At 34.0% G+C, this 72,089-nt stretch overlaps 6 protein-coding genes across 10 annotated transcripts in view; 4 read left to right on the forward strand and 2 right to left on the reverse strand.

Moving 5' to 3' along the window:
• Positions 1–759: 759 nt before the first annotated feature.
• Positions 760–6,024, reverse strand: LOC108343056 (FACT complex subunit SPT16). Its single transcript, XM_017581099.2, has 2 exons — positions 5,751–6,024; positions 760–4,174 (listed from the first exon to the last, which is right to left on the reverse strand). The coding sequence occupies exon 2, from the start codon at positions 4,158–4,160 to the stop codon at positions 954–956; it is 3,207 nt and encodes a 1,068-aa protein (XP_017436588.2). The 5' UTR covers positions 4,161–4,174; positions 5,751–6,024; the 3' UTR covers positions 760–953.
• A 9,761-nt stretch (positions 6,025–15,785) lies between these two features.
• On the reverse strand, positions 15,786–20,782 carry LOC108343008 (FACT complex subunit SPT16). Of its 2 annotated transcripts, XM_017581005.2 has the most exons (3): positions 20,473–20,782; positions 20,135–20,273; positions 15,786–19,159 (listed from the first exon to the last, which is right to left on the reverse strand). In XM_017581005.2, the coding sequence occupies exon 3, from the start codon at positions 19,143–19,145 to the stop codon at positions 15,942–15,944; it is 3,204 nt and encodes a 1,067-aa protein (XP_017436494.1). In that variant the 5' UTR covers positions 19,146–19,159; positions 20,135–20,273; positions 20,473–20,782; the 3' UTR covers positions 15,786–15,941. The 2 variants fall into 2 exon arrangements, with proteins under 2 accessions (XP_017436494.1, XP_017436493.1); XM_017581004.2 differs by lacking the exon at positions 20,135–20,273.
• Positions 20,783–29,766: 8,984 nt separating this feature from the next.
• Positions 29,767–33,778, forward strand: LOC108341848 (ankyrin repeat domain-containing protein EMB506, chloroplastic). The gene is made up of 8 exons (XM_017579502.2): positions 29,767–29,942; positions 30,987–31,378; positions 32,054–32,133; positions 32,214–32,312; positions 32,388–32,486; positions 32,569–32,667; positions 32,770–32,868; positions 33,164–33,778. The coding sequence occupies exons 2-8, from the start codon at positions 30,997–30,999 to the stop codon at positions 33,266–33,268; spliced, it is 963 nt and encodes a 320-aa protein (XP_017434991.1). The 5' UTR covers positions 29,767–29,942; positions 30,987–30,996; the 3' UTR covers positions 33,269–33,778.
• An 8,252-nt stretch (positions 33,779–42,030) lies between these two features.
• Positions 42,031–45,262, forward strand: LOC108343538 (protein REVEILLE 2). Its single transcript, XM_017581883.2, has 6 exons — positions 42,031–42,801; positions 43,361–43,495; positions 43,604–43,715; positions 43,832–43,893; positions 44,078–44,440; positions 44,538–45,262. Exons 1-6 carry the CDS (start codon positions 42,790–42,792, stop codon positions 44,898–44,900), a joined length of 1,047 nt encoding a protein of 348 aa, XP_017437372.1. The 5' UTR covers positions 42,031–42,789; the 3' UTR covers positions 44,901–45,262.
• Positions 45,263–51,063: 5,801 nt separating this feature from the next.
• On the forward strand, positions 51,064–52,534 carry LOC108342011 (expansin-A13). Of its 2 annotated transcripts, XM_052879200.1 has the most exons (3): positions 51,064–51,739; positions 51,803–51,859; positions 52,094–52,534. In XM_052879200.1, the coding sequence occupies exons 1-3, from the start codon at positions 51,279–51,281 to the stop codon at positions 52,407–52,409; spliced, it is 834 nt and encodes a 277-aa protein (XP_052735160.1). In that variant the 5' UTR covers positions 51,064–51,278; the 3' UTR covers positions 52,410–52,534. The 2 variants fall into 2 exon arrangements, with proteins under 2 accessions (XP_052735160.1, XP_017435201.1); XM_017579712.2 differs by having other exon boundaries at positions 51,071–51,859.
• A 9,241-nt stretch (positions 52,535–61,775) lies between these two features.
• The window catches only part of LOC108343526 (PH, RCC1 and FYVE domains-containing protein 1), a 10,834-nt gene continuing 520 nt past the window's right edge, over positions 61,776–72,089 (forward strand). Inside the window, exons 1-11 of one of the 3 annotated variants that reach the window (XM_017581867.2) lie at positions 61,776–61,868; positions 62,182–62,416; positions 65,052–65,274; positions 66,245–66,331; positions 66,820–66,909; positions 67,032–67,118; positions 67,219–67,413; positions 68,271–70,352; positions 70,985–71,131; positions 71,533–71,879; positions 71,998–72,089. The exon at positions 71,998–72,089 is cut by the window's right edge and continues 520 nt beyond it. In XM_017581867.2, the coding sequence (XP_017437356.1) occupies positions 65,218–65,274; positions 66,245–66,331; positions 66,820–66,909; positions 67,032–67,118; positions 67,219–67,413; positions 68,271–70,352; positions 70,985–71,131; positions 71,533–71,879; positions 71,998–72,052 (3,147 nt within the window). In that variant the 5' untranslated portion in view covers positions 61,776–61,868; positions 62,182–62,416; positions 65,052–65,217 and the 3' untranslated portion in view covers positions 72,053–72,089. Of the gene's footprint in view, positions 61,869–62,181; positions 62,417–62,819; positions 63,313–65,051; positions 65,275–66,244; positions 66,332–66,819; positions 66,910–67,031; positions 67,119–67,218; positions 67,414–68,270; positions 70,353–70,984; positions 71,132–71,532; positions 71,880–71,997 lie in introns of those variants that run through there. The other 2 variants (XM_017581865.2, XM_017581866.2) reach the window with 2 other exon arrangements.

Genomic DNA, 72,089 nt, shown 5'->3' on the forward strand with positions numbered 1-72,089 from the left:
ATCGTAGTAATTATCCGCGAGTTACCGGTTCAAATGTTTATATTACCTTAACTAACTATTTTGTCATCTACACAATAATTGTCGCATTTTATCTATTGTTATATCTTATTTAATCTTTTTTTTAATAATCACTCCTTCATTTTCAACACTCGTTTTTTATTACCCTAATTTTTTAATTTATGCCTTTAAAGTCCCACATTCACGTTTATAAAATATAACAAAGTTGATAATCACACCATAAAACTTTTCTTTTTATTTGCCAAATTAGTTTGTAGTCTTAAATAAGCCTCAATGTATTTTTTTTCATTTTCATTAATTTGTCGCCAAAATTTAACATTCATCCTATGTACTCAAAGTAAAAATACTCGGTATTTTAGAGAAAAGTACTCTAATCAAATCTTAAAACTTTATAAAATTATATAACCTACATTTCTATTTTAATACTCACATAATTCCTTCAATGAATCCACACCGTAATGTTTTAAAAATACATAAAATATTGGTGATGTAAAAAGTAAGGTAAAAATGATAAAAGTTGTAGTAATTTCATAAAACCTCGTTGGTGGTTAATGTGATTGACTCAATTAATTTATCCATAACCTAACATAAAACCTGACCATTAAAGCAAGGCAAAATCTGGGAATTGTTTGGAAGTTCGGTTAAGCCTGGGTCTCTGGCAACATTCATGGTGGTTCTATAGCCTGTTGCCTTAGTGAAAGAGAGAACTAATATTTAGAAATAAATAAATGAAAGCAATCATTGAATGAAGAAAATTACGTAAACAATAAGGACATACATTCCTATCAAATGGCTGAACTAACTGGGAGAAAAATATTTAGTTACATCGATAGGACAACTTCAAAGTCCAAACACAACCTGCTACGCTAACCGCAGCAACAGCATAAAACAAACTGAACTAAACCTTAATCCGGCTAACAATAAAACCCAAAAATCTATCTTAACTTAGACCGCTTTGGCATGCTACTGCTTAGATTAGTACCTCTAGACTTACCGAAGCTTTTTGCCTTTCTTCTTTTTCTATCTTCTTCGCTGTCAGACTCATTTCCTTTTTCCCTGTCTGCATTGCTCGCTTCCCTCTCCAGTTCTTCCCACGTCTTTCCCTTTTCTTCCTCTGAGTCCTCGTCAGAATCCTCATCTTCGTCATCATCCTCAGACTCAACAAGTGATTCACTGTCAGAGGCTTCATCCTCGGAATCAGATTCAGGTTCCACGTCAGAAGGTTCGTAACCTTTGTCTGACTCCTCTGAGTTCTCAGACTCTGAATCAGTAGCCTCCAAATTCAGAAACTCCCAACCACCTCCTTCAATAAAGCTCTGAGGGTCATCCGTGATTGTCTTAAGGATCTGACGCCAGTTCAGATTCAGCCTGCTCTCGTAATACTTAATGTCGGTAGTGTCAAGCCATTCCTTGATTCCATCCAGTGATGTAGAAGGGATAGAATCAATCCTCAGTACATCACGCTTAAAGTCCTTAAACACTATTGTCATATCAAAATTCTTCTGCCCAAGCCCAACTCTCTCAAGATTCACAATCTCAATCTCACTAAGCGAGACAACAAGGAAAGGGGTCTCTATCAGTTCAACAAGGCAGCTTGAAGTAGGAACAATAAACACAGAAGATTTATGAGGAACCCCAGGGAAGCCAAGCTCTCTAAGAGGTTGATCAAACTCCAACTCAAGCCCATTGAAGTGGGCCTGACCCCAGAGATCATTCACCCGATTCACAAAGGTTTGGAATTCTACATTTATTTTATTCTTCCTATCTCGCTCCCGTTGTTCTTCTTCAAGCTCATCAGGGTCATAGGCTGATCTCTTACCACCTCCAACATTCTGGACCATGTCCATAACCTCAACGTAAAACTGAACATCCTTGGTCTTCTTATTTCCTACCATAATATGATTGTGCAGATGGAAGTGCAGGAGCGTGATCATTTCATTCTCTGCTGGCTGGAAAAATGCATGCTTAATGTTGCCAAACATTATGTCTACACGCTCATCTTGCCTGGTGGTAGAATAACGAAATCCATTCACGTGAGCCTCTAGTGTACCAGGTATCTTCCTTCCACGCCCAGCAAAAGCAGGACGGATCCAAAGATTAGACAACCGTATTGGCTTGAATCTATTATTAGCAAGTTGCAGTTTCTCCTGAGTAACAAGGGTTGCCCTTTCGGCTCTCTCAGACTCCCTTGCCACAACTTGTCGCCTGAGGGTTTTAATTGACTGCACAACCTCACTAATGTGCCTTGAATCCTTGGAGCGGAATGATGCCTCCTTCAAATATATAGATCCAGGGAACTTCATTGAGTTTGCATCATGAGGACTGAAAGGGGTCCCAGGAACATTAAAAATAATTCTGACATAGCAATTGCGGTTGGTGTCCTGCTGACTCGAAACAGTTCGAATGAAAGCCACATGAAAAGGCACCATGCTTCCATTTATAGGCAAGAGAACTGCTTCGTTCTTCTGATCAATCTGAATCATCATTTCTCTGGGAGGAGGAAGGTCATTTATGTTCTTGTAGGCCAAAAGTTCTGTCGAAGCCCTTGCAGACGAACGGCTATCTCCTGCCTCACTTCCACCACCAGCAAGCCTCCTAGCAGTTTCTTCATTTTTCTGACGAGCAAGTTCTGCCTGATGCTGCCTTCGAAGCTCCTCCTTTGAAATTTCATGATTGTCTGACCTTAGAGTTGTCTTAGTAAAGGGCTCGGCTCCCTTGGCATCCACTTTTGTGCTTGGCCTTTCCTCTTCCTCCTCATCCTCATTGAAAGAGTATGCTACATCCTTGAGTGCTTTTGAGCTTATAGAAGTCACAACTTCTGTCTTATCTTTGTTGATGATGACTGTGTCAGCAAGCAGCAGGGAGAAATGCTTGTTCTTTGACTTACTTTTCTCAATTTGTAAATTCTGAAAACCAATTGACACATTAAAGACCATGCCTTCTCTAATTATCTGTTCATTTTTCGCATTAAGATTAAATCCTGATTCACGAAACTCAATGCCGATGCCTGTTCCAGCAGATTTTGTCAAATATGAAACCAAGTCTGGAGCATCCCTTTCCACGACAGAGACTGCAGCTTGGTATGCAGCACTTAACTTGTTTCGTGGCTTCAGAGAGCCTATGACAGCTTCATGGGCTTTTAGAAGAACCCCATATGCCCTACTTTGAAGAGGGTCTGCATCAATCAAGAAGGTCCTAGCTATGTTGGAGCAATAACTCTTGTATCGGGCTCCAACAGCACATATAATCACACTGGCTGAATCGTAATGCAGTAACTCATCATTGCTGACAGCACTAGGTCTGAGATCAAACTCTCCACCACTCTGAAAAATTGGCGGGTAACAAATATCAACATTATCTGCCTTTAGCTTACAATTCACTTTTGAAGGTTCCAGAATAACTTTCTCAGTCTCCTCCATCAATGTTGAATGAGAGACTTTCTTCTCCTCATCGATTACATTCTCAAGCTTTGTAACCACAAAGTTTTTCATCACACTTGTTGTCAGGTAAGCTGCTCTCTTAATTGATGTGAGCTCCTCATTAGTCTTTACTGCAAATATAGAAGACAATCCACTGGCAACATCAACGAGATTAAATTTAGTATTTTTTAATTTTTCAGTCCATGTCTCAAGTAGTTTCCCTTCAGGAGCCTCTCTTGATATGTATCCAATAGTGGAAGAATCGTGATCATCAGACTTTGGCTGAGCACGGATGGCACGGAATATAGAATCCATTAGAGCAGTTCCATCATCATTTTTAGGTTTGACATGAAGAACAAGATCAGCCCCGACAGCCTCTCTGGCAGATTTTTTTACCGATTCAAGAATAGAAGCCTTCTTTTGGCTGCATAAGATATGTATCTGCTTCTTCATGAAAACCATAATTGTCTCTGGGAACTCAAATCCAAGCAGCCATAAGTTCAGAGCGGTAGATTTCAGGTACCGCAGGTCTTCTGAAGGTGGAGGACATGCAATTGCTATTGCCTCAGAAGATCCCCACAGATCTGTTTTGTGCTCGTCCCAATGTGAATAAAATGTTTTCAATCGGGACTGAAATGCAGTCAGATCAATAGAATATCCACTTCCTGCTGCACTGAGCTTTCCATTGGATGGTTGTGTACTTCCATTTCGATGGTCTGCCATAGTTAGCTTTCACTCTGGAAAAAAGAAAATTAAGTCACAATAACATCAGTGAGAAGTTGGCATACAATTACTGATGCAAAATAGTTTTCAGTTCTCTTTCAGCCACTGGAAAAGTAAGTGCTCAAAGGAACAAGGAGTCCTAGTTATCTGGATCCCTTCCATCGCTAGCTATATCTAAAAACTCAAACAACTAAAATTTAAAAAACCAGCCAGACATGAATAAATAAACCATAAAGATGAAATAATTAATTCTAATTATACATTGAACTTTGAAGAATGTAATATAACAATTACAAGTGTCATCTGCTTTTACTGGGTTAATATCAACAAAGCAAAGAAACAAACAGCATGCAATCACTATAGATGATGAAGCAGCATAAATAAAACTAGCCACTGGAAAATATTATAAAGAATGGAGGCCAATCAAAACAAAAAGGTATAATTATTTCCCCAACATGCATACTTTTGGAAATAGCAACAAGCAGGATAGTGTAGATCTAAGCACCATTTGCAACATTGGAATGTGATAGTCAAAGAATAATCAGAATATGATAGTAACAAAAGAAGTTAGAAGAAGTCTATCTAAAACAGAATCATATAGCAACTGAAGTCCAGTTATATCATGCTCACAAATAACTTATGAACAAACATGGGAAAGATAACTCAGTTGCTTTTACAACCTGTCAGTACAGCAACAGATGCAACTAGAACGAAAAATAATCGACCAACATAACAGCCATATAATGAGACTCAAGCATTGTTCAAAGATCACAATAAAAATTACCGAGCCTTAGTATAACATAAAAATAGAGCACAAAATCTTAATCTAAATATCCGCAAACATGCACAGACCCGCAAATAAGACAGTTGAAATTAATAATAAGTAACTAAGTACAACCCATAAATCCAGAAAGTTAGGGAACAACGAAAGGAGCACGCATAAAATTGTCTCAGATATAGCACGAGCAATAGCATGTCAAAGTGTACTGAAAACAAATGAAAACACATAACTTCATTGGATCCACAATAGTGTAGGCTCAAACTCGGTATAATATCTATGGGCATGTCATGTTTATTTTCATGCTATATAAATGAAGCAAATCAGTAAAACAAGCGGGCGGGACTAATCCCCAATATTAGGTCAATAATGCCAAAAGCACGTCCCAGTAAATAAGAAGATATGCCACAATATTGTACTTCTCAGGTGAAAGATCAACAACTTGAGCGTTAACACAAACACGTGGATTGCAAGCACTTCAAGAAAAAATAAACCACAACTTTTTATCAAGTATAGTTCTGCTACAGTAACAAACAATTCGAAGGATAGTTCTCAGAACAGAGATCGATAAAAAGTGCTACAACGAATTGTCGAGTCTTTCATACAACTGAAAGATGAAGAAATCACAAATTTCACTTATTAATCCAATAACACCAAGTAATCAAAATTTTCAGTAGAGAAAAAGTAAAGCTAATCGCGCAAAAAAATGGCTACCAATTTCCACGAAGAAATTAGAACTTCGTGGTTCTAAAATTACAGTGGAAGAATGAAAAGAAAAAACATATCCAAAAAAACCGGAAACTCTTCGTTACCTTTTCCAACACTTGGCCTCTTGTCTGTGGTGAGCGAAAACTCTTCGTGTTTTTTGTTTTTCTTCAATTTGGGAATTCAAGAACCCGAATTGGGGGCAACGAGACTATGTAGTGTCTGAATAGCATTCCAATGCGCGCGCGCACAAACATATGTGTACTCTCTGCTGTGCGTTGCAAGGAAAATGAAACATCACCAAATAATAGAAATAAGAAGAGAGGAAATGAAAAGGAGGGAAATTAGGGTTCATACATAAAAAGGAGAGAAACAAATGTGTCCCTAAGAAAAATATTTAAAAGATAATTTTGTATTTTATAACATTATTAACAATTATTCTCATACTATATATATATATATATATATATATATAACCTATCAAAATAATTTTAAACTTCTGACCTAACTTTTAATTTATATCGAAATAGGTTGGGTCAATAAAAGGTGTAATTTTTTAAATATAGGTTTACTACACTCTACTTGTTTAATTATTGAGTTAAATAGACTTGAGTTGAATTAAAAATGGATTAATATGAAATATATTAATAATTATTATTTATTATTTTATTTTTTAAAAATTAAAATATTTTTCAATAATAATATTAGTGCGTTATAAATAAAAAAATTAGTTAAAAATACTAAGTTTATAAATACAAAAATTGTTTAGTCAAATTTTATTTTATAAAATTATCATTTTTATAAAATTATTTTATTCATTTTGTTTACATTTTCTTTATGATCATTTATTTAACTCTATAAAAATCATAATCTGTCTAAAGTATAATAATATTTTTAAATCATGTAAAGAGATAACTATTTTGTTTTTAGACTAAGAGGTTTACTATAAATAAGTTTGAACAGGTAAAAACTCAAAATTATACATTTTCAATTTAAATAGTAAAACGCGATAAGTTTTCTTAAGGACAAACAAAAGTTTTTGAAACATTTATGTCGGAAAAGACATAGTTTAAAGTGAAGGTTAAAGGGTTAGTATAAATATTTAAATATTTAGGTGAAGGAAGCTAATTTTTTTGTTTATATGTTTGTTAGTGTTAAATTATGATTATAGAAAAAGCTATGATATTACTTTTCGGTTTTGTGTATTGATGTTATTTGATGATCAAAATGTGTTATTAGTGTGAAGGTGTTGAAAGTTTTTATTCTTAAATAATTATTCTAAAGTTGAAAATTTTCTTGTTAAATGATGGTTGCCAAAAGGATAACTTTTTTGGGTTCCTGTTTTCTTATTTACTTTCTTTCTCTCTTATTTGTGTTTGTGTAGATATAGAAAGTTGTGTTAAGTTTTGTTAGGTATTTGTCGAGTTGTGTTGATTTGGAATTTTAAATGAATGAATTTGAGTAGCTCCATGTGAGAGCATTGTATGAGCTTTGGTTACAGCTAAGTTGTTTGTTAGGGCTAGACTCTTTTGAGTGTTGTTTGAGGCTTTGCTCAAAGCATGCTCCTCAAGTGGGTGCCTTAAAAGGATCCCTCTTAATAGGTAGCTCGATGGAGTGAAGGGTTCTTAGAGTGTCGAAGCTAGAGGACAAGTGTTAGTGGATAGAGAAGTTTATGAACTATGTTTGTATGTGCTTATTTGTGGAGGGTCCATGGAGTGTCAAAGCCAGATAACATATGTTGGAAAAGAACTCTATTTACTAGTGTTTGATACTTAGTTCTTGAGTGTTAAGGTCAGAGGAGGAATGTCTCTAGACTGAGAACTCTATGAATTAGGGCTTACCTGTGAGAGCTTTAGAGTGTCGAAGCCTGAGGATGAATGTCTTTGGGCATAAAACTCTATTTACTAGTGTTTGATTATTGACTCTTAAGTGTTGAGGCCAGAGGATGGATGTCCTTAGACAGAGAAATCTGAGTCAAGGCTTTGTTGTGTTTTAAAAATTATTGGTAGGTTGCTTTCAGTTATCTAAATTTTTTAGACATGTGAAAGTGATTTTAGAAAGACTCTGGCCAAGATTTTAAGTTTGTCAAATTTTAATTCATCTTTTTTTCTAGGAATCTAATTTGATGAATTTTCATGTTTTACTTTTTAATTAAAGAAATTACTTTTTTGAAAATGCTATTTTTTTTTCAGTTGTTTTGGGATTTTAACCACTTTGTTATGTTTTCTTACCATTGCGTTTGTAATTATGGTTTTCACTTATGATGATCTAATTTTTATAGAGGAGCATATGGTCGTATAGAGGTTAAGGAAGATGTACAATAATAAAGGATGAGAGTTGGGCGGGACCAATAAAGGTATGGGAAATCTTGTTTTAATTTCAATTGTTATTTTAAAATTTTGTCAAATTAATAAAACTACGGTGATGTAAGACATGAATTTCCTTTTTATTTGAGTTTTAAATATAGTGGTGAAGATTTTATTTTTAAAGTAACTATTTGAAATAAGATTATTTATATAATGAATTTTCTTTTTATTTGAGTTTTAAATATAGTGGTGAAGATTTTATTTTTGAAGTAACTATCTGAAATAAGATTTTTATGTAGCTATGTCACCACTCAACATCCTCTAAGTAAGTTTTGTGAAATCAGATTTTCAATTCTTGCACAATTGCTCAATTTGGCTTCCTCTATTTTTTTCCTTTTCAAATCCATTTTAAAACATTATCCTTACAATAGAAAATTGGCCAATTGTCCAAGTAGCTAGAAATCTTTAATTTCATTATACCTCAAATCACACTTCAAGTTTCAAACACATTAAATTTTACAGAACTTTCAAACAACACAGCTTAAACACATTGGATCCACAAATCAGTACAAAACAAACCATTTCATAACTCCAATATACCCATCATACATAAGGATGGAAAAATGGGTCAAGCCAGGAAAGACAGCTTGTCCAAAAGGGTTGGATCGAGACAGAGATTTGAACCTACCAACTCGCATCTGCCTTGCCCGCCCAACCCGTCAACCTACCAGGCCAACTTGCGGGTCAAGTCGCGTTTCGTTAATAAAAAAATAATCATGTGTTTTTCTTGTTGTGTTATGCAGATTCATTTCTTTTCAAACTCTCATCTCATTTCTCAATATCTCATTTAAGCATCTCTTGTCATCTCATTTCACATTACATTCAACCTCATGAAAACAAAATAAATTCTTCCTTCCCTCACACTACCACGAGTCTACAAACTCATTCACCCTCACAACCACCAACAGGAGTGAAGGATGAGCACAATGTGAGCTACCAATGCAACCACCACCAACACAATGTCACAGTCTACTCGACGCGAGGGAGAGTAGTGACCACCATGAAGTTCACAAACAAGTATGTTTGATTTCGCAATATTATAAACCAAAGTTTGGCAATTTTGCCATATTTTGTAGTGATTGTTTTGGGACTGATTGTGTGGAACATTTTGCGATTTTCTTATTTTCGATTTTGTGTTAGTCCAATTTCGGATTATTGATTGTGTTGCCCTTTTTTTATTTGATTTTTTATTAAGGCTGCATTACTTAATGTGTCTAGCAATTAGTATTTTGTATGATGAAATAAGTCAATTTCTATAATAGTAATTATTATTGTGTGTTGTGCTATTGTGTATAATGAGTTAATTGTAATATGAATCAATTGTGTTACTCATTAGGATTTGGATTATTTTTCTATAATAGGATATAGTAATGATGGATGAGTCAATTAGTAAAACTTTTGGGAATGTTGATGACGAGGATCATGTAACAATGATGAGGTTGAAAGATTATATTGGTAATGAAAGTGTTGAACTTAATAAGAAAAAGGATAAGGCGGCCCCTTCTTATTATTGGAAATACTTTATTAGGATTGGGGTTGGTGATGATGGAAATGAGAAGGCAAGGTGTAATGGCTGCAACCAAAAATACATAATTTGTAGCAAAAAATATGGAACTTCCCATTTAAAATGTCACATTGAAAAATATAGTAGAAGTAAATGTAAAGATGTGAGACAAATGATTATGGATGGACAAGGAAAGTTGAAAGCAAAAGAAATAGATCAAATGGTTTCCCATGAAATGTGTGTCAATTTAATTATCCAACATGATTTACCTTCAAATTTGTTGAGTATGAAGTGCTTAGAACTTGGATAATTTATTTGAATCCGGATGCAAAATTAATTTCTTGAAATACAATTAAGAGTATAGAAGTCGCTTATTGCTAGAAAATTGGGAAGTAATTATTTGTAGTTGCAACTGGAAGTATGGCTTATGTGATGATGGTAACTTCTCTAATTTATATTTTATTATTTTTTTTCATAAATAACCTAACTTCTTTTTTCAATTCCATTTCATGTGATATTATTGAAGAGATGATGAAGCTAACAAAGATGGAAGAGTGGAGGGGACTTATTCTAAAGGTCCATGCATTTAACAATCCTGAAAACGAAAATGATGAAGATTGAGATTATATTGTTTTGAACTAATGTTGTTAATGACTCTATGATTTATGTGTACTAGTACTGATACATTCTAAATTTCAAATATGTGTACAATGTTTCTCTGTTGACATTATGAGATCATATTATTTGTATTTAGGCTTTTTGTTTGTCATTGTGTGTGTTAAGAGGAATTGAGATGTATATGCATTGTGATAGATACGAGTAATGCACAATCATGTTTTTCTCTTTGGTTTCTAACTGTGTTTGTGTTTATTTACTTGTTCAATTAGTTGCATTTGCTTCAAATCTTTGTTGAACATAGGTCTTTGCATCTATTTGTTTGGTCTCTTTGTGCATATTTAAGAAGGCTTATCGGTACAATAGTATTTCATAATTTGTCACCTTATAAGTTTAAAAAGCTACCACATGGATAATTGGGCCTACGTTATAGAAAAAAAAAACTTATATTTGGTTTCATTAGTACAAAAAAAGGGGTTAAATATATTTTTGATCCCTAAATTATTAAACAATTTTATTTTTAGTCCTTCTTTCAAAGTTTGATCTAATTAGGTCTTCATCCTTTCAAAATTTATGGAATCAGTCATCAATGACCAATAATGTTAGTTTTTCCTTTGTTGTGGCAAACGGTAATCCACGTTAGTATTTCGTTTGGGACACATGAAAAATTATTTAATTCAAAAAATATTTTGTATTTTCCATTTCATCTTTTTCTTTCTGAAGCTTGGGTTTCTCCTCCCAAATATTATAGCCACACATTTTTCACCTAACATCACCTTCTTCACCCTCCACCCATACCACCTTTCCAAATCCCATGCTTCTAATTTGAAAAGAAAAGTGAAAATAAAGATTTAAGACTCCCCAAATATGTGCTCACATCTAAGTGACCATTCTCTGCCTCCATTGTCCAACATTTTCTACACAATTAAGAAAACAAAGACACAAAAAAATGGAGAGAGGTGTAATGGTCGTTTTTGGGTCATGTTGAAATGGCAATCGCGGGAGTGGTGGCGTTAACATTGTCCACTTCCATGGATGTAGCAATGACGGTAATGCAATGAGCTCAACAGATATGAAGACACGATGGCTGATCACTACGATGTTTCCTGGTCTGAAATGGTGAACAAAGATGGGAAATAGTGGCATTGGTGACTCTAGAGACGACGTTGGACACTTTGCATGACGCGACAACGGTGGATAGTGGGAGGCGGCAATGGGGTTGGCTCTATGGGGGACATGGAGGGTGTTGCTACTAGAGAAAGTGAAAATTGGGATGGGTGCCCTAGCTTTAAAAAGAAGAAGGAGATAAAATGAAAAATAAAAAAATATTTTTTAAATTAAATAATTTTCCACGTTGTTGAGACAAAAACATAATGCCCAAAAGACAAATGCTTAACCAACAGAATTTTCTATCTTAATCACTAGGACAAAATAAGTATGAGAATAATTTTAACCATGAAAATAACGCCTGATGCAAATACATACTCTAAACATCATCAAAACTATATATAGAATATAGCCTGTTAGGATAAAAGATAGGCATCCCATTTAGAAAAATGTTAGCTTAAAAACTTGCGCTAAAATGGTATGATACTCTTGATAAAGTGCCTATACTCCATAGTGTCTGAACTAAATAACATTTGCATGATCTAGCAATATACATATGTATAATATTTGAATGACATCTGGTACTCAACAATTTTATAATATTTGAATTGCATCTATTATTTTGTTAAGGGGGAGCAACATTTGAGGGGGAGTATTTATTTTTAATCTTTTTGCTTATGATAAAAAAGGGGGAGAAGAATCAACTTCTAGTAAGTACAGTTGCTGCTAACATGTTTTTCATTGTCTATTAGTTTGTATTTTATGCAGATAAACCAAAGTTGCTTTTAAACAAGTAATTTTTTATTATCATCAAAAAGGGGGAGATTGTTACCAATGAGGATCATTGATACTTTAAAGATAAAAGATTTTGATGATACTACAAGTGATAAAACTCAAAAAATCAAGTTATAATTGTTTTAAAAGAACTTTCGTAGTTTGCAAATGCATTAGGAAAGATTTCAACTTGTAAACACTTAGAAATTTCGTATCTTTAAGTTAGTTACGTACATAATCGATTATATGCATGAGCTTTCTTGAAAAACCATTTTGCTCTGGAATAATCGATATTACTCCAAATAATCGATTATCACTGGTCCTGATGAGAACTGCACAAGTCCCTGGAATAATCGATTGTTCCTCAAAATTATCGATTATCACTTTTTGAAAAACCTTGTAACGGACTTAAATAATCGATTATCACTAACAATAATCGATTATCACTGGCAGTTGTAATGTGTCTTTTAAATTTCAGACTAGTTGTCTATATATAGTTGTTTTAAAACCCTTAGAGGGTTAAGTTTTCATTTTGAGAGTATTAGAGCTTTATGCCTAAGGGAAGCTCTTTGAGAGTGAAAAGGGATTTATGCCATTTGAGAATACAGTTTGTTTAAGGAAATTCTCAAGTGATAAAGTTGCTTAAGTCAAGTCTTGTGAATAGGAGAAGCTCGCGTTTAGTGTGTTTAAGGTCAGAGCGGTTCTCTTCAAGTTGGTTAAGCAGGTTCTTCCGGTTCGTTTGTCGAAGGAAGGTTCTTCTGTTCGTTTGTCGAACGAAAGGTGTTCTCGTTTCTTAATCTCTACTTCATATCTTGTACTCTGTACAAACATTATTTTTAGTGAAAAAGGTTAATCACTATTCATAGTGATTAACGACTAGACGTAGAATCTTTTTATTCGAATCAGGATAAAATTTCTGTGTTGATTTTCTTGAACTCTACACTCTTTAAACTCTTAGCATATCAATTGTTTGATAAAAGTTCTCTAAGAAAATCAAGATTTTTTAATCGAACTATTTTATCTTGTTTATTGACCGCTACACGTTTTCCGCTTATTTTATTCCCCTGCGCGACTCTATAACGGTACCGATTGTTCCGACAGAAAGTTGTTGAAAAATGTAGAAGAGGTGAAAAGGAAAGAGTGAAAAGTAAAGGGAAAGCATGTTCAAGAATGATCAACTCTACTTCATCTCAATGCATATACAGTCTGATGCTCTTCAACATAAGAAATATGATGAGGATATGAAAAGTTAAAAAAGAAATGAAAAGAAGTGAGAGATGAGAAAGAAAGAAAGAGAGTATGCTCAAAGGAGAACATTTAAGCTCTAATTTATTTCAACTCTTATATTGTCTTATGATCTTCAACTTAAAAGGAAAATTATGAAAGCAAGCATGAGCAAAAAAAAATATGAAGAAAAAGTTATCATCATATCTTCCTTTCTACTATGTCTCCAAACTTACAACGTTTGAAGCTTTTGAAAGAAAAGAGATAAGAAAATAAGAAAAAAGCAAGCATCAGAAATATGGCTACACTAGGGATGGCAAAAATATTCGCGCCCGCGGATATTCGCGGGTTGCGGGTATTTTAATACCCGCTTATAAACGGGTCGGGTGTGGGTATTATACTATCCGCATCCACGGGTATCCTCTCAAACAAGATTTCAGATTGTATTATACTGAAAATGTATCCTCTCATTGAGAGTTTCTAATATGTATCTTGTAAGAATCCCATAGTGGATTTGTTGTAAATTATGGAGAGAATTAAAACACTTGCAACTAGACAAGTTGTTTAGGGTGCCAAGAGTGGCAAATAATAGTTAACCAGAAGTGGGTAAACTCGGTGTAAATGTGTTGTCTACGAATAGATCATGGAGAGGCTAAACTCTGACTATAAGTGATGTCTAGGAGACAAGGAGTGGTGTAATAATATTTGCAACCAGGAGTAAGTTAAACTCGTTGTAAACTTGGAAAGATTAATTAAACCCCTTAAGAGTTCTTAAGGGAGAACTGGATGTAGCTCAAGATTGAGTGAACCAGTATAAAAATTGTGCCTTATTGTTTTCTTCTTTTAAAAACTATTGTTAAGTTTCCTATGTCATCGTCTAAAAAAAAATTTATTTACTTATCTGATACCTTTGTATGCTTTCATTACAAGTCATTAGACATTACTTTGCAAAAATGTTTTCTAAAACTATAATCGATTAATAGTTTAGGATCAAAAGCATATTTTACAAAAAAAAGAAAATCAAAACTAATAAAACCCTGCTATAAGACAAGTTATGCATTTCAACCTGCTTCCATGTCACAAGTCGTACAACCCGTTTTTGGTAGGCCGAAGATAAGTTTAAGTTAAGCTAAAACAAATCGGATTGACTCATTTTTCCACTCTTAATCATGCATCACATGACTCTTACTCACATGACATAATCAACATACATACAACCAAAATAGCATAAAATCAACTTGCAAGTTTCTAAAAACCCTAACTTCCTTCACCTTGTGGAGTTGGATAAAAACTACTCCCTCCCATCTATTATGAGAAATAGAAAACCCCAATAGCTATACACACACAAATTAGCTTGGATTAGTGATTCAAATGTTGCATTGGGTTCACATTTCATAAAAAAAGAGTTTGGACAGCTAGAAAGGTCACATGCAAAAAGACCAAACTTGCATTGTGAGATAGATTAGACTCACGAAAAGGAAGAAATGTACTTTGAGTTGGATTAGGATATGAAATGGAAGAAGTCTCCTTTTCTGGTTGTATTGCCAATCCTAGCCTAGGATAAAGGAAAAAGAGAAGTTGGAGTGAAAGAAAATGAGAAAAATAAAAATAACATGGGAGCTATATTTCTGGTTTTCACTTTGCACTTTAAAGAAAGTGGATTTTACAATTATAATTTAGATTTGAACGGTGATATATTGGCACTATTAAAAAGAGAAAAAAATACTTATACTACAATCTTAAATAATAATATTTTAATTATATTTATTTTATATTTTATTTTTAAATTAATATATTATTATATATTATTAAAGAGAGTTATCAACCTGGATTACTATGTTATTTTAGCATCACATGTGACTTTCTATTTCCTTTAATTTTGTTAACATTTGGCTATTGAGAGTGATCTTTTGTTTAATATTTTAATCAAAAGCCTTTCTCGTTTTTGTGTAGTAATTGAGTTTCATCAGCTCTTCTTCTAAAAGCAGCACCTTGTTATCGTTATAACATATGGATCTTTTATTATACCTTTCAATAGTAGGGGTAACATTTAAACTTATTTAATTAAGACATTGTATATTCAAAGTTTAGATAGAAAATATATATATTTTGTTCACACAATTTCTTTTAAGTATTTTTAGTACGTGGTATTTTTCAACAGAAAATTTTCTAATTTTAAGAAAAACAGAATAAATTAAACTATACAATTGATTATATATTTCAAAATTATTTATAAAATGAATTTCTAGGTAAAACATCTTAAAAAATAACAAAGATATAAAATTATTATAAACGATAAAGTTTGTTATCTATGATTATTTAACTCTAAATTCAGATACATGACATTCAAACTCAACATCACGATAATTTTTTATCTATTGTTCTCGTGCACATTTAGTAGTTATTGTTTATGGTATCAATTGTTTTACAATAAAATATTCTAATACAAGAACGAGTTAAATATAAAGACAGGTAGAACAATTATATTCAAAAGGCAATCACCAAACTAAGGAAAGAAAGGCAATTAAGGACTTCAATTGAATTCAAGGATTGCAATCGAGTAGCTGAACTATAAGATGGGTGAAAAATATTTAGTTACAATGATAGGGCAGCTCCAAGTCCAAACACAAGCTGCTATGATAACCGCAGCAACAGCACAAAACAAACTGATACTAAACCTTAAACCGGCTAAAAGGAAGACCAAAAATCTATCTTAACTTAGCCCGCTTTGGCATACTACTGCTTAGATTAGTACCTCTAGACTTACCGAAGCTTTTTGCCTTTCTTCTTTTTCTATCATCTTCGCTGTCAGACTCATTTCCTTTTTCCCTGTCTGCATTGCTCGCTTCCCTCTCCAGTTCTTCCCACGTCTTTCCCTTTTCTTCCTCTGAGTCCTCGTCAGAATCCTCATCTTCGTCATCATCCTCAGACTCAACAAGTGATTCACTGTCAGAGGCTTCATCCTCGGAATCAGATTCAGGTTCCACGTCAGAAGGTTCGTAACCTTTGTCTGACTCCTCTGAGTTCTCAGACTCTGAATCAGTAGCCTCCAAATTCAGAAACTCCCAACCACCTCCTTCAATAAAGCTCTGAGGGTCATCCGTGATTGTCTTAAGGATCTGACGCCAGTTCAGATTCAGCCTGCTCTCGTAATACTTAATGTCGGTAGTGTCAAGCCATTCCTTGATTCCATCCAGTGATGTAGAAGGGATAGAATCAATCCTCAGTACATCACGCTTAAAGTCCTTAAACACTATTGTCATATCAAAATTCTTCTGCCCAAGCCCAACTCTCTCAAGATTCACAATCTCAATCTCACTAAGCGAGACAACAAGGAAAGGGGTCTCTATCAGTTCAACAAGGCAGCTTGAAGTAGGAACAATAAACACAGAAGATTTATGAGGAACCCCAGGGAAGCCAAGCTCTCTAAGAGGTTGATCAAACTCCAACTCAAGCCCATTGAATTGGGCCTGACCCCAGAGATCATTCACCCGATTCACAAAGGTTTGGAATTCTACATTTATTTTATTCTTCCTATCTCGCTCCCGTTGTTCTTCTTCAAGCTCATCAGGGTCATAGGCTGATCTCTTGCCACCTCCAACATTCTGGACCATGTCCATAACCTCAACGTAAAACTGAACATCCTTGGTCTTCTTATTTCCTACCATAATATGATTGTGCAGATGGAAGTGCAGGAGCGTGATCATTTCATTCTCTGCTGGCTGGAAAAATGCATGCTTAATGTTGCCAAACATTATGTCTACACGCTCATCTTGCCTGGTGGTAGAATAACGAAATCCATTCACGTGAGCCTCTAGTGTACCAGGTATCTTCCTTCCACGCCCACCAAAAGCAGGACGGATCCAAAGATCAGACAACCGTATTGGCTTGAATCTATTATTAGCAAGTTGCAGTTTCTCCTGAGTAACAAGGGTTGCCCTCTCGGCTCTCTCAGACTCCCTTGCCACAACTTGTCGCCTGAGGGTTTTAATTGACTGCACAACCTCACTAATGTGCCTTGAATCCTTGGAGCGGAATGATGCCTCCTTCAAATATATAGATCCAGGGAACTTCATTGAGTTTGCATCATGAGGACTGAAAGGGGTCCCAGGAACATTAAAAATAACTCTGACATAGCAATTGCGGTTGGTGTCCTGCTGGCTCGAAACAGTTCGAATGAAAGCCACATGAAAAGGCACCATGCTTCCATTTATAGGCAAGAGAACTGCTTCGTTCTTCTGATCAATCTGAATCATCATTTCTCTGGGAGGGGGAAGATCATTTATGTTCTTGTAGGCCACAAGTTCTGTTGAAGCCCTCGCAGAGGAACGGTTATCTCCTGCCTGACTTCCACCACCAGCAAGTCTCCTAGCAGTTTCTTCATTTTTCTGACGAGCAAGTTCTGCCTGATGCTGCCTTCGAAGCTCCTCCTTTGAAATTTCATGATTGTCTGACCTTAGAGTTGTCTTAGTAAAGGGCTCGGCTCCCTTGGTATCCACTTTTGTGCTTGGCTTTTCCTCTTCCTCATCCTCATTGAAAGAGTATGCTACATCCTTGAGTGCTTTTGAGCTCATCGAAGTCACAACTTCAGTCTTATCTTTGTTGATGATGACTGTGTCAGCAAGCAACAGGGAGAAATGCTTGTTCTTTGACTTACTTTTCTCAATTTGTAAATTCTGAAAACCAATTGACACATTAAAGACCATGCCTTCTCTAATTATCTGTTCATTTTTTGCATTAAGATTCAATCCTGATTCACGAAACTCAATGCCAATGCCTGTTCCCGCAGATTTTGTCAAATAAGATACCAGGTCTGGAGCATCCCTTTCCACGACAGAGACTGCAGCTTGGTATGCAGCACTTAACTTGTTTCCTGGCTTCATAGAGCCTGTGACAGCTTCATGGGCTTTTAGAAGAACCCCATATGCCCTACTTTGAAGAGGGTCTGCATCAATCAAGAAGGTCCTAGCAATGTTGGAGCAATAACTCTTGTATCGGGCTCCAACAGCACATATAATCACACTGGCTGAATCGTAGTGCAGTAATTCATCATTGCTAACAGCACTAGGTCTAAGATCAAACACTCCACCACTCTGAAAAATTGGCGGGTAACAAATATCAACATTATCTGCCTTTAGCTTACAATTCACTTTTGAAGGTTCCAGAATAACTTTCTCAGTCTCCTCCATCAATGCTGAATGAGAGACTTTCTTCTCCTCATCGATTACATTCTCAAGTTTCGTAACCACAAAGTTTTTCATCACACTGGTTGTCAGGTAAGCAGCTCTCTTAATTGATGTGAGCTCTTCATTACTCTTTGCTGCAAATAAAGAAGACAATCCATTGGCAACATCAATGAGATTAAATTTAGTATTTTTTAATTTTTCAGTCCATGTTTCAAGCAGTTTGCCTTCAGGAGACTCTCTTGATATGTATCCAACAGTGGAAGAATCATGGTCATCAGACTTTGGCAGAGCACGAATGGCCCGGAATATAGCATCCATTAGAGCAGTCCCATCATCATTTTTAGGTTTAACATGTAGAACAAGATCTGCCCCAACAGCCTCTCTGGCAGATTTTTTTACAGATTCAAGAATAGAAGCCTTCTTTTGGCTACATAAGATATGTATCTGCTTCTTCATGAAAACCATAATTGTCTCTGGAAACTCAAATCCAAGCAGCCATAAGTTTAGAGCAGTAGATTTCAGGTACCGCAGGTCTTCCGAAGGTGGAGGACATGCAATTGCTATTGCATCAGAAGATCCCCACAGATCTGTTTTGTGTTCATCCCAATGTGAATAAAATGTTTTCAATCTGGATTGAAATGCATTCAGATCAATAGAATATCCAGTTCCAGCTACACTGGCCTTTCCGTTTGATGGTTGTGTATTTCCATTTCGATGGTCTGCCATAGATTGCTTTCCCTCTAAAAAGAAAATCACGACACAGTAACATCAGTAAGTCAGTAAAATCCTTAAATCCTGAGATTGGGTGATCTCCAATTATTTCATGTTCACAAAATAATGCATGTACAACAATCAGAAAGATTATAACTGATTTTACAACCTTTCACTGCAGCAACAGAAGCAACTAAAAATAAAAAGTAATCATATAGAATATCGTATACAGCCTCATAATGACACTAAAGCAATGTTCAATGGTCACATTTAGCAACACTACCCAGCCTTCTGACATAAAAATCAAGCACAAAAACAATCTTGATGCCCACATCCACAAACGTGCACAAACCAAGAACTAAGACAGTTGAAAATAATTATAAATAACTCAGTGTAACCTTAAATCCAGAAAGTTGGTGAAAAATGAAAGTAGCATGCATCAAAATTGCTTCAGATGCAATACAACAATAGCTGTAGCACATCAACAAGTACTTAAGAATGTAAACACTTATCAAAGGAAAGGACATTACTTCATTGGTAATGCAATTCAGAGACTCAAACTCAATCAAAAAGGGCTTGAGGAATTCATGGTCGAATTCTCTCCTGGGAAGGATGATGGGCTCCTAACCCCTACCAAAGATGGAGGAAAGTGTTTAAGGAAAATAAACATGATTAGGAGGAGGATTTTTAACCTTTCTTCTATTAATTTGTTTGGTTTTTGTCTTAAATAAATTCTAGATTCATTTATACAAGACATTTGGCACATGAATACCATGTAATTAAGTAAACAAAGAGATAAATCAATCCTCCATATTAGGTTTAAGAAAGCTGAAATTACATTTCAATGTGAATCACGAGATACACCACAAGTCCGTACTTCTCAGATAACAGTCCATTAACTTTAGCATTAACACAAACACAAAGAATGCAAGAATCAGAATAAAATACAAACCACAAAACTTTTCCAAAAGAATCTGAACAAGCAACGTTAGATAATAAGTTACCTCTGCTACAGTAACAACCACAACCACAGTTTGAAGGATAGTTCGGTAGCCGTTGTTAAAACGATGGCCAGTTGAGAACTCGAAGAGATATTAATATTAAGAAAAAGTGCTACAACGAATTGTCGAACCTTTCACATTACTGAGCGATGAAGAAATCACAAACCTCATACGTTAATCCAATAATTCATAATAATCAATCCAAAGGGGAAAAAAAGCTTAAAACCAAAAAGTGGCTCTTACTATCTACGAATAAATTAGGTCTTCTTGATTCTAAAATCACAGTGCAAGCATGAAAAACAAAATTAAATCCGCAAATAAGAAAAAGGAAAGATCAAAACCTTTTCAGTCACTTTACTTTTGTCTGGGGTGAGGGAAGGCTCTTCGTGTTTTCTGTTTTTCTCCAATTTGCGAATTTACGAACCCAAGTTCGGCGGAATGAAACTGTGCAGGGTTCGAATATCAGAGTTTCAATGCCTGCATATATATACTATGTGTGGTACGTTGTGGAGGAAATGAAGCATCAACCAAACATGGGAGGAGAGGAAAGACGATTCAAGGTAGGAATATTAGGGTTCATCTGGGAAATTAGGGTTCATTATAGAAAGTTGAGGGGACACGGTAAAAACAAATTTGAGAAAGTGATAATTTCAAAAGATAATTCTTGTTGGACAGTAATGAAAACACACAAAAAAAACAAGATAATTATTGTATTTTATCACTTTCTAATTCAAAAAAAAAATGTTTTCAGTAGCAACAGTTTTCATCCAATTAAAGATAATAAATTTATTACTTTATAAAATTATGTAAAACTTATATCAGATAGCATTATTTTATATACATTTTTACAACCATTTAATATATATTATTTTATTCTTTATTTTTTTTATAAATACAAAAAAGTTCATTTTTGTAATAATTGTTTTGCTTCTAGAAATATATTGTCAAGAATACTTTAAGTGAAAAAAATCATTTTCCTCTGTTATTTCATTTTACAATGTAAGATAATAATTACACAGTCGTTCAACTCTTTCTTACATTTATGTTTGAATCCACAGGTTGTATTTAATCATCAACTTGTTAAAATATATATAGATAGATATATATTTTTATAGCGATAATGACAATTATGATGATAATAATAATAGAAGAATTATGACACAAAATAACTGCCTACAACTCTTGTAATATATGTGACTAGTAAAAACAGTGATATTAGTTATTTGGAATAATAAAAATAAAAGTATTTATCGTTATAATACAGATTACATCGTATCTATACAATGAAAAATATTAAACATCAACTAGTACATTAGAATATTAATATTAATATATTAGAATGTCTTTTTACAACAAGAATATTAAACTTTAGTTAAATATCTTTTTAATCTCTTAAGTGATTTTGGATTTCATCTCTCTCTCAAAGTTTACTTTACTTTGATTTTTTTTAGGAAACTATGATTTTTATTTCTTTAAAAGTAACAGGTGTTAAATTTTAATTAAATTGTCTAACGATGTGTGTCACTTCTCCTTTTTCTACAACGATCATTGCTTCCTGCATCTTCACACATTGGATTGTCTCCCTCCCTTATCCATCTCCATCATTCTCCAAACTCTCTTCACTCTTGGATCGCCCCCTTTCCCTTCATCTCCGCTCCTCAATCACTCTGTCTTCTAGCAACTACTCAACGAATCCGCGCAGGAATATGGCTACGAGCAGAAAGGCGTGTTCTGGTGTCATGTCGCGTCTTCGATTTCGAGCATGCTCCACGCGCCTGATGTTTTCGAGCTCCTTAACTTCTTGTCGGAAGAATTATCTTGAAAAATAAATGAAAACATAATACGCAACTCGTGATTTGGCTGGATCTTTTTTTGGTTTTGTTGCGTTACAAATACATATTAGTAACTTGAGAAAAAAGAGGCACAAAAAAATTGGGTTTGTAATTGTTTTTCCTTGGTTCGGTTTCTTCAGATTTAGCGTAAAATACTTTTGCAATTGCTATATTGGACTTGTATATAAACATTGGATGCTATTATATGCAAGATATAATTGCAGTTGTAATTTGGAGAATTTGTGCAGCAAATATGAACTAAATAGTGATGACAGAGAAGAAGGAGAATGGTTATCACTTTTTTCAGTTTTATATAAGAAAAAACTTAATATCAAAATAACTATATGTCATTTTTGTGTAGTTCCAACAATATTATTATAGAATCGAGTTTGGTAGCTGAAACTCTATTTGAGAGTTTTCTTCACTTTTAATTTTTTGATATTGTTGAATAGGTTAAGGTTTTATATCCATCTTACATGTTTCTTTAAGGATATCAAATACATAAATTTTCTTTTTTTTTCTCTTTTTTTTTTCACAAATTTATTGCCAGCATAGACATACTCCATTGTAGAGGTTCATTCGTACTACATCCACTGACATAGTTTAATAAACTCAGGTAGTGAAATCAAATTGAAGCTAGGTTTAGGTACCAGATTGCATAGTGTGTCTTACCCACCATGTGATATATATCATGTTTATAGGTCACCAATATGAAGAAACCGAACCAAGGAAAAATAATTACAAACCCTAAATTTTTGTGCCTCTTTTTTCTCAAGTTCCTAATTTGTATTTACGACACAACAAAACCAACAAAAGATCCCACCAAATCACGAGCTGCATATTCTGTTTTCATTTACTTTTCAGGATAATTCTTCCGGCAAGAAGTTAACGAGCTCGAAAACATCAGACACGTCGAGGCCAAGGCGCAGTGCGTGGAGCACGCGCTCAAAATCGAAGACGCGACATGGCAATCGGAGCACGCCTTTATGCTCGTAGACGTATTTCTATGCAAATTTGTTGAGTAGTTGCTGGAAGACAGAGTGGTTGAGGAGCGGAGATGGAGGGAGAGGGGGCGGCCCGACGGTGAAGAGAGTTCGGAGAATGATGGAGATGAATAAGGGAGGGAGAGAATCCTCAGTGTAAAAATGCAGAAAGCAAAAATGGTTTCAGAAAAAAAGGAAAACTGATGTGGCACATAGTTAGCTAGCTCAGCCAAAATTTAACAACAGTGGCTCTTGAGGACTAAAAATCATAGTTTCCTAAGGAGAAGGATCAAAGTGAAGCAAACTTTGAAAGAGGGACAAAATCCAAAAACATTTAATAGTTGAGAGATTAAAAACATACTTAACCCAACATTTTTAATACAAACTTTACTTTTTATTCAAAATTTTAAACTTAAAAGAAAATGAATTGAATAGAGTTAAATTTATAAAATTGTAAGATTTTCAATGTGTCAATATGGGGTGAGGCAATGTTCATGTGGTTGTGCGTAAGATGTGTCATATATACTTAAGTGCTAATTAGATATTCAAGTGGCTTAACACGATAAATAAACTTTTTGAAACTTGTTGGATTGTACCCCAATAAGTGGTTATCACACAAGTGTCGACGTTGACAGTCAAGTGATGGGATGGTTGTTGAAGTGAATAAAACCTAAAGGGACTGTTGTATATTGATAAGTAAGGAACAAGTTTATCACTCAAGTGAAATGGATGATTCATTGTGCATATTTACGATGTCACTCAAGTGAGAATAATTCGTTCAAGTGACAATATGTTGAAATAATAATGTTCTTAAGTGATGCTTTTATATATAATGCATGGTTTGATGCATGTTCTTGATAAAGACATAAAGTAGCTTTGAGTGAGTCAGTTGTTCCATCATACAAGTGCAAAACCTGTCATAACTCTATGTTCACTCTAAATCAGATAGTTCATTCTACGTCTTGAAATGATTAAGATGTTTGGATTGTTTTATGTGAAATATGACTCATGTATGAAATGTAATGCATATTATGATTTGTTTTATATTACTAGCTTACCTACTGTTTGTGTCTTGTTTATGTGTACTATGCATTGATGTGTTAACGATGATTATCTGGTGGGTGTGAGTAGAGGAAGATAATGTATCTGTGAAACAACTCAGATGCACACTAGTCTTAGGAATTATATTCCTTTTAGTTATGTTTTGTTTGATTTGAATGGAGCACCATTCCTTTATATACATGTTTTTTATAGGTTTAATACCCAATTTAGTCCCCAGTTTGGTTTGATTGACAAATCTCAATTTAGTCCCTAGTTAGAAATGTGTTTGAAATGGGTCCTTACTTGTAAATTTGTGAGTCAAATTAGTCCTTTCCGTTAAATAGAACCAAACGAAGTTAATGGGATGATGATGTGGCAGTAGTTAGTGGTTACGTGTGAAAATATAATTGTGTGCGTGGTTACGAGTTGGTTAATTAGAGAAGAAAGGATTTATTAAGAAATTGGATTTTTTTAAAATCAATTTCTCCATTCTCAGTCAAGATAACAACTCATATTCAACCATCGCCATAACCATCTTGCCACTCAGAGTTACTACCAATACCTTTTCACCATCTTCACCTTCATCGAATGTCCATTCCCATCCTTCTTATCATACTTTTCTACAATTTCCCCTGCTTTCAACCAAAAACATAACACACCAAAAACAGATTAACAATCCCAACCAACTCATTCTCCATCTTCAATCCTCAATTCTCAAATCATTCAAACCTTCATTCTCTCTACAAATTCAATTCAAATTCACCCCACCATTCATTCCTTCCTCAAGCCTCCCAAAAAACAACTTGAAACACACCACACACAAAAAAGAACCCCATAAAACTTCACAGACACACAGGTACACACGAAGAAGAAAAACTCGACGAGGAATAAAAAGGTTTAGTTTTTTCTATAGTGTGATCATCGTTTCCTCGATGGCCACGGGACCCGAAAGATCGAAGCCATTGCACAACTTCTTGTTGCCCTATTTGAAATGGGGCACCCAACGGTTACTTCGCTGCGTCAACGCCGACCTCGATCGCCGATCCTCGAGATTTGACGCGCTCCAGAACGGCGTCGTTCGAGTCCCCAACAAGCGCAAAATGAACGACGACGATGCCGTTTTCTTGGGAGGACTCAGAGAAGAAGCTAGTGGTGTGGCCAACCATGTCATGATGTCTTGTAATTTAAGAATGAGAGAAACCCCAACCAAGCTTGGTGGAGGTGTGGGCGGCGACTAGGGGTTTAGTCTCCAATGGCAGCGGCGCCGTAAAGAGAGAAACCCCAACCAAGAGTTTGGCCTCGCATTCATGACCAGTGATGAACTTGACAGGAGCGGACCACGGTGGCGTCTCCATCGCTCCTAGTGGGCGTTGTGGAGTTGAAAAGGAGGAGAGAAACCCTAACATTTGGAAGAAAAGAAAGGGGAACTCTGATGGTTCCCTTGGCTGCAACAAGCGCTGTCGGCGACAATCCTGGCAATAACGACCTCGTTTGATGCAATTGCGGCGACGACTGTAACACCCTAATATTTTAAAGGGTATTACTGTTAGTAGAGACTAAATTAACTTGATATCTTCTATAAACAATCAAACTTTATTTCAATTATCCCAAAGTACAATACCAAACTTACAAACTTCAAACAATATAGTCTTCACCACTTAACATAAATTCGAAATTTCAACTTATAAGTTTTACACAACATAATTTTTCCAATACAAATTTATTCTTTTTACAAAATATCCCTGAAAGTTTTTCCCTGCATCTCTCTCATCTCTAAGCTTTTTCAACCGCATCTGCAACATTATCTATTCACATATAACATGAGTTATATGATCATAACACAAACAAATAAGGGTAAGTCAACCATATCATATCAATCATTAAACTTGTAATAAAAATAGTTCAATCATGTATTTCTACAATTGCTAAAATATCATTACCCCGATGTCATTAATTCATCATTATCAAAATCATCTTCCTCATTTTCATAAACCTTACAATTGTACCATGCTTACTCACGAAGCCTTATGGTCAGACCGCTCTCTGCCTGCTTCCTTAAGCCTCACCTGTATACTATGTCTTACTCTCTGAAGCCTTATGGTGAGACCTCTCTCTGCCTGCTTCTATAAAACTTATGAACCACATATTTAAGTCAAAGCCTTATGGTCAGACTACTTCCTTCCTGCTTTCATAAACCTCAGGTGTTACTTTGCTCATATCAAGCTCTCATGGTATAAACCGAACATACTACTTCCAGTAGGAAACATCATTTCATAAGCAATGATTTCTTATATCCACTCCAACATTTCATCAAATCAACATTTCATACCCTCTTATCCACTCCAACATTTCATCAAATCAACAATTCATAACCTCTTATCCACATAACTCAATCATGTTCATTCTCTAATCATAATTTGACAATAACCTATTTTGGTGTCAATAAATTAAACATATTGCCAGATATCATACTTCATATTATAAACTCATTTTGACCATAACGAGTATAACTCAACATATTTTCACCAATCAAAGATTCATAGATCAGCCAAAACATTTCAACATATCTTAGCAACTACATATTAAAGTCTGAGCTCAATGTAATGATAAATAAAATATATATGAAGTTTTTACCATGATAACTTTATGCATCTACAATCAACTTATTTTATTTTATTTTCATCCTATTAGAGATCTTTCTTTACCCCAATTGGTCACCGGAGAGGACCCAGATGTCTGAACGCATCAAACTCACCTTCGACGCCAACACATATGACTAGTCACAACTGACTGGACCAGGCCAGGGCTGCTCTATGATCAGGGATGTGCCAACTCAGGTTTTTAAGGTTCCTCTATCCTACCAACAAAGGGAGGCCCTCAATAATTAACAATTTATTTATTTAATTTATCTACCTTGTTGTCTTATGCTCTAAATCTAAAATGCCTAATTTTAATATTTTTACTTCCTCTCACAACAACCTCAAACAGTATCTGTATATCTATTTAATACTCATATACAAGTTATTACAGAACCCTTACTCCAGACCTTCCAACAAGATCAATTTCAGCCAACAAACTCATTCAATAAATTCATCACATCACAACATGTACAATTTAACAGTTTCAGTTATAACACCCAATATAATAAAAGTCATAAAACAGTTTCGCAAGAGAACACCAGTTCAACATTCGTATATTTATAAATTCATACAAAAATAATTAGTTGTCCTTACCATCAAAATAATATTAATATAAAAATTCAGGGGAAACAAGAAGTTGAATCTGGCAGAGCCGGCTAGACAACTTCTCATCCTTCCAGAAAGATGCAATAAAAAGAATAGATAAAACAATAAAATTTCTGGGAAAACAAGAAGTTGAATCTGGCAGAGCCGGTTATACAACTTCACATCCTTCCAAAAATACAATATAAATAAGAAATAACAGGTATGAGGAAACAAGAAGTTGAATCTGGCAGAGCCGGTTAGACAACTTTTCGTCCTTCCAAAAATACAATATAAAGATATAAAAAAAAACAACAAAAGATTTGGGGAAACAAGAAGTTGAATCTGGCAGAGCCGGTTAGACAACTTCTCGTCCTTCCAAAAATACAATATAAAGATATAAGAAACAACCAAAGCTTTGGGGAAACAAGAAGTTGAATCTGGCAGAGCCGGTTAGACAACTTCTCGTCCTTCCAAAAATACAGAAGAAACAAATAAATGTTCTCATTCAAAATTCAAGACCATACAACAACAAAATACTACATATTCAAGATTTAGGATTAGAGACAAGCAAAGTATAAGAGTGGCTTCCCTTACCTCTATTACATACTTAATCTCCTCGCTCTCTGAAAACTTCCAGAATATCCCCTTTGAAATTAGAAATTCTTCCAACTCTCTTCTCTCAAAAATTTTCTAAGTTCTTTGGTGTAAATTTTCAACCTTCCCCCCTTGGCTATTTATAGCAAAAAAATTTACTATTCATTTTTTACTATTCATTTTTTTATTCATTTTACTATTACAAAAATAATTTTTTATTTGCAATTTGATTAATTCTGATCTCAAAGCTACGTGGAACACTTATCCTTTCCAAATATTATTTTTTTTACTATTCACTTTTTACTATTCACAATTTACTATTCATAATGTACTATTCACAATTTACTATTCATCATTTTTTTTTCTAGCATTTAACTTACAAATATTTTCAAGGATCTTACAAGGACTCTGACAGCGGAGAATGTGGGAGGCACGACAATAAGGGTGCAGCGCGGAGAGGCGAGGGTACTTCTCTCGCACGCGAAGAGAGGCAGGAGAGGAGAGGTTGGCGCAGTGGTCAGCGGTGACTCTGGCGGTGATCGGTGTCGCTGGCGGTGATCGGTGTCGCTGGCGACAGTTTTGGCCGGCCAGTGGGATGCACGACGGTGTTGGGCTGATGGAAGGCAGGGCTGCCACGGTTGGGAGTGAAGAAGAGACTCTAAACTTTGTCCCAAGAGAGAAAAAGGAAGAAACCCTAGTTTCTAATCTGAAGGAGCTTTGGGCCTATACACCAAAACTCTTTCTTCTCTAATTATCCAACACGTAAGCACAAACACAATTATATTTTCACACGTAACCACTAACTACTGCCACATCATCATCCCATTAACTCCGTTTGGTTATATTTAACGGAAGGGACTAATTTGACTCACAAATTTACAAGTAAGGACCCATTTCAAACACTTTTGTAACGAGAAATTAAATTGAGATTTGCCAACCAAACTGAGAACAAAATTGGGTATTAAACCTTTTTTATACTTATACGTTGTATATAAAGTTAATTTTTATGTGATAATTCTTTTATAGTTAAATATTATATTACTGGGATATCACACTAATTTAATACATAATATACATGACATTGATACGGTAACGTAATACAATTATAACTTGGCGCGATGACAATTTTTTCAAATAAAAAAAAATTAGAAAAATTTGAAAGTTTAAAAAATTACAAATTAACAAATGTGAAACAATGTTACTTCCTATTAATGATTTAACCTTCGTTTTAAAAAAATATCAAATTGAAATTTTTTAAACATTATAGAATATATATACAAAAAAAAAAAGCTAAATTGAACAAAATATATGAAATACAATTTTTTTTTGAAGTCAAGGTAAAATTAGAAAAAAATATGAAAACCAAAAAATTCCTATATACATGTTAAAAATATGACGGCTGTTTCACCGTGCGCCTTCAATCATTTCATCTTACACTTCCAAAAATTTTTAAAATTCTAAAATTGTCTTCTTCAATTTAAAAAACCTTACACCCCACATTTTGTGCTTCATTAAATTTTGAAATTCGATGAAAGATTTTTTCTTTATTGAATTTTGAAATCAATGAAGGATTTTTCATTTTCTTTATCGGATTTTGAAATTCGATGAAAATCTTTATAAAAAATCTTTCATCTGATTTTGAAATTTGATGAAGAAAAAATTATTTATCGAATTTTAAAATCTGATAAAAAAATATAACCCTTTTAAAAATTGGATGTGCATGATGAAATCTTTGAAGATACATATGAAATAAGTTTTCAAATAGCTTATTTAGCCTCTTCTTTTGTTTTTCCCGCCCTTGAAATAGTCATGTAACTTACACTTCCAGACTTCAGCAGCTCCATAGGGCAAAATTGGCAATACAAATCTTATAGGGGTGCAGGAAGCAATTTAGAAGGTACAGGAAGCAATAGCCTAGAAATAAATATCGAAAGCGTTATCCGGTGAGCAAGCCTGGAATTTTTCTCAATCAAATCCATTGCGATAAGAAAACCAGACACAGTCGACAGTCTCCTCGAATTCACCATGTTCTTGGAACCTTGATATGGAGTTTGTCGGATTTGTGATGTGATTCTGTTGCTCCATAATCTGAAAATTGGTGTTTCTGCTACGAAACATTTATAGTCTACTACACAAGGTTCGAATGCAACATGTTCTTGTTCTGTTAATATTTAAATTGATAAGATGTTGATTGAACCGCGTGCACGAGTTTGGTTCTTGATTTTGACGGAGTGATTAGTTCGTATGATTTGGCTTTTAGTATTTCAATTGGATTGGTGCATGACTTTGTTGTCCTTGTTTAAATATCGAGTTGGGGAACGAGTTCAGGACCCGATTGGTTTGTACTGAGAAATAGAAGATAATTTTGCGAATTTAGGGTTTGGCTCTTTTCTTTTTTTCTAGTTAGTCGTCTCTTGGCAGTTTAGAGACTGTGCAAAGAGGGAATGTCAGAACTTCAACCATTTAAGGAATGCTCCACATTCTCTGTGAACTACCCACGCTACTCGTCTTACCTATGATGTTGCTGTTCAGTTATGACATTTCCTTGATGTATATTGCATTCTGTTATTTTGGGTTCACTAATTTCTAAATAGAAATGACTAGACTAATTTAAAAATGTTTTGAAACTTATGTTTCTAAACCGTATTGAACTGACCTTTAGTGATAAATAAACATATATAATTTCACTCCTTTGGCGTGGGTGATAAATGTTGTGATATATTAATTTATTAGGTCTTGTTGAATTTTGAAAACTCATATCTAAGGTGAACTGAAATTCATATGATTTGAAGTTTAGAAGGAAAAGAATTAATATTTGTTTGACGTATTAGTGCTAGTTTTGGATGTGAAACTAGAATCCTGTAATACTGTGTTTGCACATTGTTGATTGTGGACAGATGTGTCGACACGTGTTAGTGAGATTGTAGGTTTTTAACCTTACATGTAATTGGACTCCCAATTTTCTCTGGTTGCATATATGCAAAAACTAAATAAACTTTATTGGTAAATTGTGCAATTTCTTCGCTGCAAATGTTTTTCTTTTGCACTTTCCCATCATGGTGTTCTTCCAGGGTATGGTTGCTTGTGTTAACGTGTGCTCATCGTGATGATGTTTTCAGCGACCACTATATGTAAATTCTTTGCTTTGTTTTTATTGCTGCTTCTTTTATCTCCATTTCAGGGAGGCGGAAATGGGTTCTTGGGCTAGAGTATCTGTTTTGACTATTCCATGGTCTACAATCAATGCCGAATCTGCTACGGACTCCAAATTAGGCGCTGTGTTTTATAAAATGTACAGAAATCCAAATAATAGAAAACTGTGTGTCTCTTTTGCTTGGGATGATTATAAACTTAGGAGTCTTGGTGTGATTAAATCAGGCCAAGATATATCTTATTTTCAAACCGAACAAGAAGTAGGAACTTGGGAAGAACCAGATACTGGCAGTGACAGTGAGTCTGATAGTGAGGAAGTTGAAGACCACTTCCTATTTGAAAGTGACGGAATGAGGGCTTCAGTTGTTGCTGATGTTAATGTAACTTCAAGGGACAACTATGACGAACTTATTAAGAAAGGTTAATTTTTTTTCTCATTGCTTTGTTTCTTTTGGAGCCATAACATGGTTTTGAAAACTAGACCAGTATAGTTCTAGACTGACAACCATAATTTTTGTGCTAAACTGTGTTTTTAATCTCATATTTTCAGACTAGCTGATAACTTCAGAATAGTTGATAGGAGAATAAAATAACAGGTTGCCACAAAAATTTACACAGGATTGTCACGTCAGATACATTGATGTCAGCTTGATCATTAGTTCGCCATGTTACTTCACAACAGAACTAAAATTGCCAACAAAGGAAAAATGTAGGGATAACAAATCCAAAAATAATTATTTAGGAATTAAAAGTGATTTATGTAAAATCTTCAGGGACTAAAAACTTGATGAACCCTTGATTTTTCAAATATCTTTTTCTATAAGATCCTGTTAACTGCCAAATGTCAGTTAAACTAGTTGAACCACTCCTGCTGTGAACTACTAACCTTAACGGTTTAATAAACAATTCAATTTTTAAATTACTGCTTTACATTTTCTTCCTCTTTAGTGCTTGTGGTTCTTACTTTCAATATGATTTTAAGGTTGAACAACTTCCTGACATGTGCTAAAGAAGTTTCACAAGTAGATTGTAGAATATCTTTTTTGATCCTGGACTATAATCAGATACTATAAGAAGATATTTTCATTATTGCAGAGGTTGAACAGCTTTTGGAACCAGAAGAAAGAGCAATATTGCAACAGAATGTTACTCCTAACTTGGAAAAAATATCAACTGTAAGTCTGTGACTCTGCATCTGTCTCTCGCAGTGTTCACTTTCTTATTTATACTTAAGCCCTTGTATTCATGTTTTCAGGAAAAATGGAGCCCACTGCACACTCTTGTGCTATCAATGCAGATGAGTTGCGTGGATAAGCTTCTTGATAACGGCATGGACATTGATTTGCCTGATAAGGTGTTTGTTGTTTATATTTTTCCAACTTATGCATAGTGTTAACCTGGGCTTGAATAACATTATTTGATCAAACAGGAAGGCCTTACTGCACTTCATAAGGCAATTATAGGTAAAAAAGATACTTTGATTAGCCATCTTCTACGGAGACGAGCAAATCCGCATGTTAAGGATAAGGTGAGGAAGCATTCTTTTGCATAACTGTCATAAACTGTTAACTGCAGTCTGAAGTGTTTTTGACCATCTATTCCTATGGTAGGATGGAGCCACTCCACTTCATTATGCAGTTCAAGTTGGCGCCAAGATGACTGTGAAATTATTGATCAAGTACAAGGCTGATGTCAATGTTGAAGATAACGTGAGCATTTCTTTAACACAAGCTTGCTTTTATTAGCTTTTCTTTTTATGTTTTTCTATTTTATGTATATGGTTTATATTTACGACTTTAAGAATCTGTCAGGATGGTTGGACCCCCTTGCACGTTGCCATTCAGAGCAGAAATAGAGATATAGCAAAAATTTTGTTAGTCAATGGTGCTGATAAGACAAGGAAAAATAAGGTAATTTTTTGTCATACATTCCACAACAGAATAAGGCAGTTATAATGAATTAAATGGATCAGATTGAACATGTTTTGTTATCATTCCCTTTATTCTTTCTTATTTTTCTAATCTTTTTGGATTACACTGTTATAGTCCAGTGAAGCTAATGTTGTCAAGTGTCTACCGCTCCGTTTGATTTCAAAACCTTATTGTTAGAGATAGAAATCGATGAAGCTGGAAACTTCCTTTCTAACTAGTCATCAAGGGTTTATTTGTTTCCCTTACTTAGAACTTGATTGTTTGTTTTTTTCAGGACGGAAAAACAGCTCTGGATCTAAGCTTATGCTATGGGAAAGATTTTAAGTCTTATGAACTTGCCAAATTACTGAAGACGGTTCCAGCAGATAGCTGTCTATGACGTTAGGATGCAATTGGCTAGAACCAGAGTGAAGTTTCAGCTGAATGGTAGCTGCTGCTAATTAGCGAGTAAATCATCCCGTCGGCATTCAGCCTCTGAAGATATGCAGCTGATCTTTTCCAAAATGAGGAAACTTTTGGTGGAACAATTCATTATCTTCCACGTCATTGATTACTTGGAATATTTTCGCGGCAAAGTTAGAATTGACAACATTGTCCTGTCAAACCCACACTCATTTTCAGTCTATAAGTTGAGAATATTATTAGTGATCCGCAGACACAAAGTGCTTGGCAAATTGCTGAGTTATTTTTTATGAACTGCTCAAACCACTGTGATCATTCTATGAATTGTTTCAACTGATAATGAGTAACCTGGGTGCTCAAATTTTGTAATTAATTGTAACAAGTAGACGTAGTTCATAATTTCTGTTGTATGCACGTGTTACATTTTCAGTTTCTTTGAATGATAGACATTGGCATTAGTTTTTTGGTTTATTTATTTATGATTAAATCTCATTTTGTGTAAATGAAGAAATTTTATCCGTGGAAACATACATGATGGTGTTTTGTTCATTCCTTTTCTTCTAGGCCAGGCAGTGCTTATCTCTAACTTTGTTGTTGTATGATAAACATAATTTAATTATTGAGAATTATTGAAAATATCTTAGAATCGAATAGGAAAGTTTACCGAATTTGAATTGAATGATTGAAAGTGCTACATGGGTAATTTTCACTAACTGATGTGAATATACAAGTCTTTTTTTCTTAGTATACCAAATTCTTCTCACTGTTGAATTTGAATTATTTCTACTAAATTGTCATGGGGAACTGTTTCCTTCATTTCTAGTTATCCTAACTCCAAGTAGCATGGGCACTAAAGTGTTTAAAGAAATTGAGTTCTTCAAGAATTTGGGCATATACCCGAATTTGGTTTCAATACCATCAACCATTTTTCATTTGCATCTTATCTTTACCAGTTATTCTAAAAAGCATCATCATCTAGAATCAAAACTTCGCCAAATTCAATCTATTGGAATTTGACAGGCCCATCTATCTGAAGCATGCGTAGAAATAAGTCTCAATGTTTAATGTTTGTGTCAATACTAAACTCAGTTTTAGTTTGGTCGAAAAGGTTTGATATGCCCAAATTTATTGTTATATCTCACTTTTCTCCTATTATGATATATAGTAGGACCTCATTAAATTAGTCAGACATATAAGTGATAATTGCCAATGTCATTAGGTAGAACATATTAATGATTGATTATCACTGATTGAGACGTTTGATTAACATTTAACAAGAATTTAGGTCCAATGTTTGGTTGATTAGTCCTTAACTTCTGACACGACTTCGGATGTTTGGCAATTATTGGTCCAAATTGAAACATAGAAGAATCTACAATTTCTTTAGTTATCAGTTGGAGGGATTAAGACCATAACATTAACCTTATATATGACTAAACTCATGGAATCAAAAAAGGAAACTTTGCAACTATTTAAGAGCTAAAAATTGAAGTAGATAAATAATGATTTCGTTTAAAAAAACACATTAATGATCATAATTATTAGAAAATATTCTCTTAGTGTATATACAAGACAATAATATAGTTTATACAAATTGTTTTAGTTAGTGTTTCATATGTAGAGTTGAACAATTACACAAAATATACTTTCATGTTTTTACTTTGGTTTAATCATTCACGAAGTCCCTATTTTTGCGTGGAATCTCAATTTAGTCCCTTTGTTTCTGGAAATGTTAATTGGGTCCCAAATTTATGAAAATTGGAACAATTGAATCCTTTCCGTTAAATTGTCTCCAACGGCGTTAGTGTGTGTTTGACGTGGCACGCTGTAGTCAGTTTCTTAACTGACGCGGCTGACTGAAGCAGGGACAGTGAAGCATGTGGATAATAACAATTTTTTTAGTAAAAATAAAATGAATGTTTTAAACCAAAATAGGGATTCATATTTTCAATTGATCGAATTAGGGGTTGGGATTCTTCTGAGTGCTTCTAGGGTTCGTCCAAAGTTCATTCCATTTCACAAATTGGGGTATCAATTTGGGTATTTAGGGTTTAATCGAAGTTGACCTTGAGAGAGTGTGCAGTTGTCGTCGTCATCGGAGTTGTGGGACCTTCTTCAGTTGCAATCTGGAGTGGACAGGTCAGTAAAAGTTTGGTTTTGTTACAAACCTTTATATTGCGATGTTGGGTGGTGGTCCCCGTCGTTGTATTGTGTTTTATTTTTTATTGCAATGTTGTGGTCCCCGTCGTCGGATTGTGTTCCATTTTTTATTGCAATGTTGTGGTCCCCCCATGCCCCCCATGTTTAAAGTGATAATTGTCTGTGTGTGTGTGTGTGTGAGTGCGTTTTGTTTATGGTTTTAATACATGTTTTGTCGTCAATTGATTACATTATAGGTGTATAAATACTTATATATAGTGTTTTGCATCATGGACGAGGATATTGAGGTTGTCTTTCACCATGGAGGGAAATTAGTTAATGATGGGAAGCTTAAGTATGAAGGGGGGGAGACATCTAGGTTTATGTTTGACCCAGATGTTTGGAGTTATTTCGTGGTTGTTAGTGTAGTGAAATCTTTGGGATACCATGGGCTTAAAGATATGTGGTACTTTGTAGGAGGGGCTTCAGTGTTGGATGATAAGTTAGAGCCTCTATGTGATGACACTGGTGACATGCATATGGTTAATTTAGCTAGGCTGAATGGTGAGGTGCATGTGTTTTTTATACACCCTGTTTCTGAACCCGATGTCATACATATGCTGGAATATGTTGGTAATGATGAAGGACAAGTTGAAGAGAGGGGTGATGTTGATTGTGAAGAAGTGGAAGTTGATGCTGTTATGGAGGAAGATGTTGTTAGAGTTGAAGAAGTTGGTGGTGTGTTGGAAGAGATGGGTAATGTTGATGGTGAAGAACAAGAGATGGGTGAACAAGTGTTAGTTGAGGCTGTTATGGAGGAAGAGGTTGTTAGAGTTGAAGAAGTTTGTGGTGTGTTGGAAGAGATAGGTGAACAAGTGGAAGTTGAGGCTGTTATGGAGGAAGAGGTTGATGGAGTTGAAGAAGTTTGTGGTGTGTTGGAAGAGATGGGTGAACAAGTGGAAGTTGAGGCTGTTATGGAGGAAGAGGTTGATGGGGTTGAACAAGTTTGTGGTGTGTTGGAAGAGATGGGTGAACAAGTGGAAGTTGAGGCTGTTATGGAGGAAGAGGTTGATGGAGTTGAACAAGTTCAGGAAGTTGTTGGTGATTGTGAACATCAAGGTGAAGAAGAGAATGAAGTTGAAGGTTATGTGGAAATCCGAAGCTGGAATTCCTCTTTTGAGAATGGTAGTGGTGATGGAAATAATGAGTGGTTGGAGGGGCTTGTTGATGTCAATGTTGGTTGTGATATAGATGATGATATACATGCAGATTTCGAGGGAAATGTGGAAGTGGAAGTCCAAAGTATGTCAAATGACTCTAGTGGACCATGTTCCAGTGTGAGTTCTGACAGCATGTTTGATGTTAACGTGGAGGGTGGGAATGATAGAGGTTTGTCAGATGATGAGTGGGAATCTGAACAATTAATTACTTGAGTAGAAAGTGATGAAGACGATACCGATGTAGAAGGTTATGGGACTTTTGCAACATTCGTCTTGCCAAAAAGTATGGTTGACTTTAAGTGAGAAGTTGGGACATATTTTGCTGAAAAGGAAGACATTTTGGAGGCTATAAAAAGTTATGCATTGGATAATGGAAGAAATATTAAGTTTGTTAAGAATGATAAACAAAGAATGAGGTTCAAGTATGTGGGTGCAAAAGGTAAATGCCCTTGGAGGTTATATTGTGGCTATATGAAGGCAGTGAAAACATGGCAATTGAGAACAATGCTGGACAACCATACTTGCAACAGGGAATTCAACCTTAAATTAATTGATGCCAAGTGGTTGAGCAAGAAGATACAGAAAACTATTAGAGATAATCCTACAGTTAAGGGTGTGGATATAAGGGAAAAAGTTCAAAGGAAATGGAACATTGGTATTTCAACATGTGGAACATTACTCCATATCCTGATGTGTCTCCACCACACAAAAGAGTATTGCCTGGAAAACCAAAGAGAAAACGAAGACTAGAGCAATGGGAAATGAGGAAGGATGAATCAAGAATGACCAAATCTGGCTTGCGGAAGAGATGTGGCATATGTAGAGAACATGGCCATAACAGAACTCGTTGCCCATCAGCAACCCAAGCAGGAACTGTGCCCAGTACATCAGCAACCCAAGCAACTTCATCCACTCAACAATCTGAAATAGCACATCACTCTGGGAATCAACCGTAGTACATAGTAGGAATGGAATTTTGTAATCTTTTTAGGCTACAAAACATTATGTAGAAAAGTAGTAGATGTAGGAAAACGTTATGCTGTTGACATCCAATCACTGTTATTGTGGTAGTACAGTTGATAACTGATGGAACTTGATGATGTTTTTATGGTTATTTTTTAAGAGTATGACTACAGTTTTATATACTACTTCACAATAGTTTTAACATAGTTATGTTTCTTATTTTAACATGGTTATAAAAGTTGTAGTGTGGTTTTGCTTGAGATTAATGAACTATTCTGCCAATTACTATCCATAAATCTCCAGGAATCATCCAAAATGGGCATGACTCAGAAAGATCAACACATTCTACTTTTATATAGTGCTTGAGATTAATGAAAATTCTATGAAGTTTATGTAATCTGTGCTTATCAGTTCACTTTGAAACCACTTCATATGATTGTGCTTATTAGTTGACAGTTCAATACGAAGAGTATTTTGGCCAAAAGTTTCAATCAATACTTTTAATTACTTCCTTACCAAAAGTTACAAACAATACAAACTTTTATAGTCAAAATAACTTTGGTTCATTGCATTCTAAGTACATTCCATCATAAGTACAATGAAATCATTCCTATCAACAAAAAAAACACTATTGTAAGTACAATAATGTTCACCACAACAAGAACAGAGACAATCCCTAACAAGACATTAAGCCTATTTCCCAATTTCTTCACTGACAAGTCCAAATCACTTATAATCTTCCATCCACCTTCCATTGCTTCTCTATTCAACAAAGACTCAGACTTGCCTTCACACTTTGCACTCATTTCCGTTTCAACAACCCCATGATCTGCACACCATGTGAAATAATTGCAACCACCATCTTCACCACCATTCTGTGACAACAAAACACCAATCAGAGCACCCTCGAACTCAAAATAAGAACAACGAAAAACCCAACAAAAAAACTTACCTTGAACTTAGGGCAACCCCAAAATTGCTTGCCTCTATTCTTAACTGTTCTTGCAGTTCTGACAACACATTTCATCCCACAATAACACAACGGACCACCATTGCTACATCCTCCTCGAGCACCACCACAGACCACATTACTGTCTTGCTTCCGCCACCCGCTGCATGACGAAGACGAACAGGGATGCATCTTCTCTCAAGGTCAACTTCGATTAAACCCTAAATACCCAAATTGATACCCCAATTTGTGAAATGGAATGAACTTTGGACGAACCCTAGAAGCACTCAGAAGAATCCCAATCCCTAATTCGATCAATTGAAAATCTGAATCCCCATTTTGGTTTAAAACATTCATTTTATTTTTACTAAAAAAATTGTTATTATCCACGTGCTTCACTGTCCCTGCTTCAGTCAGCCACGTCAGTTAAGAAACTGACTACAGCGTGCCACGTCAAACACACACTAACGCCGTTGGAGACAATTTAACGGAAAGGATCCAATTGTTCCAATTTTCATAAATTTGGGACCCAATTGACATTCCGAGAAACAAAGGGACTAAATTGAGATTCCACGCGAAAATAGGGACTTCGTGAATGATTAAACCTTTTACTTTTTAGACGTATGAGTCCTTATCTTCGCTCTAAGTCCAAATCTTCCTTCGTCAGCTCTCTAAATCGATCGGGTACCTGTCAAAGATACTTCGATACTTAAGTCAGTAATTAATCTGAATGGGGTCAAAGCAAAGTCTTAAATTCACAATAAATGCGATCACATACCTCTTAACTTTAACCTCTTTTTATAGTTTTTGAGGTGGACTTAAAATTAGTGAAGTCCTAATCACGGTTCAATCTCAATCCATTACACTAATTGATACTTATCTTAACCTTGATTCTTAGTGTCTCTTTAAAAAGTACTTTGTTACTGTGATTGTCCATTCAACCTCCACTTATGCATAGTCGGATAACCTTCGTCTTCATCTTATCCGAATTTAGTTAAAGTAAACGAGATCATTTACACATCTTTTTGTGGTATGACCATCCGACCATACAGTATAAAGATATTTAATCTTATCCCAATCTTAGTAATCTAAATGGAAGAAAATAAACCATAGTTGAAATATATGATTGGATAAAAAAAAAGATTATTGAAAAGTTTAATTGATAAAAGCACCAAACATTTAGGTTGGAACAGAATGTTGGGCCTCTTATTCATATTGAGGGTGTTACTCCCTCCACCACCACATCTTGCTTCCTCCACCACCCCATTCCCTTTTTATCCTTTTCTTTATTTTTTCATTTCTATTTTACCCTTATTAAAATTTTATGGATAATATTATTTAAAATCTCATATGGACATTCATTCTCTTTATTATTCTTCTCTCTTTCTCTTTATTATTTTTCATAGGTTGTCTCTTAGGTTCCACTACCCTTGGGTTGTTTATCATGTTCCACTTCTTCTTCTCTTTTACAGAATTGTGACGTGAGAGTATGGTGGACTTTCTGTTTAGTAAGATTGAAAGTGGGGAAAGCAATTTAGCCGTGAGTGTGGTGGTGTTTCAAGGTGCTGGTTCAGAGGCGTGAGAGGTTCAGAGGTGTGAAGGTGCGTAATAAAACCCTAAAATATAAACCGCATAATCTTTAAACGGATGTGAGCATCCGTCAACGGATGTCAACATCCGTTCCGTTTCCCTTAAACGGATGTTGACATCCGTTGACGGATGCTCACATCCGTTTAAAGATTATACGGTTTATATTTTACAGTTTTTTTTATATTAATTTTGAAGATATTTAAATAATATAATTTATATTTTTTGATATATTATTTTTGAATAATGGATATGGAGGAAAGATGGAAGATGAGAAACGGATGTCATGGAGTTTGGATATGGAGTTTGGATGAGAATCTGAGAGGGTTGGGAGGTGGGTGAGAAGGGGTAGAAAGATAAATTTTAGGATTAAAATAAATAATTAGGATTAAAAAGTAAAAAGGTTATTTTTGTAATTGTAAAAGGTTAGTTTTGTAATTTAAAAAATATGTAATAAAATTGGAGAGGTGGAGAGAGAAAATGTGGTGGTGGAGGGAGTAACACCCTCGTATTGATTGCAACCTTCACTTCAATAAAAGTCCAATTAAAAAAATTTAAAACCCCAAAATAAAAATATGTGGTCAGAAATATTTCGAATAAAAGAAAAGGAAGAAAGAAGTTGTGGCTGTGAAAGGTAGTGGAGTGCTATCCTTTTCCTGTTCGTACACGTGGCAGCATCTGGTGCGTGAGTCGGCGAGTGGCATGACGTGGCAAAAAGCGCAGAGCAAAAAGTCGCATTCACACTCTTTCATTTTGTTATAGCCTCTAATAAATAGATAGATATTTTAACTTCAGAAATATCCAATTCTTTTAAAACAATAGCAACAATAATAATAATAAATGCCGCCATTTTAATTTTAATCATTCATTGTAAATTTATTATCCCTGTCACAATCATAAAAATGAAATTATTGTATCAGAGCATCCACGTCATTCTTTAAATATGGTAGAAAAAATACTTACTTTTGTTGACTTCACAATTAATCTCTATTACTAGTAAAGTATGGAAAATAAAGAGTTCATTTACATTGGTACATTTCAAAGTTCTTTTTTAGTTTTTTAATGTCATAAATAAATCGTCCGAACTATAAAGTTTTCCAAAATTATAATAAGTTAATAAAGCATAAATGAAAAGGAAAACTTCTATTTTGAGCTTCAATTATATTCAGTAAAAATAAAGCATTTTTTCCTAAAAAAGGTAACCAGAACTTAATGAGATAGACCATCAGGAGAGTCAACAAAGAAAAAAAAAACAACTTTTTATAAAACTTTGATCGTTAATTTAAAATGTATTTTTTTAAGATATAAAAATGATTTTTATAATTAATTTTTTTCTTTGATTTTATCCTTATTTTCAAATACCCTTTACAAATTGTTTACAATTATAAATAAAGAAAATAGTTAAAAATCTGCAGACCAATATGAAAAATATTAATTACAGTTTTTAATTCACATATATTATTTTTAAGTAGACAGAGAGCATATTAGAACAGAAGCTAATAAATAATGGCATTTATCTGTTTCGATCTCTGAAAAAAAACATGGGCCACGCTTTAATTGTGCACTGAGTGAGTGGACGCGTGGCACTGCCTAACCCGCGAGTAGCGTGGTGCTTCACTTTCACCCGCGAGTGTGACGTGTCCGAAATTATCCATAGCACTTTTTCTTCGCCCACCGAATTTAAAACACCAATTTTTCTAGAGAGCGAAAACGGGGTCCATGGCCGTACGCCACGTGTCCTCGAAAACTTTCGACGAGAGCCACAAGATTCCTTCGAATTCTCGAGATTTCGGTGTCGGAGGAATAAGGGAAAAAATAAAGTTTCAAAATTTCCTACGAGAAAATAGAAGTTCAAATCTTACGTGTCACTCCCTTGTTGCTCCTTTTCTTTTTGTCAATCACAACAACAATCACAAGAAGCACTTTCGGAGTCTGAGCTTTCACTCCTTTCCAACTTCTCCATATATCTATCTATCTATCTATCTGCAACCTCTTATCTTTCTTTCTCTGTTAATTCAAACCCATCAATAACTCTTTTCCTCACACAATTAACCATTTTCCTTTCTGGGTTTTTGTGTAATTTTGTTGATTTTCCATTCCTTTTTTCTTTTTTGCTTCTGCTGAGTTAGTGGTGTGGCTTATGAGTTATGAGCCCCTTTCTATTATGAAAAGATTGGAAATTTCTTAGGGGAAAGGTGTGCGATGGATGGATTTCCATCCATGCAGTTGTTGATTGAGGAGGGGTTAATTTGTTTTCTGCGATCATCGTTTGGTAGTGCTTGAACACAGGATTTGTAGATATGCAGAGGGTTCTATTTTGTTTTGTGATTCTGAGATGTGAATTAGTGGTTGGTGAAGTGAAGAATCAAGGCAGTGTTTGTATGATAAATTGACTTTTGGATCAAGGTGGGTCCATTGTTGTACACAATTTGTTTGGTTCTGTTTCTAGCTTTCGAAGGGAGAGTTGTTTGAGTTGTACTTTTCTTATTTGGGATTTGTATCCAGAAAGATAAGTTTTAGTACACCTAGGTTGTGATCTGATTGTGAGTGAGGGAAGCAATATCCAACGGTGAAGTCGTGGAAGTTTGCAACTGCGAAGAGGAGCAGAAGATCTAGATCAGTGATTTGGTTTCTGAAGCTATGGCGATTCGAGTATGTAATACATAAGTTTCAGTCAGCTATGTTTTCCTTTGATATGAATTTTTTTGATACTAAACTCATATTTGTAAGGGGTGGCTGAGATTGTGGTCAATTTCAATGTTGATTGTAATCTTTTTGGGTGGGATATGTTAGGAGTATTTGTTAAAAAGGGTGGAAAAGAGAGAACCTTAATTGCGTTTTGGTTTGCCCATTTCAAATGCCAAACATGCAAAGATTTCTCATGAACGGTTGAATTTACACACCTAAAGAGGATTTGAATGCTTCCCTTGGGGAAACAGTTATTAAAAGGAGACCTGCTTAACCTATTGTGAATGACACTTGTTCATGTCTTTATCAAAGAGTTGTTTCATTGTTTTCTTTTTCCTTCAAATATTTCTTAGGTGTTGTCGCTACTTGTCTTCTTGTGGAGTGAAAGATTCGCTTGAAACATTTCTGATTCCTTAGTTGACAAATAATTTTGGCCTGGTTGGCGACTATATATGTGAAAAATTTGGGGTTCTTTTGACGATTATAATTCCTTATATTTCTTTTCTCTTTGAATTGAATGTAGGATCAGAATGGATTTAACAGATCACAGGATGATCCTTCAGTAGGAAGTGGTGTATCTTTGAGTTCTGGAGTGCATTCCGCTCCACATATTCAACTTAATGACCAGTTTTCCTGTGGGAGTGACTACGCTCTGAAGGTTTTACCTGAATTCTTTAATTATTAACACTTTGCATGTTATAATTCTTCTCTATTCCTTCTGTTAAGGTCTTCTTTGTTTTAATCAGTTTTCTTTCTTCTTCAACAGGTAAGGAAACCATATACTATCACAAAACAGAGAGAGAGGTGGACAGATGAAGAACATAAGAAGTTCCTTGAAGCTTTAAAGCTGCATGGTCGGGCTTGGCGGCGTATTGAAGGTATTATTAATTAAAAGCCTGAATATCTTGGGCAAGAATTTGTGCGTGATGTATGAGTAATGAAGAAGTGTGATTGTGTTTGGTCTGAGTTTTGAGATACTTTATTTTGACAACAGAACATGTTGGCACAAAGACTGCTGTGCAGATTCGAAGTCATGCTCAGAAGTTTTTTTCCAAGGTTTACTGCTCTATTCTAATAATCATTCTGAGTCATGTTTTCTACTTACCATAAACCATACATCAGGCAAGTTAAGATTTTGATGACTCTAGGATATTCAAAACGCTACCTTCTTTGGGATTTAAGGGTTCATGTGTTATCTTTGAATTCCCTCTAATTACTTTGTCTTTACTTTTGATGGCAGGTTCTTCGCGACCCTACTGGGAATGTTACAAATAGAGCGGAATCAATTGAAATTCCTCCTCCAAGACCAAAACGAAAGCCAATGCATCCTTACCCTCGTAAACTAGTTGAGACTCCTAATAAAGAAACTTCAATCCCAGAACAACTTATGAAGTCTGGTTCTCTGAAGTCATCAGATTTTGATCAAGAAAACCAATCTCCGAAATCAGTATTATCAGGAGCTGGTTCAGACATCCTTAGCTCCTCAGATTCAGACACACCAAATGAAAGTTTGTCCCCCGTGTCATCCATCAGCGACATCCATACAACATCCGAAGAAGCTGGGATAAATGCTGATTCTTCTCATGATGAGAAATCTCTTATGGTATACTTCCTAATCTTTATTGATTACAATATCATCACCACAGAGTATTGACAAAATGATATATGACCTTATATTATTGCTTGATCTCAATGTCTAGAAATTAAAGCTTCCTACAAAGGAAAGTGTTTTCATCAAAGAAGAATCTTCCGGGCAGACTTTGAAACTCTTTGGGATTACACTTTTTGTAACAGATACATGCAAACCCTCTTCTCCAAGAACTGAAGCATGCAAACCAATACCTCTAAACATATGCAAGGGGGATGGAAGATTGGAACTTATTGGGCACATCACACCCAGTGAAACATCAGCCATATCCCTACTAAAGATGAGAGAGGGTCCTGAAACATGTGATGGAAAAGGGTTTGTGCCATATAGAAGGTGCATGGCAGGGAGAGAAAACCAGTCTTCATCTGTGACAAATGATAATAGAGAAGAGCAATGCATCCACCTTTCGTTGTAGCTTTACCCGAGATGGTTTTTCCTTCAAAAGGTGTTCCCTTTGAGATGATGAGCTGTAATGCTTGTTTAAGCTGTTGAATGTGAGTTGGCATGACACAGGTGGAAAAGGGGGTAGCTGGAAATTTTGACATTAATGTTGCATCGCACATTCTTCGGCAGTTCAAATCCGTAAACCTGTCGTTTTGTATTTTTCTTTTTTAGTTTCAAGTTTCAACTGTGAATTATATCTAGTGTTTTTATTTTCCAACTTTTTATGCTCCGTATGAGCACGCAGAGTGTAAGTTACATACTTGTGCCGTGCTTGTGAACCTACTTGTTCATATATTCTAAAGCTTAGAAAGATGGAAAATTTTCAAACAGTCATATTTTGAGAATTTCAGAGCAATGTTGTCGGGACTAGGATATGTTGGGTGACCAAATGAGTTGTAGGGGCACGGAAAATATATTTGAAATTATATAGAAAATTAATGGTTAAAACCTCGGAAATTTCTCATAGAATCTCAATTCGGTTTTTTCGTTTTAAGTCGTCTCAATATGGACATAAGCGTCGTCAATAGATGTTGATGTGAAGCACAATATACATAATGACGCGAACAATTTTATTACATGGAATTAGGGTTTAATCTACACCTCAACGCAATTGTGAGACTAATATGAGCAATTCTACGAATTTCCTTCAATAAGCAATGCTACCTCCTCATATCTGCCAGCCAAACCAAAAGTCCATGTGTGAGCCTTCCATGGTCGCAACCTATAAGCACCTCCAACCCCAAAAAAAAATCCCAAGCCCTAACCCTGAGCTGTAAGCGAGTACAGAAAATATTCGTTCGAGAAAGGAAAGAAAAAGAGCCAAAGGTTTTCGAAGAAATGGGACCCAATTAGACCCATGTCTATGTACCACATCAACACTCATTAACTTTGTTTATCTCCACTTAACGAAAAAAAAAGCTTATTTCTTATCCATTTTCAAAATTGAAGACAGATTAAATAGAAAAGATGGAATTAAGATTTCTATACAAATATAAATATTATCCGAGAGTTTTAATCAAAACTAATCTATCTTGTCTTAAATATACATATAAAATATATTTATAATAAAATAAAAATATGAGATTAATCTTTTGAGTTATATATATATATATATATATATATATATATATATATATATATATATATATATATATATATATATATATATATATATATATATATATATATCAGATATTATATTTATAATAGAAGAAATATATGAAGTTAATTTTTTTATATTAAATATATATATATATATATAATATTATATTATCTTATATTTATAATAGATAAAATATATTAATTAAAGATAAAAAATTATGATAAAATATTTATTTAAGATATTAAATAAAATAATATATTTAATATTGTTGGCATATACATATTGTATATAGCAAACTTGTTACAAATATAATTAATTCTCGATTCTTGTAAAATAGTGAAAATATATGTTAATTGATCACTTAAATTAATGAATTTAGTTTTGATGTCTCTAGATACAATCTTCTCTAAAATAAAATGACAATCAATTTCAATATGTTTAATCTTTTTAGAAAAGACAATATTAAAACTAATATGAAGAGTAATATGATTGTCACATATAATTATCATTTGAATAACATCTTTAAATTGTAACTTTTTAAACAATTGCTGAAGCTAAACAAGTGACTAAAGTCATAGTTCTATATTATATTTCTGCATTAAATCTTGTCATAACATTTTGTTTCTCACTTTTTCAAGAGATCAAGTTACCACCAATGGAGACATAATATCCAAATGTAGACTTTTATCATAAGGAGATCCCGTCCAATCAACATCCGAATAACAAATCACTATTGTATGTCTATTGGAACCATATAATAACTTTTTTTTTCAGGAAATCCTTTAATGTACTTTAATAAACGAATAACTGCATTATAATGATCTTTATAGGGGAAATTAAGAAATTAGTTTACTACACAAACTGCAAAAGATATGTCAAGACGAGTAATTGTAAGATAATTCAATTTTTCACCTAGTCTTCTATATTGTTCGAGGTCTAAAATAGGATTCTATTATTTTGGTAGAAGTTTAGTATTGGGATCTATGGGTATATCAACAAATTTTGAATTCATCAATCTAGTTTTCTTCAAAATATCCAATGCATATTTCCTTTAAGATATAACAATACGATTGTTGGATTGTGCCACCTCAATACTCAAGAAATATCTAAGTTTGTCAAAATACTTGGTTTGAAAATGGTTGCAAAGTTGTCTCATCTAAGAGATGTCATGATTTTCATTGTTGGTAAGAACGATGTCATCAACATATACTATCAAGTTTCTAGTAAGAACGATGTCATTAATATGTACTATTAAGTAGACACATCCAACACTTGAGTGACGATAAAATGTTGAATGATCTATATCACACTGAGTCATACCAAATTGTTGAACAATGTTACTAAAATTTTCAACCTAGGTCCTACGAGATTGTTTTAGGCCATATAACGATTTGCAAAGAGACATAATAACCTAAGATAATTCTCTTGAGCAACAAATCCTAGAGGTTGTTCCATATAAATCTCTTCTTGCAAATCTCCGTTGAGGAACACATTTTTTACATCCAGTTGATAGAGACTATTGTTGAAAAATCTCATGGTTCTAAATAAACTAAGACATGTCATCTTTGTTACTAGAGAAAAGTATCACCATAATCCAACTCAGAATTTTGTGTGTAACCTTTGCTCACAAGACGGACTTTAAGGCGATTAATAGTTCCATCACAACCAACTTTGATAGAAAAAACCTACCTGTTACCAACAACAGATTTTTCAAATGGTAATAGGACAAGCTCCCAAGTTCCACTATTCTAAAAAATGCTTAGTTCATCTATCTTGTCCTGACTCCAAACAAGATGGGCTAAGGCATCATTGATAGATTTTAGGATGGTCACAAAAGAAATAGATGACATATATAAAAAGGTGAAGACAATTTATGAAAACTTAAAGAAATATAATGTGGAAAGAGATTATAGATAGAGTGTATACCTTTTAGGAGGGCATAGAAGGACAAACTCAATTGTCAGAGTTGAATGAGACAAACAAATTGGCACTTGAATTGAGTCACTTTGTGGTTGTTGAGAAACAAGTGGTGGACTAGGCATAATTAAAGGAGCACACATAATAAAAATATTGATATTATTAGAGGAAGACATATCAGAAGAAAAATGATAGTTAAAATAAAAGGAAGACCCATTGAATGTGACATCTACAGAAACAAAATAGCAGTTAAAAGAATAAGAAAAACACTTGTATCCTATTTTTGATCTAGTAAAACCTAAAAGAACACATTTGTGTGATTGAGGAGATAACTTATCAAGATCAGAACTAAAATTATGAACAAAACATGTAGCCCGAAAACTTTTAAAGGTAAGGAATGAAGGGGTTCACGAGAAAATAAAATAGAATGAGATATTTTATTATCTGAACCCGAAGAGGGCATATGACTAACGAGATAGCACGCAGTAAGAATAATATTACCCCAAAAATATTAAAGGAGACGAAACATGTTGTGAGACACTATGAGGAAAGGAATACGAATATGTTATTCTATTTGACACGACTTACAAACCAAATTGAACAACTTGGATAAGTTAGGAACAGACTATTGCAATTTGGCACGAGAGATATGACCTAACTTTGCATGAAGAAGAGATGAATCTCCATAATTGCGCTAACATGTGTAGAAGGGCGAAGATGATAAAGACCATGAGACTCACATTTAGTGCCAATCACCCCTCTCGAATTTCGGTCCTGTAAACAAACAAAATCTTTGTTAAAAGAAATAACAAAATCAAGAGAACAAGTTAGATGAGTAATGGATAATAAGTTAAAAGGAGACCTAAGAACATAAAGAACATTATCAATGATAAAAAGGGAAAAAGGTTAACAGTCCCAATACCATGAGCTAATATTCTATATCCATTAGCCATTTTAACAGAAGGTAAAAGATCCAAAGAAGATAAAGAAGAAAACAAAGATTTATTAATAGTAATGTGATATGTGGTTCTTGAGTCAAGAACTCAAGGACCAAGAGAAGAAGATGGAGTCAAACCAACAAAAGATGTACCTATGTATGGTACAAATGTGATACTATAAGGTTGTTTATCCTTATATCATTTGAAAAATTTACTAAAAATAACAGAGTTGTCGATAATATCGGATGAAGGAAGATCTCTAATAGGTGATTGTGAGGGAGAAGCAGTTTGAACAACAACAACAGATCTCGGAGGATGACCATGTAATGCATAACACCTGTCAATCTTGTGGCCTAGCTTGTAACAATGGTCACACTTGTGACATCCTTTTCCCGACTTGGGAGAGTGATTTTATCGCGTTGAGATGCCAACACAGAGGAATCATCAACAAAAATAGGTGTATCATTGATGTGTTTGCTAGGTACATGTAAAAGAATGGAACAAATAGAAGTTAAAGTGAGTATAATAGGTGAACCCAAAATCTGATCATGGATATGGAAATATTTATCTGCAAGGTCGTGTAATGTCAATATCATGAAGAACTTTGACCGTTGCTCTATTTATTGGGCATTAGTAGAGACAGGAGACAATAACTCATTAAATTCATGAAAAAAAGCATGAATTTTACCCATATAATCTGTCATAGAGTCTTGATGCCATGAAGCAACAACTTTGAAAAGATCATGACAAACATCATAAATACGTTGAGTATCATTGGTGTATAATAATTTGACGTGTTCCTAGATATTAAAACATGTTTTGTAGGGACGAAACATTTATTTTAAAGAAGAGTGAATGGTACCCTTTAAAACAACGCATAATTAAGTATCAATTTTCAATCAACGGGTAACCATAACGGAATTAATAGTCGTCACGTTAAGTCAAAATTTAACGTTTGATACCCAAATCACATAACTAGTATCATTTAACTTATCAATAGATAAATGCACATTGACATAATTAATACATATGAATGAATCAAATACAGGTAACAGAAGAAATGTAAGAAAGGGAGGAAGCCATGAATAAGCAAGAGAGAGAAAAAACCTAAAACCGAAAGACAACCCATCAATGCAGCAAGGCCAAATGCAGATAAAAGAGGTCGCGACGAGTCCAACGAAGGTTGTCAGCGCCGGAGATGATGACGCACTACCGCCATGCATGACAGGAAAAAACGACGATAGCAAACTGTGGTCGGCACGTGAGAACACGTATGAACTTTATTGGCGACAATCTCGACGAAGTTGTGGTTGCCTGACCAAGACGAGTATAACCGTGGGGTCACCAGTCGAAACTAATGCTCCAACGACGGTTACGGTGAAACGACGACAACGACTTTAATAATGACGACAACTATTGAAGTGGACAAGAGAGATGAAAATATTTCAAAAGAACCTTAAATTATAAATATCATATTCAATATAATAAAAACTATGCATTAGATTAATCTTTCTGATATTGAATATAGAAATAAAATACTACATTTACAATTAAAAGATATAAGATAAACTTAAAATACAAAAATAATAATAACAAATTAAGTGAAAATAAAAAAATATATAATATATCTAATAATATAATATTTCTAACATATATAATATCTTGTGCTAAATCTATATTAATTTTATCTAAATAATTCAATGCAAAAATCATATTATAAGATTTTATTTTATTGGAATTTTATCATCTCATTATTTTTATAATATTTTTACAACTTTGGCAAGAGTTTTATAAAATTAACATATTTCTATAATGATACCTAGATTTATGAACGCTCCAATTTGGATTGTTACTTGTGTCCAAGAAGAACTTGTAGATTCATAAGAATGAAATTTACTTGAGCTGGATCATCCAGTGTAAATGGGGCATGTGCACGCGTTTTCTTCCATTTCAATCTCCCTTTATATACATACCCACACAAATGAATGAGAGCCTTGTTTAGAAGCTATATAATATAGGTTAAAATAGATAAACCCGGAAATTTAGATTTCTTCATGGATAAAGAATTAAGAAAGGACCAAAACAAATTTCCATCTGAGATTCCACGTTCATGTTGGGAAACAGGACCCCACTTGACAAAAACAAAAGCATCTTCTCTGCATTGCAATCAATGGCATGTGTATTCTAAATTCTATTCAATACAAAGTCCTCTAAGATCATTTGGTTGACGATGAATAATTAATGTGCAGAAATTATGAAACTTTTATTGTGCAGATTGAGTGAGTAATAGCCAGCACGTGGAACAGTTATTCAGAAATGAATGCAGTAAAAGGCACGAAAAAGACAAACAAGTAAAGAGATAGAAAGGTTATGAAAAAGCGAAAAAGAAGATATGATTTGCATCACTTTGCTATCGCTTGTATCAACAGCAGCAACAACAACCAAACGCAAATCAATGTCAAAACTAACCGTTCTCTTGTTTCTTCTATTCGCATTCTTCAATTCTTCAACAGTCACCACTTTATACTCTCCTTCACCTCCCGCCTCGCCATTTTCCCAATCTACCCCTGACCCCGACTCCTCTCCACCGGCAGAGTGGCTCTTCGCCCATGCCACGCACTACGCCGCCACCGATGCTCTTGGCGGCGCGTGCGGCTACGGTGACCTTCCCAACGGCATGGCCACCGCTGCACTCAGCGAAGCCCTCTTCAACCGCGGCCAGATCTGCGGCGCCTGCTTCGAGCTCCGCTGCCGCGAGGAGGACGCCGACTTCGACCGCCGCTGGTGCATCTCCGGCGCGTCGGTTGCCGTCACCGCCACCAATTTCTGCGCACCGAACTACGGATCCGACGCCGAGAGCCTCAGCGGACACTGTAACCCTCCGAAGCAGCATTTCGTTCTCCCCACCGAAGTTTTCGAGAAAATCGCAATCTGGAAAACTGGCACCGGCAACATGCCAGTGCAGTATCGCAGGTACTCCTTCACCCACTCTATCATTTTCTCTCTTTTCTCATTATAGCAATGTGATAAAATTTATTAATAATAATAGTTAAAAATTGGTTACTATCTTGAAAAGAATATTTTTGAATATGTAAGTTTAACCAGCAGAAAGAAAGTGTTTGAGAAAATTGAGTACATTTGAAATGTGAGTATAGAAGAAGACGCCATGGAATTGAAAAGTGAGATTTGAATTTGTGTTTGGAGCAGGATAGAGTGCAGAAGAGAAGGAGGAATGCGGTTCACATTGAGTGGTTCTGGAATCTTCATTTCGGCACTGATTAGTAATGTGGGTGGGATGGGAAACATTGTGGGTGTGAAGGTTAAGGGTTCAAAAACTGGTTGGCTTTCAATGGGTAGGAACTGGGGTCAGAACTGGCATGTTAATGCTTTACTGCAGAATCAACCTCTCTCTTTTGAGGTCACTGGTAGCGATGGAATCACTGTTACATCTTACAATGTTGCTCCCAAGGATTGGACTTTTGGACAATCTTTTGAAGGAAAACAATTTCGCCTGAACAGATAAGAGGAAGGACCATTCTCCTTCCTTTTCTTCTCCCTCACCATTGGAATTCTCATTCACCTGTGTAATATTTCTCAAATAGATCAAAGTGATAATATATCTAAGCCCTATAATTCATACTTGTCCTACTAATTCTTCTTAAAGCAAAATTTGTTTGATGAAAGAAGTGAGTTTGTCCTTTAAATCATGTACCTTTGGTGATTTCAACATTCATAAATTGGCTTACTAACGTTCGTAAATTTACAAGGAAACATAATTAGATTAGAAAAAGGTCGCGTTATACGTTTGTGGTTGCCAACAATTTATTTGAGATCCAGACTCAAGATTATTTTTACTGGCATTGCAATGCATCAGATGTGTTATGGAGGTATTTTCAACTTTTCCAATATCCTATAAAGGTGCAAAAACAAAGCATGGGAGTGCGAAAAGCAATTGCCGAGAGAATAAATATACCAACTACAACCATTATTTGTAGTGGGTTAACAATCAATATTTTTCTTTCTGCACCCCACTATTATTAATTGCACAGTCACATTAAGAGAAAAAGATTAGAAAACCCCCCTCATTGCGCCACTGTCATGTCATCATTGCTACTACATCATCATCGCTTCACCTCTGTTATCAACTACAAAGTGAAAGGAAGAAGAAAGTTCGTTCTAAAAGATATTGTATATGTTTCAGAAAACTTGTTCTGGGAATTTTATTACGGAAATCATGTTCCGGAAGATTTTCAAAACTACTAATCTAGAAATCACTTTTAAGAACGGTAAAATGTTTTTTTAAGATTACGGAGATGTATTTAGAAATTAAGAGGGTGCATAAAGAAAAATCTGTAAACGAGTCAAAGTAGGCTTGGGTTTGGGCTTAAACACAAAGCGTATTAGATTTCAATAAGTTTGAAACAAATATCTAATCAGAGATGTCCATGATTATCAAACTATCGAGTTAACTTGTAAATTTGTACGAGTTTACTTTTCCAGACATGACTTCCGAGTTAATTCGGAAGTAAACTCTTTTATGCGTAAACTCGGTAAAATTGACTATGAAATTGGTAGGATCGTGTAGAATCGCGAGTTTGGAGCGATTCTACGAGCTTGAAAGGGAGAAAAAAAAACAAGATCGTTTGGGGTTTAGGGTTTCATGACCTGATTGTCACTATCTCTCGCACCTCTCTATCGTCTCACCTCCTTAATGAAATGTGTCAAAATTAATGACAATAATCCAAGTATTTATGTTTTACAATATTTATTTTTATGAACAATATATCTATAAATTTTTATTTATTTAAAGTTATATATTTTTTAGACTTATTTGAATTAAGATATTATTTATATAATATTTTTTCATCTAAAGTAAACTCTTACGAATTTACAAGTTGAGTTTATGAGTCGAGTTTACTCGACTCTCACAAGTTTACGTAAACTCTCGAGTTTGATAACCTTGAACATATCTATTTTCTTTGACTAGAAAGAGAAAGAGGAAAAGAAACAGAACCAGAAAACTTTGCATATCACAAAAAAAACAAAGCAGAAACCAACATTATACCTATCAAGCTCAATAGAAATAGAAATTTGTTAATGTAGTTGAAGAGTCTGATATGTGTTTGAATCATTGCTAACTTAGACAATCTTAACGAAATTTCATGCTAAACATGTCACAAATTTAGTTCGTATGATTTGTACCATTCTCTTATAACTTGTATATCTCCAAAAAGTAAGTAAACTCTGCAACTTGTATTTTAACACAATGCCTTTTGGATGAGATTGTAAGAAAGAAATTTATACTTGTTGAAGTAATAATAGCTTAAAAATGAAGTCTTGTAAAAAAACAAAGACATGAATGTTGAGAAGGCCGAATCCACTTGAGTTGGGTTTGTCGATTTCCGTTTCATCTTTCTTGAACTTTCTATTCAGTGAACAATGTCTGAATCACCCCAAGTAGTAGTAGGTTTTGAAATTGATATGTTAAATTGATTTCGACAATAAAGTTGATCAAAGAAGGGTTTCAAAGATAAACCAGTTTAGTTCCCAACAAATATTTGGATTGATTGATTTGATCCCACATTAATAATGTACATTATCTTCATCTTTCTTACTCTTTCTCTCTATTTTATCCTTAAACATAATTATTTTATTATAATTCAAAATAAGTCTAACAATCTCCTACTGAATTTAGATTAGAATAATAAATATATAAGATGTAGTTTGGTTTGTTTTATTTTTCAGGTTTGGAATAAAAAATATTTTTAAACTATTCAAACCATCATATTATATTTGTTTATACACTATTTACTCAAGCAGATAATTCGGCTGAAACTCATTTTTCCATTCTACAAATTGAAGTGAAATTAATATAAGTAGAAACATTAGGTATATGTATGCTAACGTAGGTAAAAGAGAATTAAATATACATTTAAAAATGTCATCTGCCTGAAGTAAACACAGAACTTTGTGAGCTATATAATGCTTAATTTTGGACCACACTGCAAAGTTTAAAACTACAGTGGTCCAAACAAACCATTCATGCAAAAAGAAAAGGTATGATATATATTTGGTAATATTCAAATAACATAAACCTAAAATTTATCAATGTTTTGTGTAGGTATACCACTTTCTGATGCACGTGCGTTAGGCTATATCAGAAAGTTAAAATGATTAAATTTCTTTCTACCCAATTCTATCAAACAAGCAATAATATAATATATGTTATTACATATTAGTTCTGTGTGAGTGCAAACTTTAAGAACACATCATCAAGGTTCCTACCAAAATTATGAACAGTAAAAACGTTTGGCATGGGTCTTCATGAACAAATTAAAACTTGTTTTCAGTGCCACTTTTGTAATAAATACTGTAAAACAATATATCAGCAACAGTTATGTTAGATTACTCTGGTTGGGTTTTTCTAGCATTGTTTTTCAATTAGATTATCAAAAGTAAAACATGAATTCCGGTACAAAATCCCTACCAGAAACACTTAATGAATTGTATTTAAGTCATGTCCAGAAACATATTCAAAATCTAAATTTCGTTCAAAAAAGGTAAACTTAAATTCTAATAGAATTTTACAAAATCAATTTATAAAGTAAGATTTATATTTAGGTTTAATAGCCAGTTCCAATTTCGTTGAATAATGTCAATTTAGTTTACATTTTTAAAAGTGTTTGGAATATGTCCACGGTTATTAAAATTTGCGTCAAATTTGTTTCTTCCGTTAAATATAACCAAATGGAATTAATGCATTGATGATCTAACACTAGTTATCGGCAACGTATCAATATATTATTTTGTGCGTGCTGACATGTTACTGACTTACGAAAGATATGATGTTTTATTATGTTACTGACTTACGAAAGATATGATGTTTTATTAAGATAGGGTTTTTGAATTTAGGGGAAAATCTGATGTGCTATTAAACCATTTTAACTTGTATATATGGATGTGAAACTTTGACTATATGCCAATGAATGAAGGTTTAAACTTGGAAACAGATAAAGCAAAGGGTTAAGGAAAGAGGAAGTGATGAGGAATTTGAATGGAGTTTAGTCCTTTTGTGTTTGAAAAGAAGGAAAGAAGCTAGGTGGAAGGAAAAGGTAAGAAAAGCATAGAAATGGTCCAAAGGGTGAAATCATATCATGTCTGGTTGCAGCAGACAAGTCCACTGATATGGATCCCACCAAAGTACAGGGCTCTTATAAGCAAGCTTTGTAGCATGTCCCTCACTATCTAATACTTGTGACAAGCTATAATGTCTTGTAACATCTTCCAAAATCATGTGCTTGTCTACACTATACATTATCATTGCATGTGTTCAGGGTATGACATGCCCTTTGAGGGCATTCAATTCAAGACATATCCACATGCCCAATTTCAACATGTCACTCTCAACAAATGTTCTTTACAATGAGGCCATTCACATGCTCCAGATTAACATGAAATCTATTCAACTAATTCAAGTTAAATTGGTATGGTATGGACTTAGCTCTAATGCCTCCCTCTTCCATCCCTTTCAAAGTGCTTTTGTTGAAACCACTTCATAGGATGGCAGCAAGTAAGCAATAAGCATTCGTGTGATTGCCCTTGACGCTTCTTCTGTTTGTGTTAGGCAGTGTTGGCAGATTTTTCTTGGAGCTTCATCACTGACAAGTGACAACAATAAAAGATTTCAACTTTTGTTGTGGCCAGTCAATGCTACTTGAGCACATAATATCATCAACAACCACAGGGTGAAGTTACATGTCATATATGGTAATGGACAGAGGCATCAGGTTGAGAAAGATAAACTAATTGGTTACATTACATTACATGAAGTGAGGTTCTTGTCAGAGTTTAGGATAAGTTTGATCTGTTAAGCACTCATTAATTGAGTCAGTCAGTCTTAAACAGTGATAAACACAGCGTTAATCCACTACAAGTTACAATTAAGACTAATCCACGAACTGTGTGTTTTCAAAGTGTCAAAAACAAAAATGCAGTGATAGTATCATATCAAGTGCTTATATCCATTAAATTTAGTGGGCATGCTGGCCTGAGAGGAAACACTTGTGATTAACAAGTCAAATCACTCCATTGTAGCATTAATGATTAGCATAATTATATCCAAATTCAATTGCATAGCTGCATTGTTCCAATTATTTCACAAGGTAGTTGCCATTCGCTATCAGATTTTGAATAATTTTCCCCTGCCAAACTTATCTCCACTGAAGGGTCCTATTCATCTACCTAATTGATTTTGAAAAAATGTAGTCGTTTTCTTCTCCATCTGAGTCAGTGAGCAACTTATGGATGGTGAACCTTTCATCTTGTTTTGTAGTAGATATCAATAATTGGGATAATAAAGTCTTCAATGCAGGGGGTCTTGAGACTGAAACCTCCCTAGCCCCTTATTTTTTTCTTTTTTGTATTCTGACAGCTGGTCCAAAACATATGATAAAGATTGGTTAAAACATCTTACGTAGCAAAAGGATAGAAAAACCAAGAACAAGAAGATACATATGTGTAGCAATTTGGGGACCCCTTTAGTTTCACACGCACATTGGGGTTGTTTGTGACCGACAAAATCCGATTTGAGGATTTAGAATTTATGACAGAGCAAATGGGTGTGTCAATTCATGAAAGAAATATCCCTGTAAGTTGGATCTATGGTGGAGCTGGTGATCCAAGTAATCTCTGCAACGTCCTTAATTGCTTGTTATGTTTAGCAACACAGACACTTAAAACAGGACACTTGACAAGAAGACAACATGGGCACGGCCATGTCTATCCCTTACATGCCCATTTTTGGTCACGTTAACAAAATTTCAAGACCATTCCATGATGTTCCCCTCAGACACAGTGACCCATCATCTCCTTTTTCTGCATTTCTTTCTCTCATGCATCTCTGTTGCATGGGCTTCAATTCAAGCACCTTTACAAATTTTTTTATTTTTTTTAGGTTTAATAAGTAATTTATAATTATAAATTTTCTTTTTAAGAAATTTATTAAAAGAAAGTGATGGGATTTCTGTAAGGAGTAAGGCACCTAATAAAGAGAAACAGAAAAAATTGTTACACATCTAACAAAGTTGGTACTGCAGTGTTTTGAAATGTCAGGTAGATTTAGATAATGTTGATGAAGAATGAAGAGCTAGATAGCCATTGGAGGGTTGGTAATGGTTAAAATAGGGTTTAACCACCTATGCCCTAAATAGCTTCAGAAGGAAGACCTGTCAAATCCTTCAAAAGAACATTGTCCAATTCACTGACTTCACAATATTCCTGTCCACTCTTGCAAAAACTTCAACAACAAAATATAAAATTATATACAAATAAATTTCTTATTATTATTATCAATTTTATTTAAAAAAAATTATTGTGTGAAAAAAAAATAAGGTATTTAAGGCTTTATATTTTATAAGTATTATATAGATTTTTTATTTTTTTTATGAGTGTAAGTATTATACAGATGCTTCATTAACAGCTCAAATCGTCAGTATTCCAGCGAAGTCTTCATACAGTCGGCATTATGTCATCTTCTGTTTCTGCTATTTCACGGGTTTCTTAATTGCAAGATAGCGAAATTCAGTTTTGATTTAAGTGGAATTAAGTTTACGATTAATTGAACATAAATTTAATCACGTAAAATTAGTTTTTTTTTTTAAGTTCTGATTTTCGATTTTAGTCCTTTCAATAAAATTTTCATGATTTTTTTTTTAAAAAATCTATAACTTTGGCTATATTCTTATTTTGGCATACTTATTTATTTTTATATTTTAGTGAATTAAATAGTATTGTAGAGGACCTTGAGTAAGATACAGGTTCCTTTTAAAAAAGAGTAAAATATAGGTTCAGTTGGACAAAAATGAAATATGTCTAACATATGGAAAATTTGGAAATTTGAGAAAAATTACGTATTTCTTTAATGGACGAAAACTAATTATAAATGAAAATATGAGAAGAAAAATAAAAATAAAATATAGTCTACAAAATTGTGGTTGAGGATTAATAGAAAAAAATGTAGTTTAGAAGAAAAGTGATTAGATTATTATTCTGATCCTAAATTAACTAAATGATATCAATATTTTTAGATATATAAACTTTATCGTTTTATCTTTAAAATTATTTAAAAGTATATATTTAACCTGTCTTAAATCTCAATTTTTAAATAATATAAGACTATTAGTTATAATTAATTATAATAAGATAAGTTTTACTAGATTTAAAATGAATGTTTAACCATTTCTAATAAAAAGTTTAAAAAATTAATGATTTATTTAAAAATCTTATCATCAGTAAAAGTTTAAAAGATTGATGATTTGTTTGAAAAATTCATTATCATTGTTGGGACAAAAATTTGTTTGTTATAAATGTTAGAAGTGGATTTTAAGTCTAATTCAATTCTACAAAATCGGTTGACCTTATTTTTAGTCGATGAGAGACTTTTAACATATCTCTTTATATATACATCTCGAGTCGACTTATAGAATGAGATTTACATCTACTTATAAACTATGAGTTAGCCTTATTTCTAGACGATGAGACTTCCAACCATTAAAGATTCATTGAATTCTATTTAGCTTAATCCAACAATAACAGTGGTTCATAGATAAAATGGTCATTTATCGCAGTTAACAATTGAAATAACAATTTTCTGTGGAAGACACAATTGATGAATTATTATATTAAAAATTAATCGTATTTTTAGAAAGATTTAAAAAAGAAAAATAGGTCAACACTAATTCTACCTACTTCAACATAAATTTTCCCTTGCCACAAACAATACCTAAACACGATATGCAAATTGATTATCTTCAACACTATCATAACCATTTGACCTTAAATCAAACAACACATAACCTATTACCTACTCCACCGGCACTGTTCAAATGGTCCACGTTTTTATTCAGACCACTTGCGTGCAAGAAAAATATACTTTTTAATGCCCTAAAAAACTACTTTTGGAACACTTATTTAATTGTAGAACTACTCCTAGGGTTCAAGCACCAGCACAAAACCAAAATTTTCAATTAGATCTTTTTTAGAAAACTTATAAAAGCTTAATGTAAAAAAAAATAATAACCAAAAAGATGAAAATGCTATGATGATTCAATATACAAAATAAGTGGAAGTTCAATTGTAGATAAAAACAATATTTAAATAGTGTAGTAAAAGAAAATTGAAATAATTTGACGACTTTCATTAATACATGGCCCCCACTTTTTTTTTTGACGCGAATATAGCCCCACTTTGAAATCTTGGTACCTGATGATGGTATGCTACATACAACCATGCTCATATTTGTCCAATACACATGTTTATTATGTATAAAATACCCAGTTCCCATTAAAACATAAAACAAAATTAAGTGATTTGTACTAACATTGTTTTATATTGTTAATTTTTATAACATTAATTTTTTTAGTTTAAGCTATTTCTATAGATCTATAATGAATTGAGTGAATTTAATATTAAAATTATTTATATGAACATGTTTTTTAGTTCAATATTAAAATCACATATAAAATAGCATTTATTGATAATTTTTTTTGCCTTGAAGTATTTAACCCATAAGACAGAGAAGGTATAAAAAAGTTGTGTATGTGAATAACACAAGGCATAGGAACATTTAATGCATCACATAAGTTAAGCATTATGCATCAAACACAATGTTGTATAATTCTATTACATCTTGTTGATGTGCTGGTTTCATTTGGACAAAGTTGTCTTTATGTCCAACATGGACCACTCCTCCTCAAAAGGGAAAGTTACCTTTTAAGATTATTTTTTGCTTAATTAATTAATCATTGTATTAATAATCTGGAGCCAAGGGATTAACACAGTGATGCCTTGGGATTAAGTAATTCACTGTTCATTAATTTTTCTTAACTAAAACCCAAGACACTGGCATCCACCCGATGCCATGTGAAGACAAATCATTTCGAATGAACAAAAAGATAAAAAGGGGTGAACACAGTTTCAAAAGAACCTGCAAAAGAACATCATAAATTACTAAATGGCATTGTACCGTTTCAATTGAAAAGTTGGGTTCTTTTATTTTATTTTTCTTTTAAAAATTATTTTTTGTTGATGACTTATTGTGTGTGATAGAACTTATTTGTTGAATGACTTAGAGTGTGTGATAGAAAGTGTAGAAATAATATATTGAATTCATGTGGCCATGATTGTGGAGTTTGTACTAATTTATTGATGGTATTAGTTGGCATGATGAACAAGATTTAAGAAAATAAGAAGCATGGAATAATAATGTTGTTATATATGCGTTGAAAAGAAAGATAGAAAGACCATTTTGTCTCTATTTTAGACTTTAGGCGTCAGCAAGATTCTTCTTAAAAGAGCCACCCTTTTAAAAAGACATGCAAATTAAAGTTGCTTTTGATAATAACTCACTGTTTAGATACTAATCTCTTTTCAGATGCTCTGGTTTTTGCATTTTGGGAGTGTTTTTGAAACACAATTGTAGGGGTCACACGGCTATTGAGATAGTCAGATGGTTACAAGGAGTCAGGAATAACTCAACAACAGATAAACTAGGAATATATCTGGACAATGTTACCAAGATCGGACGATCTTATTAATTAGATAAGTTTTTTTCTAGAAGAATTAAAATAAATGATAACTAAATGTATTGATTTGAGATTGAGTCAAAATTAAAGTTTCACTAATTAAAAAAAATAAAAAGTAAGTAATCATAGTGTGTATTTAATACTGTTATTCCGAATAATGTAAGGACACTTACTCACTTAAGTATCCAAGAACTTCGTTTGAATAAAGTCGACCCGAAACAAAAATCATGGTAACTTCACCTGTTTGAAGCAAGAATTTTGAACCCTAAACACTCAGTTTAGAGACATTACTCCAAAACTTTCATCATAACGAAGAATCCTCGTGGGGATAGAATTATTACAATTGTCAACAGTCAAAAGAAACTCGCTTCAATCATTGAGAGATAAGGAATCCGTTGAATGTGAGATTGCACGTTGCTGAATTAACAGCTCTTTTATTTTACTTTTTTTCACCTCTTCACATGTTTGTCTTTACTCTGCAGTTTCGCATCAGTAATGTTTAGAAATTTAATCAATATTATTGCAGTAAATCTAACCATTTTTGTATGTAAAACTGGAATTTTACGGACCCAATTTGACGGAACTTTTTTCTTTTTTACTTGTATTATTCCAATGAATATACATAGTGTCGTAAACTTAGGAAGTTAATTTTTTTACTCAGAATTTGTTTGTATCAGATTGTCCATATCCTCATATACTTGTATTATATATTAGGACAAGAGCAATGATTCGAAGTGAGGAGAATTTTCTGCGAAGAGTGTTCAGAGTGATGCACAGTGAAAACAAACAGAAAGTTTTAAGGAGATAGTCAGAGAAGAAGGAAGACAAGAGAGTGTGATCGTTCAGTTCAGTTAAGGTTCTTAACATAAGAAATCATCACATTGTCTACCTCTGAACCCACTTTTCATTCCCTTCATCATTCTGCACTGGAAACAACCCAAATTCTCAGGTAATTTCTTGCTTTCTTTCTCTCCATTTTTAGTTCCTTTCATCATTCTTGTTTGCTATGTATATCAATGGTGCAGATTTTTCTCCTCCAACAATCGTTATGCTCATATAAGAAAATACGCTGAATTTTCTTTCTCTGATTATCCCTTTTTCACACACACAGCAAACCTTACGGTTTATTTGGAATTTAATCCACACAATTTGCATGATTGGAAAGTCGTTTAGAAGGAATGAATCCGTGATTAGATTGTTAAAATTGTATTAATTCATATTCAAATCCCAAAAACTGATAAGTTGTTTTTGTTAGATTCTCATTGGTAAAACGTGAATTACTGATAAGGATCTTAGTTTGAAATATGTAATACGGAGAGAAAGAAACGGCACCGTTTTTACTTGCGCTCAACCTTCACTCCTTTGCCATGAAAGCATCTCGATTAAGATTGGATTCTGATTCTGATTTGGTTTCCCCACTTTACCGAACAGTCTTCCTTTCTTTCCTTCTGATATTTCCCTTTTTCTCTCCTCTCTCTTTCTCTCTCTCTCAAAACTAGTTTCTCAAAAAAACAAATTCAGAAAGTCAGATGATAGAAAGGGCATTTTGGTCAATTTCTTCTGTATGGTTCCACTCACTTGAACACTACCAACCACATTGCCTTTATCTCCACCGGTGGAGGTGTTCTTCATGGTCCTTACTGACTTTTCTCTCGTCGACGTCGTTTTCTGCGGCAGCGGTGGGTGCAAATCTAAGGCATATCGAATGAACGAATTTGAGAGCGCATCCAATCGCACGGTTTCGCTCTCTTTCTCTCTCGTCCTAGTTCTCTACGTGGCTAGGGTCGCCGTAGCGGCGGCGCTGCTACTCCGTACGCCGCTGGATATAGGAGCAAGGTGTAGTAGGTAGGGCTTCTTTTGTCTTCCAAGTTATTTTTCTTTTATTTATTTATTTTTATTTGCTGAGGTGCAAGGGAGAACTGGGCGCCAGTCCGGCTTTTACTTTATTTTTATTATGGATCTTGTTATATGCAGGGCCCATTTGTTTGAAAATGTAGTACTCAAGGATAGTATTTTGTGCAACAAAATCTTGGTTTCTTACGTTTTTAATTGTTTTTATTCAAATAGGGTAGTTTAATTTTTGTTCAAACTCTATATATAAAATTAGATATTTTAAAAAGTGACCTTATAAGTGAAAAAAGGTTGAAAAGGACTATGTGCGAAAATGCAGGTTGGCCATATTATTACATTACTGGAAAATGGGCATATATTTTATTCTGAACTACTCACAAATCATCAATTTATTGTTTAGGAACGAGATATTCTTTCCCCTAGTCGCCTACAATGTAATGATAGGCATCAAAGTACTTGGGTGCTGCCTTTCTTATGCTAACGAATTAGATTGACAAAATCATATGCGTTTCCTTCGTCACACATAATATATAATTCCCAATTAAGTTAAAAGTGTGACTAAAATTTGCCATGGAGAATACGAGAAAGGTAGGTTGATGTGCAGTGCACTTATAGACGTACTTTTCCTTTAGTTTTTTTGAGTCACTGCATGTTGCTTCTTTAGTATATTGCATGCAGCAATTAGAATTTATTATTATTTTTTACTGGAGACAAACTTACGATTAGAGAGATATAAGCACTAACTAGTTAATTTTTCTCCTTGAATAGATCATTCGTGTAGATGGTATACCAATAAATGAATTCCATAATTCAGTTTTCTCGAATTGTTATGCTTACTACTGAATGAATAAAGCGCCAATCTTACGTCAGTATCATAATTCAATTACTCAATTACATGTATTTAATTGTCTTTTTCTTTTTTGTCTTTTCATTTACCTGATGCCGTAAATTTTAGAGTAGTAACCTATACATTGAATTTGTATACCGATGACAAAAGGTAGTTGTATTTTTTAATTGATGTGCAATTGCTAGCATGATTTACACTAATTAGCTGGTATTGTCCAAATATAAACCTTCCCTATATGCAGTGAATTACTATATGATATTATTATTACTATTGTATTTTAGAGGATTTTTGTTTTTACATTCGAGAAAATGTATTGAAATATGGTTTAAAGTTAATGGTGAAAACTTCGTATAATAATTTTTTAATGAGAATTGTTAGTTTGTATTTTTAAATTATAATTTTGTATTAAAAATATTATTAATCAATCTTCTTCTTCTTCTTCTTCTTCTTCTTCTTATTATTATTATTATTATTATTATTATTATTACTATTATTATTATTATTATTATCATTATTTTAATATTCCCGCATCATAATTTTCAGTAAAGTACTAATTTGTAAGATCTCATTTTATATGCATAATTTTTTATACATCCATAAGATAATTTTCACTAAGGCATTAATTTATAAGATATTTTTTTATATGCATAAATTTTGACATCAAACCTAAAATTTTTCTTTCAATCTTTGGTGGTTTTTCTTGTATGAAGTGCGTTATATATATATATATATATATATATATATATATATATATATATATATATATATATATATATATATATATATATATATATATATATATATGTTATAGTGATCAATGAATGAGTAAAGTACATTATGGTATTTTCTCTGTTGTTACTTACGTTATGTTCCTGTGTTCATCCAGACACTTCACAGAGAAAAAGAAAGAGAAAGAGAGAGATCTTCTGCATTCTTACCTCTCTCTTCAATCATTTTGCTGTTAATGATAAAGTTCCAAGTATTGTGAAAACTAAGGAAGGACTCCTTTCTGTGTCCCTTGTCTACCATTCTCTCTTCCATGAAACTACAACATGACGATGGAAGATGAGTCCTTGGCAACAGTCCCATTTGACAGGGCTATTGAACAGGTTACGCTTTTCATTTCTATTTCTTGTGAGCAACATTTCAAAGTCATGCTCTCTTTAGTGTTCTTTAACTGTTCTCAGTTTTTTCTCTAATTTCAAATCTTTCAATTTGTTTTAGTTTTGAAATGATTCCTGGGTTTCATTGCTAATGAAACATTTTCTTTAGTAGTGATTTTTTAGGTGTTTGATCCTATGATTGAAAGTACATTTTCCTTAATGTGCATAAACTTTAGTGAGGGCATTTCCGATTCTTGTTAAAAATTTGGAACCCCTCGCCATCTTTATAATTCATTTGTGTAAAAGATTATGAACAAAGATTGAAAAAGAGATAAGAAAGTTTATCAGAGAAGACAAAATCTTGATTATCAGAAGTTGAAAAGAAACAAATCCAGGACTATTACAAAATGAGATAAAATGTATTTATCGAGTTCGTGATTAACAAGCAATCCACCAAATGTACCACAGCTATCCACTAAAACAGAATTATTTAAAACCAGAAACAGAAAGCTAAAAGCTGTATCCTTTACCCTTTACAATTTGTTCATGACAATGATACATGTTGAATTTCTAATATACAATATTTGTTTATTAACGTAAGTTACACTTCGATTTCTTGATTTTTTTTAGCACACATCACCCAATATACATATTTTTTTATGAAATCACCCGAAACACATTCATTTTCATTGGTAAAAATTCCGGGTCCCTTCAATGTAATTGTTTTAAAAGCATACAAAACGAGATAGTAGTTATCAATACTTGTCAGTTTGGATTGTTTATTATTTAGGCTGGAATTCAGCATCTTTTGCTTTAGAGTAATTTTCTTAGGCCAAATGATTCTCAGAACACATTAACATGTGTCTGATCTTAATTGTTGTTTCACTCTACTTCTTTTCTTTTGAGTATGCACACATTTAGAGAATTGATTTTCCATTTTTCCAAGACTCAAAATATGGTGTGTCTTTCTGTTCAGGCAATTGTGTCAATAAAGAAAGGTGCATATTTACTTAAGTGTGGTCGTAGGGGAAAGCCGAAGCTCTGTCCTTTCAGACTTTCCCAGGTAAGCTATAATGACATGACAAATCATTTTGGGAGGTTTATACGACCACTTCTTTAGTACGAAACTTGCCTAGATCACATTCTTAGTGCATTTTCTTCTGCAAATTTCTTATGAGTATTGTATTTAGAAGCACCGTACACGTGGACGTTCCAAACTGTTATATCCTTGGTTTTTTCTCAAGATATTGGCTTTGAATTTCTGATGTTATTTTTTATCTATACTATCCTAAAAAGGAAGCAAGTTACTCTTCGGTGGAGTGCTACTGTTTTTTTTTTCACTTTTTCAGTGAACATTTGTATAATAGTATGGATAGAGGACAAATTAAGTTTGCCTTATATTGAATACCAGTTAATAAAAAATAGATCTCTTGGTTTTTGTTGGGTGAAATGGTAAACGTTATTGGGTTTGAAATTTCATTAGTTGTCCTTATTTTCTTCATTGCATTATGATAAAGTTGCTGAAATTATCTTCCTCTTCTTTGGTTCTAGGATGAGAGAAATTTGATTTGGTATTCAGGACAGCAGGAAAAGCATTTGCGATTGAGTGTAGTTACAAAAATTGTTCAAGGGCAAGAAAATGTATGTAACGAACATCCGTGTATTCTGACTTGATGCATTCCCCCCTTGAATATGACGGTTTGAAATTGAAATGAACAGAGTTAAAATCATGTTTGGTTTAATAAATGGCTCACTAATTTCAGATAAGGTCCCAGAGGCAAAATGAACCCGAAAAGGAGTGCCATTCATTTTCACTAATCTATGCTAATGGTGAACGTTCTCTTGATCTGGTAATATTTGTGAATTGTGATTAATACATGACTTGATATAATTGCATTTATTTTCCCATAGTTGAAGATTGATTTGACATTTATTTCTTTTGAACTATAGATATGCAAGGACAAGGCACAAGCTGCTTCTTGGTTTGTTGGCTTGAAAGCTGTCATCTCTAGGTGTCAGCATCCTAGAGCTTTTAGTAGTTTAAGAAGTTGCAAAGGTGTGCAGAGTTGTGTTAGTAGTCCTGCTGGGATCTTACGAAGAAAGAAAAATCTTGGCCTTTTGGATGATAGCTCTCAGTTTACTCAGGTTTAACACATTTTCTTTGTGTGGTTATCTCTGTATAATTAATAAAAAATCTTTTATAGCTACCCCACATGCATAATAATCTAACATAAGGGGTTTATAAGAAAGCATAATCTAATTTTTTAGTTGTTAATAAAAACTGATGGATTTTTTTTGTAGTTATAAATTAAATTTTCTTGAATTTATTAAACAACGAAAATGTTTCTTCACCTCCGCTTTATGATTACATTGAGCTTCCCTTGTTACTATCAAATATTTACTGTTCTGAAGGGAGGTAAAGGCTGAATAATATAATCTCATTTCTGAATATTTAGGTTCAAAAGAGACGTGTTTTATTTTATTGAAATTTTTTGGGCATTGATTACAGTTCACTTGCTTAATTTTCATTGAGTTTTATGTCCGTGCACGTTAGGAATAAGAGAAGCAATGATAAAAAGGATGTATGTCGTTATGGATGTGCTTGAATTTCTGCAAACATGTATTTTTATTAGTATGATTGGCATATCCTTTGACTACTCTGTCTTCTTTATTCTCGTCTAAATTCTTAACATTAAAACCAAATTGATCGTTCATTTGATGACAGAAAACAGCATTATCTTTAATCTTCAAATGATTTTTTTTTTTGGCATAAATGATTATAGACTTTAAAAACTTTACTACTGAAGCTAAACATAGAATGCTGAAGGTTTGATGATAATATCATGCTAGAAGCTGTCTACATGTACCTATTTCTCTTTGCCTTGTTAATATAAATAACTTGGCACTTTTTCTCTGCCTTGTTAATATAAATAACTTGGCACTTTTTCTCCGAAAAGAAAATTGTCGCTGACATCGAATGTAACTTTGTTATTATTTTGAAGGTACATAGTTTATGTGCAAGTCCTACTTTGTCACTTTCCGAAAGGTGCTTTTCTGATGGCTTGTCATGCACTTCTGATAACCTATATTCATCGACATCTTTCCTCTCCAGCGCTCATGGTGTAACGGAAAATTCAGTGCCAAGTTCTCCATACATTGATCCAGAGGTTCATAGTAACATTGAATCAATTCGAATTGATAAGGAGCACAAAAAGAATTTGTCCTATAGGCATTTGACGCATTCTACCTCCGTACATTTAGGAAAAAGTAATGTATTGAAGGATGTAATGATATGGGGTGGAGGGATTGGGTGTCTTGTAGGGATTGTGAATGAAAGGTTTGTTCAAGGTGGGGTCTATTCTTTAGTGCCGAAGTTACTAGAATCAACTGCAATGTTAGATGTACAGAACATAGCTTTGGGAGGAAAACATGCTGCCTTAGTTACAAAACAAGGGGAAGTTTTTTGTTGGGGTCAAGGAAAGTGGGGAAGACTCGGGCAGAAAATTGATATGGACATTAGCTCCCCAAAAATAGTGGATTCTCTTAATGGTCTTCATGTAAAGCACGTTGCTTGTGGTGAATATCATACATGTGCTCTGACAGATTCTGGTGAAGTATATACTTGGGGAAATGATGTCTGCTGTGCAGATTTATTTAATGAAGGGAGAACTAGAAGTCAGTGGATACCACAAAATCTTGGCGGATCCTTAGATGGTATTAGTATCTCGAGTATTGCTTGTGGAGAATGGCATACTGCGATTGTCTCTAGTTGTGGGAGGTTATTTACTTACGGAGATGGTACATTTGGGGTTCTTGGCCATGGCGATCTTCGGAGCTATTCAAGTCCAAAAGAAGTCGAGTCTCTTAGTGGACTAAGGGTGAGGTCTGTTGCATGTGGATCATGGCATACATCTGCTATTGTTGAAGTTATGATTGATCGTTTTAGGTACAATAGTGCTAGTGGTAAGTTGTTTACATGGGGTGATGGAGATGAGGGGAGGCTTGGTCATTCCGATAACGGAAGCAAGCTTGTACCAACATGTGTTACACAACTTGTCGACTATGATTTTGTTCAAGTGTCATGTGGAAGAATGTTGACTGTAGCACTCACTAACATGGGCAAGGTTTTTGCAATGGGAAGTGCCAAACATGGACAGTTAGGAAATCCACATGCCAAGGATAAAGCAGTCATGGTTGAAGGACAACTCAAACAAGAGTTTGTTAAAGTTATATCAACCGGTTCATATCATGTTGCTGTTTTGACTTCTGCAGGGAGTGTTTATACATGGGGCAGGGGTGAAAGTGGCCAACTAGGGTTAGGTGATACTGAAGATAGATATACACCTTGTGTGGTTGAGGCTCTGAGAGATAGACAGGTAAATACTATCACTTGTGGTCCAAGCTTCACAGCTGCAATCTGTTTACACAAACCTATTTCTATTAGTGACCAATCAACTTGTAGTGGTTGTAGGTTGCCATTTGGGTTCACAAGGAAGAAGCATAACTGCTATAACTGTGGTCTTTTGTTCTGCCGTGCTTGTAGTAGTAAGAAGATTATAAATGCACCTCTAGCCCCCAGTAAGAGCAAGGCTTTTAGGGTTTGTGATCAGTGTTTTGATAAACGACAGGGAGGTACACATTCAATAATGGCATCTAAGTCCAGAAATTACAACAGTCAACAGTTGTTGAAGCATCAACAAAAAATTGTTGATGTCACTGAAGACCGGGGAGAGACAACCGTGACACAAGGTCCTCTGATATCTTTTGGTCAATCATGTTACAGGAAAAGTATGCCAAGTGGACGTAAGGATTGGAAAAACCACCCAGAAAGCCAACAGGATGTACAAGATAGTTCTTCTATGCTAGGTGGAATGCCGCAGTGGGGGCAAGTTCCATGTCCTCCCATATTTAAAATTAATGGTACAGAAAATCCAGTTGTTCATGTTTCTTCATCCAAAAATAAATTAGCCACAGTTTCTCCTTTTAGTATGGAATCTACAACATATAACTTCTCTAATGTAGAGACAGATACAACTAAATCTGAGAAGATGCTACTTGAAGAAGTTCAAAGGCTGAGAACCGAGGTATTAACTCTAGATAATATCACCCTTTAAATTGCTTTAGTTTTTAACATGCTTTTGTTACAATGTGGTACATACATGTCGAAAACTGTTAAATTATATTATTTTTCTTGCTACGTTTCTTCCATTTTAATGACTTTTTTACAATTCAATATAAAATCATTGTTCCTTGTTAGACCACAATTTATCAATTTATTTGTATATATACACCATAACAATACCGTGAAATTCATGACAACGTAATAGTTGAAACCATTTTTCTTAATACAAAAAAGTTCACGTATTGCTTCACATCTTAACTATTGAATCGTGTCTTTAATAATGCCTTTTTGGCACTCTACATGCTTATTTATCTTGAAATCCTGTTAAGAAGTATTTTTTTAAAATCAACTACTATATATTTTGAATTTTTTCCATTTTAAGCAGTTGCATTATGTGTTTTTTTTTTTAACTTCATTTGTTATAGTTGTAGTCAGTTTTAGCCTTTAGGGTGCAGCATTCCTCTTCTGAACTTTCCACGTATGCCCTTCAATAGTATTTTAACTTTTACTACGCAATTACTAGTAACATAACATTTCTATTCTGTATTGATTGTGCTCACTTTTCCTATGCTGATATTTCATATCATTGGATAGGCTAAGAGACTTGAAGAGCAATGTGAGCTTAAAAATCATAAAATACAAGAGTGTCAACAAAAAATTGAGGAGAGTTGGTTTGTGGCAAGGGAGGAAGCTGCTAAATGCAAGGCAGCAAAAGAGGTCATAAAAGCTTTAGCACTAAGGGTAAGTTCTTTATTATCAGTGTAATTATTTTAATTTAGGTTTAAGTTGGAATCTAGAATTTTCAACTTCATTTAATTTAATTTATATAATATGCGTAAGGTAGGTAGCGAAATGTAATAAACATATGTTAAATGAAGTTATTATATGACTATATCAATCAATTGTATCATGTACGAAATTCAAGCTTTAGAACTATTTTAGTATTTCCAGAACAAGGATTCATGGTAAAAATAACTTTTCTGACATGTACATATCTAATCATGAAATCATTATCAGAGCTTTTAGCATTATTTGGTTAAAGTCTCCCAAAAAAAAAAAATCAACATGATTTTTCTATTTTGTAGGTCTATATTTAAGTTGTATTCCTCGAACAAAAATTGATGTATTTATTACCATTGCAGCTTCATACAATATCAGGAAAAGATAACGCCGGGCAAGAAGCAAAAGTTGGACAACATGAATTTGTGCCTAATCTGGCAACCATAGTTACAGATATGAAGAGTCCAAGAGATTACAGTGGGGACAGTCTATCCAATTCTCCTATTGTATTCTCTAACACGATAAAATCCAAATTAGGGAGAAGCATGTTTCCCAAAAATGAAAATTCTAACTTTAGTAGTGGTGAGTCTCAACAAGACAATATCAATGGATTGAAGGCTGACTGGGTAGAACAATATGAGCCAGGTGTTTACATCACATTTACAACCTTACCATGTGGGAAAAAAGGCCTTAAGCGAGTGAGATTTAGGTAATGTCTATTCACCTAGTGCTTAGCCATAACAAATTCACTAATTAATCATATTTTTTCATACATTTTTTCATCATACCATTTAATGTTCGTGTGTACTCATCCTGTGCCCACTTAGGTTTCTTTTTTCTGTCGAGGAGATCCTCAAACTGATTTCTGGGCAAACGTTTTAAGATAAGTTTTTACCTAAATCATGTATAGTGTGAAAGT

The sequence above is a fragment of the Vigna angularis genome, chromosome 6 (assembly GCF_016808095.1).
Source record: "Vigna angularis cultivar LongXiaoDou No.4 chromosome 6, ASM1680809v1, whole genome shotgun sequence".
Lineage (NCBI taxonomy): Eukaryota > Viridiplantae > Streptophyta > Magnoliopsida > Fabales > Fabaceae > Vigna > Vigna angularis.

Coding starts and splice junctions, on each gene's coding strand:
- LOC108343056 (XM_017581099.2), bottom strand. CDS start 4,160: ATGGCAGACCATCGAAATGGAAGTACACAACCATCCAATGGAAAGCTC.
- LOC108343008 (XM_017581004.2), bottom strand. CDS start 19,145: ATGGCAGACCATCGAAATGGAAATACACAACCATCAAACGGAAAGGCC.
- LOC108341848 (XM_017579502.2), top strand. CDS start 30,997: ATGGGTTCTTGGGCTAGAGTATCTGTTTTGACTATTCCATGGTCTACA. Junction 32,134..32,213: donor ACTTGGAAAAAATATCAACT/GTAAGTCTGTGA, acceptor TCATGTTTTCAG/GAAAAATGGAGCCCACTGCA. Junction 32,313..32,387: donor ACATTGATTTGCCTGATAAG/GTGTTTGTTGTT, acceptor TTGATCAAACAG/GAAGGCCTTACTGCACTTCA.
- LOC108343538 (XM_017581883.2), top strand. Junction 43,496..43,603: donor GGAGTGACTACGCTCTGAAG/GTTTTACCTGAA, acceptor CTTCTTCAACAG/GTAAGGAAACCATATACTAT. Junction 44,441..44,537: donor ATGATGAGAAATCTCTTATG/GTATACTTCCTA, acceptor CTCAATGTCTAG/AAATTAAAGCTTCCTACAAA.
- LOC108342011 (XM_017579712.2), top strand. CDS start 51,279: ATGATTTGCATCACTTTGCTATCGCTTGTATCAACAGCAGCAACAACA. Junction 51,860..52,093: donor ATGCCAGTGCAGTATCGCAG/GTACTCCTTCAC, acceptor TGTTTGGAGCAG/GATAGAGTGCAGAAGAGAAG.